Here is a 72,089-nt window from a genome sequence, read left to right on the forward strand (position 1 = left end):
GTCATGAAATATATAGTAAAATATAGAAATAGAGTCAATCAGAGACATGCTCCCATAACAACACTTATTTGGACAAGTGATTTTTCCAAGGGAACCAGTTAGAATAAATTAGCTCTAAAATGAACCTGTTACTAACTGTATGCTCTGAATCACTATGTAGGATTATTACCATAAGCCCATTTAACATGGGAGTATTTTTGCCTCCTCCCTCCAAAAAATTAGTTCCACAGTAATTAATCTAATCATTAATCTTTCTATATATTTAGATATCATAAAAGTACCTACTGGACTAATTTCTGTCTATAAAATTTTATCTACAGTTTAGAGGCCTACAATTATAATTTCATTCAGGGGAAGTGAGAGATATAAATCCAAATCACAGAAAAATAATTTTAAACCAAACAGAAAAGGTTAGAATGAAACAAACCAAACCAGAGCCTCTTTTACACTAATCAAAAATTTTTATCGGTATACTGTGTATTTTTTTAGATGATAAGCATAATAACAAAAAATGATAAGCTTCACATCAGTTATTTTTACCCTTTTAGAGACTATATTTATTTCCATGGAGTCCATAGCCCTTAATAATGATTGAATGGCCTAAGTATACGGTAGTATTGATATGTATTTTAAATTATTGTAAATTAATTATATCCTTTATATAACTGTAAACACCCTGGGCTCAAGAAAAAAAAAAGAAATGGATAATATCTTGCTAAGTGCATGGTGATAATTGTTCTTAGGAGTTTTACATAGTATTATGGGTCTTGACTTCAAATTTAATATTTTAAGGAAAATATTTTCAGTATTCCCACAATAGAAAATTCACCTTTCTTGTCTTATTTTGGACACCAGCACCCTTCACTCCGCCCCATTTTAGTGTCAAATTATAGAACAATACTCTGGAGTACCTGAAAAAATTATAGGGGCTAATTGTGTTAGGGGTGCCTGGATGGCTCAGTCACTTTTAAGCACTTGCTTTCAGCTCAGGTCATGATATTGGGGTCCTGGGATCGAGCCCCATGTCAGTTCCCACATTAAGTGGGGAGTCTGCTTCTCGCTTTCCCCCTTCTTCTCCCCCCCACTTGTGCCGTCTCTCGTTCTCTCTCTCTCTCAAATAAATAAAATCTTTGAAAAATATATATATCTTTATGTTATAAAACATGATACACAGTAAAATTTAGGTGAAGTTTTGAAACTACACACAACTTGTTAAATTTGGATGAATCTGTTACTTTGTGTTGGTTCATAACCTCAGGAGTCTCCTGAGTGACATCTGAAAATATTCCATATACAGAGGGCAGGAAGAGACCACTCCAGGTTTGTAGGTGGCAGATTTAATATGCAAGGGAACTTACATATGAGACTTGTCTTGCTTGAGTGGCTTCAAGATGAGTGGATCTCCATACCCACCCTCCAGATTCTTAAAAGCTTATATAGAAACCTTAATAGTACTTCTACATGCAGATTTTTGTTTTTTTAGATTTCACATAAAAGTGAGATTAATCGGTGTTTGTCTTTCCCTGACTTATTCCACTTAGCATATAATCTTACCCTCAAGATCCACCCATGTTGCTGCAAATGGAAAGATTTTGTACTTTTTTATGGCTGAAAAATATTTCATTATATACATATATAAATAGATATGGATATAGAGATAGATGATAGATAGATAGATAGATAGATAGATAGATGATAGATAGATAGATATTACATTTTCTTTGTCCACTTATCCATCCATGGACACTTACTTTTTTTTAATATCTCATCTATTGTAAATGGTGCTACAGTGAACATGGGGATGCATATATCTTTTTGAGTTAGTGCTTTCATTTCCTTTGGATAAATACTCAGAAGTAGAATGGCTGAATCACACTGTAGTTCCATTTTTGTTTTTTTTGAGGAATCTCTATACTGTTTTCTTTTTTATTTTAAGATTTATTTATTTATTATTTTAGAGGTGTGGGGAGGAGGGGCAGAGGGATAGGGAGAAAGAGAATCTCAAGCCGACTGCCTCTGAGCGTGGAGTTCAACATAGGGCTCCATCTCATGACCTTGAGATCATGACCTTAGGTGAAATGAAGAGTCTGATGCTTAACCGACTGAGTCACCCAACTACCCCTCCATACTGTTTTCTATAGAACCTGCAACCAATTTAGATTCCTTACAACAGTTCATAAGAGTTCCCTTTTCTCCACATTGTCACCAACACTTATTTCTTATCTTTTTGATAACATCCATTCTAACAGGTGCAAGATGACATCTCATTATGGTTTTGATTTGCATTTCTTTGATGACTAATCATGTTGACCATCTTTTCATGTACCTGTTGACCATCTGTATGTTTTCTTCGGAAAAATGTTTATTCAGATTTTCTGACCGTTTTTAATCAGATTGCTTGTATTTTTGCATAAGTACTTCATGTATTTTGGATATTAACCCCTTATCAGATATTTGATTTATAAATATTTTCTCTCATTCTGTAGGTTATCTTTTCATTTTGTTGATGGTTTCCTTTGCTGTGCAGAAGCTTTTTAGTTTGATGTAGTCTCACTTGTTTATTTTTGCCTTTGTTACTTTTATTTTTGGTTTCAGATTAAAAAAAAATCATCAAGACCTATGTCAAGGAGCTTACTGCCTATGTTTTCCTCTAGGATTTTATAGTTCCAGATTTTATGTTCAAGTATTTATCAATTTTGAGTTAAGTTCTGTGTATGATGTAAGATAGCAGTTCAGTTCATTCTTTTGCATATTGCTGTCCAGTTTTCCCAATACCACTTATTGAAAAGAATGTCTTGTCCCCTTTTGTATTCTTGATTCTTTGTCATAAATTAATTAATAAATTAATTGACCAAATATGTGTGGGTTTATTTCTGGGCTCTCTATTCTGTTGTGCTGATCTATGTTTCTATTTTTATGCTAATACCCTACTGTTTTAATTACTATAGCTTTCTAATACATTTTGAAATCACAGAGCATAATGGCTCCATCTTTGATCTCTCTCAAGATTGTTTTGGCTATTCAGGGTCATTTGTGGTTTTGTACAAATTTTAGAATTGTTTATTTTATTTCTGAGAAAAATGCCATTGGAATTTAATGGGAGTTACACTAAATCTATAGATTGCTTTTAGTAGTAAGGGCATTTTAAGAATATTAATTCTTCCAAATCATAAACATGGAATATTTTCCTATTTATTTTGTGTGTTCTTTAATTTCATTCCTTAATATCTTATAATTTTCAGTACCCAGGTCTTTTACCTTCTCGGTAAGGTTTATTCCTAGGTATGTTATTCTTCTCAGTTAAATTATAAATGGGATTGTTTTCCTAATTTCTCTTTTTGATAGTTCTTTATTAGTGTATGGATGTGGCACAAATTTTTACATATTGGTTTTGTATTCTGAAACATGATTGAATTCACTTATTAATTATAACAGGTTTTTGATGGAATCTTTAGGGTTATCTACATAGACATACCTCATTTTATTGTGCTTTACTTTATTGAGCTTCACAGATATTGTGTTGTTGTTGTTTTTTTTTACAAATTAAAGATATGTGACAACTCTGAAACAAGCAAGTCTATTGGCATCATTTTCCCAACAGCATTTGCTCACTTTGTGTCTTTGAGTAGCATTTTGGTAACTCTTGCATATTTCAAACTTTTTATGATTATTACATTTGTTAGAATGATCTGTGATCAGTGATCTTTAATGTTACAAGTATAATTGTTTTTGGAGTACCACAAACTGTGCCCGGCAATATAGAGAAGTTAATCAATAAATGCTGTGTCTGTTCTTGACTGCTTCACTGACAGGCCGCTCCCTTGTCTCTCTCCTTCTCCTTAAGCCTCCTTAATCCTGAGGACATAACAATATTAAAATTAGGCCAATCAATAACCCTACAATGGCCTCCCAATGTTCAGGTGAAAGGAAGAGTCACACATCTCTCACTTTATTTATTTATTTATTAAAGATTTATTTATTTATTTGAGAGAGAGAGAGTATGAGTGGGGAGAGGGGCCGAGGGAGGGGGGTGAGAGAGAATCTCTGGCAGACTGTTCACTGAGCTTGGAGCCTGATGAGGGGCTCAATCTCATGACTCTGAGATCATGATCCGAGCAGAAACCAAGAATTGGTTGCTCAACTGACTGAGCCACCCAGGTGCCCCACACATCTCTCAGTTTAAATCAAATTCTAAAAGTGATTAAGTTTAGTGAGGAAGGTATGTCAAAAATGGAGATCGGTCAAAACTAGGCCTCTAGTAACAAACACTTGGCCAAATTGTGAATGTAAAGGAAAAGTTCTTGGAGAAAATTAAAAGTGCTACTCCAGTGAACACACAAATTATAAGAAAGTGAAACAGCTGATATGAAGAAAGTTAGAGTGGTCTGGATAAAAGATCAAACCAGCCACACATTCACTTAAGCCAAAGCATAATTCACAGAAAGATCCTAGTTCTCTTTAATTCTATAAAGCCTGAGAGAGGTGAGGAAGCTGCAAATGATGGTTCATGGGGTTTAAGGAAAGAATCCATCTCCAGAAGATAAAAGTACAATGTGAAGCAGCAAATGCAGATGTAGAAGCTGCAGCAAGTTGCTCAAAAGATCTAAGATCATTAATTGAGGTCACACAAATAACAGATTTTCAGTGTAGACAAAGTAGCTTTCTATTGGAAGAAGATGCCATGTAGGACTTTCATAACTAGAGGGGAGAGGTCAATGCCTAGTTTTAAAGCATCAAAGGACAGGCTGACCCCCTTGTTAGGAGTTAATGCTGCTTACTTTAAATTTAAGTCAATGCTCATTTACCATTCCAAAAATCCTAAGTCTCCTAAGAATTATGCTAAATCCACTCTCTTTGTGCTCTAGGAATGGAGCAACAAAGCCTGCATGATAACATATATATTTAAACATGGTTTACTGGATATTTTAATCCACTGTTGAGAACTCCTGCTCAGGAAAAAATATACCTTTCAACTAATTTATACCACAAACCAACAATATAGCTACTAATAGTACTAAGAAAATTTTGTAGATGGAAAAAACTGAGGCACAAGGATTAAGTAACTTGTCCAAGGTCAAATAATTAGCAAATCATTTAGAAATAATTAAATTTAGCATGTGGTTATAAAGACTGTACATAGAGACCTATGCTAGAATTATTCTCATTATGATTAATTCAGAATGCAAATTTTAGACTCTGATGGAATATACCCTAGAAGGACAACTGTCATTGCAGAATGAAAGAAATTAATTATGCACAGAAAGAAATGAATAATCACTCTAATTCATTACAAAAGACAGGGTTAGAACTCACAAGATAATAGTTCTTTCTGGAAACCTCTGTGATCAGAGAAACTTGAACATTGTTGTGAGTAGAAAAGCATACTATGTAAATTATGATCACATTATGAAATACACACTTTCTACCCTGATGTGTATTATGACAATATACATCTTTGGATTGGTAGAATTAATGCACTTAACTCAGAAGAAACATGTATTAGTGTTTCATTGTGTATGACCTTAATATTTAAAAGTTTTAATTGTCTTCACTAAATATTTTCATTCATTGATTTAACAAATATACATTCAACATTTATAAAGTGTCAGATGCTATTCTAAGGACCATTGTTACACTGATGAAGCACACAGTTTCTCCTCTCATGGTGTTTACATTATTTGGATGTGTGGGGTGTCAAAATAGGCAAGCTAACATAAAATCACAAAATGAACTAGGGGATTCATATAGTGATAAGTTTTCTGAAAAAAAAATAAAGCAAGATAACTGGAAAAAAAGGGTTTAAGTTAAACTTTACTGAGAAGGTGATATTTAACCGGAAACAGGAAAGTTAAGAAGGATCCAACCATACAGAGTTTTGGAGGCCAGAGTGTCTAGCCAGAAAATGCACAAAAGCAAAGTTTATGAATCAGAAATGAGTTTGGAAAACTTTAGATTCTGGCAGAAAACCACAATGGACAGAATGAAGAGAGAAGGCAATGAGTCAGAGAGGTTGACTAAGACCAGATAATGTAGGGCCTTGTGAGTCAGAATGAGATTCTCAAATTTATTTATATTCTGATTGTGATATAAAGTCATTGTGATAAAGGAGTGAAAGGCAAGCTGAGGCCAAAGCACAAGCTTAATAACCTGCATCCACCCTCCCCACCCCCAGGTAGGGTATCTGTGACATTCCTCAGGCACTCCTGGCTGCCCAAGAACAAAGGAAGGGGAAAAACAAATGGTCAACTGATAGAGATCACAGTCACCCAGGACATTAGTCTCTATCAGTTTGCAACTGTCTTAAGGATTTACCAAAAAAAAAAAAAAAAAAAGCAATCTTATCAACAGTCAACCTTCAGAAACTTATAGCCTCAGTTTCCTGGGACTCTAATGGCACCTCCCCTCCATAAGATAGAAAATCTTATATAATCAGTCATTCTTCACACTTACAATGCAGCTCTTTCTGCCCATGGGTTCTGTCCCCATGCTATAATAAAAACACCTTTTTTTGCACCAAAAACATCTCAAGAATTCCTTCTTCGCCATTGGCTCCCGAACACGACTTCAAACCACATCAATTAGATGATTCATATAAGTGAATAATATATAGAATTTACATTTTAAAGTAATCACCCAATTTTGTTTGTAGAGAATGGACTCAGAGTGATGAGAACAGGATTAAGGAAACTACTTAGTATTCTATCACAGTAGTGAATATAATCATTTCAGTGGGATGATATGTTAGTGTCCTATTGCTGCTGTAAGAAATTTCCTCAAATTTAGAAGCTTAAAATAGTGGAAATATATCATCATATAATTCTTGACGTCAAAATCCTGAAATAGGCATCACTAGGCTAAAATCAAGGTGTCAACTGGTTTGTGTTCCTTCTGGGGCCTCCAAGGAAGAATCTCTTCCAAGTCTTTTCAGTTCCTGGAGACCACTGACGTTTCTTGGTTCATAGCCCTTTTTTCAGTCTTAAAACCAAAAATGTTGACTCAAGTTGTTCTCAGACTGCCAACTTTTTGATTCTCCCTCTCCTGCCTCCCTCTTTCAAGTACGAGGACCCTTGTGATTACACTGGGCGCCCCAGATAATCCAAGATAAACTTCCCCTAATGATTAGCAATTTTATTAGTTAACAATCTACTAATTAGAAATCTTAATTCTATGCACATCCCTAATTCCTCTTTGCCATGTAACCTAACATATTTGCAGTTTCCAGAAATTAGGACATGGACATCTTTAGTGGCCCATTGTTCTGCCCACCACTGATGATAATAATATAAGTTGTGAGAGATGGTCATACTCAGAATATGATTTGATAGTAGAACTAAGAGGATTTATGGATGCATTGGATGTGGAACAGGAAGCAAAAATCAGTAAGGGAAGATTGCTAACTTTGTGGTCTGAGTATATGGTGGTACCATTTAGTGACAGTTCATTATAAAACACTTGATTTCAAGGGAAGGATTAAAGCTGGAGATAAACATTTTGAAGCATTCAGGCTTAAGTTGTTTGATTGTTTTAAATATGTTCCATTCAGCCCTCTATTTTGCATGCCTCAACACTAGTAAATGAATTATTCTTTATTCTTTCTCATTTACTTGATTTTCTAATAGTTGTTTTATACGTGTCCTCTTATGTAAATTTTAATTATTTGTTGCTAAACAAAAGAGTAACTTAATTTGGAAAAGACACATAGCTATCCATCACTCCTGTGTTTTGACAATGTAATGAGAAATCTCTTACTTGATTTGCTGTGTCACTCTTCAGTAATGCAGGGTGTTCAGCACAATCCTGTTAAAAGGGCTGCATTAAACCAAAGAACTGATAATTACTGCCTTTTTTTAATTTAATTCTAGTAAATGAAGCCTGTGAATCTTCCCAAACTGAAGTTTTCTATACAAAAATGTCACTGCTCTGAGATTTTTCAAATAATTCACCCTATGATTACCATTAGCAGTAGATAAGCAACTTACATGTATATAAATTTTATCCTTAGCTTTCTTGAAGAAGCACATGTAATAAACTGGAAGGATTTTTTATGACTATAAAACATAAAAGGAACTTAAAGTAGATATGATTACAAATAATCAGTTTCATGGGACTAGTATTGCATTAACCAACTGATTTGACAGAACAGATTCAATAGGAGTAGGGAGAGATGTTGTAGTGGTTTGCATAATGGATAGTGCCACTAGTCATGGAATCCCACAGGGCTTGAGACCATGAATCTGGGTCCCACAAAGATGGTGGATGACAGTAGATTGGGGGAGGGGTACAAGCAGTAGAATACCTTTGTATTTAAGTAAATGCTTTTTAAATCGATTAGTTACACAAAGCCTTTGGCATAAAGGTATACTGTGTTTAGCAGTATGAAGATTTAACCACTGGTATCATGCATATTGACTATGTCCTTAGGGTTAAAGTCTCTTGATTACTTTGATCAGCTGAGGTATTTTTTTTTTCCCCCACAAAGGCAATAATATGTTTATATAGACTTGGCTATGGATGACTTATCTTCATAAATTTAACTGTTTTTAAACTCTTAATTTTATTCACATTCTTTCATTTTATAAGTGAAATCAATTTACAAAAATCAACGGTAACTCCATTTTGGACAGTTTTTGTGAGGAAAATATACTTTAAATTATCTCATTAATCGAATCTATTTACTTCAACTGAATTTCTACAGAAAGGGCAGTGTGTAAATTTTTAACAGACTGTGTTCTTATTACTTTGCATTTGACCAAATTAACAGAATTTTTACATTAAATACTGACATGTTTTAATTACACATACACACACACAAGCAGTTTTACTAACACTGATTTGCTTACCATTTCTGACTATCATTTATTAAGGGCATTAGTCAGATTCTCAGTGACTCAACATGTAACAGTGTATTTGTCTCACACAAGATTGTGCTGGTCTAGTGCCTCTTCAAGGCAGCTCCCTTCAAGCAGTGACTGGAGGATCCCAGCTGCTTCTTTGCTGTGACTCTGGTGTCTCAACAAAAAGCCTTTGTGGTCACCACAACAGAGGAAGAGAGGCTGACAATGGAGCAAGGGCATTAGCTCTTCCATTCCTTAACTTGGAAGGAACATGTCATTCCTTGGGATGGATCTAGTTCTTTTCACCTAAGCAGAAAGGGGCTTGAGAAATGTACTTTCCTGTGTGCTGGGGAAGAGAAAAGCCGAGTGGGATTTGATGATCACGTGACTTCTTCTCTGCCACAGTGATTGCTCTGTGCTGGGCAATATCCTTTGTTTTTATTATGATAGCCAGGGTTGCTATGTGTAATATAATGATTTCTAGCCTCAAAGGATTTTTCAAAGAATTTTTCAGCAAACCTGGCCCTCATTTTTTATAAAGTTGGCTTTTTAGGAAGTGAAGAGAAATCAAGCAAACCTCAAAAACACCTCAAAAGCATCTCTAAATACACTTTGCCTCAGGATAACATCATCCCTGTGATGCCAGGACACTTGAATAGAGCATTTTCTCTAACCTATTTGAACACAGTACAAATTTCCAAACCTCTCCGGAATAGCACCACTTAGAGTTCTTCTCCCTTATAAAAATATACTTTGTATGAATTAAAGACATAGGGCCAGATTCTCATCCCCTTGTAACTCCAGGGGGAATATCTGCTCATCAGACCTACTTACACTATATTTCCCTAGAGTTAGGAGAATGAGATTCTGGCCTGCAGTCGTTTATTCTCTTGTCTTAGAGTGCTCTAACTTCTTCTGGGACTCCATAATTTGCAAATACTATTGTCCCAATTTTCTCTTCTTCTGAGTGTTATCACTTCTCTTGCCTTCACTGCTATCCCTGACTTCTTTGGCACTAAATCTCCACAGTGTCATGGATGCCCTGAAATGAGGGTTTGTTTGTTTATTTGTTGTTTGTTTGTTTGTTTTCTATTTTGTCCATGTGTCAAAATGAACAGTGGTGGGGGCGCCTGGGTGGCTCAGATGGTTAAGCGTCTGCCTTCGGCTCAGGTCATGATCCCAGAGTCCTGGGATCGAGTCCCGCATCGGACTCCCTGCTCAGCGGGGAGCCTGCTTCTCCCTCTGCCTCTCTCTCGCTCTCTCTCTCTCTGTGTCTCTCATGAATAAATAAATAAAATCTTAAAAAAAAAAATGAACAGTGGTAAGGAGTAAAAGGAAATGTTTGACCGTTTTTTTGAATTTTCAATAAACATAGATTGCACATAGGATTTTTATTTTTTTTGAGAAAGGAAAGCAGTGCCAGAAATTTTCCTTTAATTCCTATTAAGCATCAGACAAAAAATAATCTTCTGTTTATTTCCTTAAAATAAATACATATGTATACGTGAAACAGTTAGCAGGAATTGAATTATTTGATGAATAATCGATCTGAAAAAATATGGCAACTCATCAGAAAATACTAGTGTGTTCAATATTTTTGAAGGAGTTTCTTCATATTGTTCTGTGATTGATCTATCTAATTGATCTGGATGTGGAAAATAATGTTACTACATATAAACATATTCTCAATTTTTGCTTGTTTTTATTTTATTTATTTATTTATTTATTTATTTATTTATTATTTTTCCCTTTATTTTACTTTATTTTAGTTTTTGTTTTTTATTTTAATTTTAATTCCAGTATAGTTAACATACAGTGTTATTAGATTCTGGTGCACAATATAGTGATTCAATAATTCTGTACGTTACTCAGTGTTCATCATAATAAGTGTATTCTTAGTTCTCGTCACCTATTTCACCCATCCCCCCAACCACCTCCACTCTGCTAACCATCAGTGGTTTTTATTGTTTGTTTTTTTTTGTTTCATTAACATATAATGTATTATTTGTTTCAGGGGTACAGGTCTGTGATTCATCAGTCACAGCGCTCACCATGATACATAACATCCCCAGTGTCCATCACCCAGCCACCCCATCCCTCCCACCCCCATCCACACCAGCAACCCTCAGTTTGTTTCCTGAGATAGTCTCTTTTGGTTTGTCTCCCTCTCTGGATTCATCTTATTTCATTTTTCCCTCCCTTCCCCTATGATCCTCTGTCCTGTTTCTCAAAATCCTCATATCAGTGAGATCATATGATACATATCTTTCTCTTATTCACTTATTTCACTTAGCATAATACCTTCTAGTTTCATCCATGTTGTTTCAAAATCAAGATGACATTTTTGATGCCTGCATAATATTCCATTATATATATATATATATATATATATATATATACCACATCTTTTTATCCATTCATTTGTTGATGGACATCTAGGCTTTTTTGATAGTTTGGCTATTGTGGACATTGATGCTATAAACATTGGGGTGTACGTACCCCTTTGGATCACTACATTTGTATCTTTGGGGTAAATACCCAGTAGTGCAATTGCTGGATCGTAGGGTAGCTCTATTTTCAACTGTTTGAGGAACCTCCATACTGTTTTCCAGAGTGGCTGCACCAGCTTGCATTCCCACCCACGGTGTAGGAGGGTTCCCCTTTCTCCGCATCCCCGCCAACATCTGTCGTTTCCTGACTTGTTAATTTTAGCCATTCTGACTGGTGTGAGGTGGTATCTCATTGAGGTTTTGATTTGGATTTCCCTGATGCCAAGTGACTTTGAGCACTTTTTCATGTGTCTGTTGGCCATTTGGATGTCTTCTTTGCAGAAATGTCTGTTCAAGTCTTCTGCCCATTTATTGATTGGACTATTTGTTCTTTGGGTGTTGAGTTTGATAAGTTCTTTATAGATTTTGGATACTAGCCCTTTATCTGATATGTCATTTGCATATATCTTTTCCCATTCTGTCGGTTGTCTTTTGGTTTTGTTGACTGTTTCTTTTGCTGTGCAAAAGCTTTTATCTTGATGAAGCCCCAATAGTTCATTTTTGCCCTTGCTTCCCTTGCCTTTGGTGATGTTTCTAAGAAGAAGTTGCTGTCGCTGAGGTCAAAGAGGGTGTTGCCTTTGTTCTCTTCAAGGATTTTGATGGATTCCTATCTCACATTTAGGTCTTTCATCCATTTTGAGTCTATTTTTGTGTGTGGTGTAAGGAAATGGTCCAGTTTCATTCTTCTGCATGTGGCTGTCCAATTTTCCCAACACCATTTGTTGAAGAGACTGTTTTTTTTCCATTGCACATTCTTTCCTGCTTTGTCGAAGATTAGTTGACCATAGAGTTGAGGGTCCATTTCTGGGCTCTCTATTCTGTTCCATTGATCTATGTGTCTGTTTTTGTGCCAGTACCATACATCTTGATGATTATAGCTTTGTAACAAAGCTTGAAGTCCGGAATTGTGATGCCACCAGGTTTGCTTTTCTTTTTCAATATCCTTCTGGGTATTTGGGGTCTTTTCTGGTTCCATTCAAATTTAAGGATTATTTACTCTATTTCTTTGAAAAAAGTTGATGGTATTTTGGTAGGGATTGCATTGAATGTGTAGCTTGCTCTAGGTAGCATTGACATTTTCACAAAATTTTTCTCCCAATCCATGAGAATAGAATGTTTTTCCATTTCTTTATGTCTTCTTCAATTTCTTTCATGAGTATTTTATAGTTTTCTGAGTACAGATCCTTTGTCTCTTTGGTTAGATTTATTCCTAGGTATCTTATGGTTTTGGGTGCAATTATAAATGGGACTGACTCCTTAATTTCTCTTTCTTCTGTCCCGTTGTTGGTGTATAGAAATGCAACTGATTTCTGTGATTGATTTTATATCCTGACACTTTACTGAATTCCTGTATTAGTTCTAGCAGTTTTGGGGTGGAGTCTTTTGGGTTTTCCACACAAAGTAGCATTTCATTTACAAACAGTGAGTTTGACTTTTTCTTTGCCAATTCAGATGCGTTTTTTTCTTTTTGTTGTGTGATTGCTGACGCTAGGACTTCTAGTACTATGTTGAATAGCATTGGTAATAGTGGACATTCCTGCGGTGTTCCTGACCTTAGGGGAAAAGCTCTTAGTTTTTCCCCATGGAGAATGATATTCACTGTGGGTTTTTCATAAATGGCTTTTATGATATTGAGGTATGTACCCTCTATCCCTACACTCTGAAGAGTTTTAATCAAGAAAGGATGCTGTATTTTGCCAAATGCTTTTTCTGCATCTATTGAGAGGATCATATGTTTCTTGTTCTTTCTTTTATTAATGTATTGTATCACATTGATTGATTTGCAGATGTTGAACCAACCTTGCAGCCCAAGAATAAATCCCACTTGGTCATGGTGAATAATCTTTTTAATGTACTGTTGGATCCTATTGGCTAGTATTTTGGTGAGAATTTTTGCATCCATGTTCATCAGGGATATTGGTCTGTAGTTCTCCTTTTTGATGGGGTCTTTGGTTTTGGGATCAAGGTAATGCTGGCCTCCTAAAATGAGTTTGGAAGTTTTCCTTCCATTTCTATTTTTTTGGAAGAGTTTCAGAAGAATAGGTATTAATTCTTTAAATGTTTGGTATAATTCGCCTGGGAAGCCATCTGGCCCTGGCTCTTTGTTGGGACATTTTTGATTACTGCTTCAATTTCCTTAGTGGTTATGGGTCTGTTCAGGTTTTCTATTTCTTCCTGGTTCAGTTTTCTTAGTTTATACATCTCTAGGAATGCATCCATTTCTTCCAGATTATCTAATTTACTGGCATATAGTTGCTCATAAGATGTTCTTATAATTGTTAGTATTTCTTTGGTGGTGTTGTGATTTCTCCTCTTTCATTCATGATTTTATTGATTTGGGTCCTTTCTCTTTTCTTTTTGATAAGTCTGGCCTGGGGTTAATCAATCTTATTAATTCTTTCAAAGAACCAGCTCCTAATTTCATTTATCTGTTCTACTGTTCTTTTGGTTTCTTTTTCATTGATTTCTACTCTGATCTTTACTATTTCTCTTCTCTTGCTGGATTTAGGCTTTATTTGCTGTTCTTTCTGCAGCTCCTTTAGGGGTAGTGTTAAGTTGTGTATTTGAGATCTTTCTTGTTTCTTGAGAAGGACTTATATTGCTATATACTCCATTCTTAGGACTGCCTATGCTGCATACAAAAGGTCTTGAATAGTTGCGTTTTCATTTTCATTGGTTTCCATGAATTTTTTAAATTCTTCTTTAATTTCCTGGTTGACCCATTCCTTCTTTAGTAGGTTGTTCTTTAGCCTCCATGTATTTGAGTTCTTTCTAACTTTCTTCTTGTGCTTGAGTTCTACTTTCAAGGCACTGTGGTCCAAAAATAGGCAGGGAATGATCCCAATCTTTTGATACCAGTTGAGACCTGATTTGTGACCTAGGATGTGATCTATTCTGGGGAATGTTGCATGGGCACTAGAGAAGAATGGGTGTTCTGTTGCTTTGGGATGGAATGTTCTGAATATATCTGTGAAGTCCATTTGGTCCAGTGTGTCATTTAAAGCCTTAATTCCTTGTTGATCTTTTGCTTAGATGATCCATCCATTTCAGTGAGGGGGTGTTAAAGTCCCCCACTATTATCGTATTGTTGTTGATGTGTTTCTTTGATTTTGTTATTAATTGGCTTATATAATTGGCTGCTCCCATGTTAGGGGCATAAATATTTACAGTTGTTATATCTTCTTGTTGGATAGACCCTTTAAGTACGATGTAGTGTCCTTCCTCATTTCTTATTATGGTCTTTGTTTTAAAATCTAATTTGTCTGATATAAGGATTACCACCCCAGCCTTCTTTTGATGTCCATTAGCATGGTAAATGATTTTCCACCCCCTCACTTTAAATCTGGAGGTGTCTTTGAGTCTAAAATGAGTCTTTTACAGACAGCATCTCAATGGGTCTTGTTTTTTTTTGTTTGTTTGTTTGTTTTATCCAATCTGATAGCCTGTGTCTTTTGATTGGGGCATTTAGCCCATTTACATTCAGGGTAACTACTGAAAGATATGAATTTAGTGCCATTGTATTGCCTGTAAGGTGACTATTACTGTATATTTTCTCTGTTCCTTTCTGGTCTATGTTACTTTTAGGTTCTTTCTTTGTTTAGAGGACCCCTTTCAATATTTCTTATCCCAATTATTCTAATGTTGTTTTGCTTTATGGTATCACTTATCTCTTGAATCCTCCCCTCGTGATCCCGTAGTTGTTTATCTCTCTTTTTCTCAGCTTCTCTATTCCCCACCATTTGGTCTTCTATATCACTAACTCTCTCTTCTGCTTCATTTATCCTAGCAGGTAGGATTTTTTGATTGCACCTCATTAACAATCTTTTTGATTTTGACTTGGTTAGATTTTAGTTCTTTTATTTCTCCAGAAAGGGATTCTCTAGTATCTTCTATGCTTTTTTCAAGCCCAGCTAGTATCTTCATAATTGTTATTCTGAACTCTAGTTCCGACATCTTACTAATGTCTGTATTTGATTAAGTCCCTGCAGCTGGTACTGCCTGGTGTTTTTTTTCTTTTTTTTTTTGAGGTGAGTTTTTCTGTCTTGTCATTTTGTCCAGAGGAGAATAGATGAATGAGAGAAGAAAATGCTAACAGAATGATGAATGAGAGAACAAAATGCTACAACACCCCCAGAAAAGTATATGCTAAACAAATCAGAAGAGACCTGAAACTGGGGTGGGGGGGAAGAAAGGGAGAAAAAAAAAAAGAATATGATCAGGCTGGTGAATAGAACAGAGCCCCACACTAGATTTGGCGTGTATTTTGGTCTGTTAGAAGAAATTGTCTCCCAAAATTTTAAAGAATGACAAACTTATATATATACAAAAATAATGGTGAATACAATGAAGGGATGGAATATGATTGTAAAGATGTAAAATTAAAAAGGATTTTTAAAAAAGGAATTGTTAAGAAGTTGGTTGAAAAGAGAATAAAAAAAATTTTAAAAAAAGAGAGAAAATGTGATCAGGCTGGAGACTAAAACAAAGTCATACACTAGATTTAGGGTATATTTTGGTCTGCTAGAAGAAACTGTATCCCAAAATTTTAAAGAAAGAAAAACTTATATATATATATATATATATACAAAAAATAAGGTTAAATACAATGAAGAGATAGAATATGACTGTAAAAATGAAAAATTGAAAAAGATTTTGAAAAAGGAATTGATAAGATGTTGGTTGAAAAAGGAAAGAAGACAAACTCAACTAAAAAATATAGAAAAAGAAAAAATAAAGACAATTTTAAAAATTAACTTTGAAAGACTAGAGCATCATGGGAAAAAAGCCATGAATTCTATGTGCTGTATTCCCCTAGCACTGGGGTTTGCCATTCTCATTGATCAGTAAACTCGGTCTTGGCTGGATGTTCTTGCTGATTTTCTGGGGGAGGGGCCTGTTGCAGGGATTCTCAAATGTCTTTGCCAGAGGCAGAATTGCCCCACCCTTGCCGGGGGCTGGGCTAAGCAATCTGCTTGGGTTTGCTCTCAGTAGCTTTTGTTCCCTGAAAGCTTTCCGGACAGCCTTGGAGGACGAGAATGAAAATGGCTGCCTCCCAACCTCTGGTCCTGGAGGAGTTGAGAACTCAGGGCCCCACAACTCAGTGAGACCTTCCAGAAAGTGGTTGCTTTTCTGTTCATAGAATTTTTGCTATTCTTTTCTTCAATCTCCTGTTCAGTTTGTAGGTGTTCTGAATGGTTTGATAACTATCCAGCTGAATTCCTGGGACCAGACAAAATTTATGTCTTCTACTCCTCTGCCATCTTGCTCCTCCCCACCTAAATTTTTATTTGTTTTTAAAATCTGAATTTTCTTGGCTTCAGAATGGGTCACTATATGCAGCCACCTCTTTGTATAAAACCATGAACACATTATGTGAACTCAGTGCATTAAGTAAGTCCCTTCTATGTGGCTGGTACTAGCACTGTTCAAATTAATTGGGATATATCAGCAAAACAGAAAAGGTGCTCTCCTTCAGAGAGCAGAAGGACTAACAAAACATACACATGAGAAAATAACATGATTATGGCACTAGTTAAGAAAGACAATGGACAAAGGAGAAAAAGTAGAGCAGACTAAGGAAGCAAAAGTGTATTTTAAATAAGAAGATCAGAATTAGACTTATTGAGTAAGTAATATTTCAGTAATGACTTCAATCAGTGAGGAAGCGATTTTTGCAGATATGTGGGGAGAAAGCATTACAGGCAGAGTAAAAAGTCAGTGCAAGTGTCCCAAGGGAGGAATATTCTCAGTATGTGTTAAGTATACTGAAGAGGATGATGTGGCTACAGAGAATGAGCAAGGAGAGAGAATTAGGAAACAAGGTCATGGAGAGAGGAAAGTGCAGATCACATTGGATCTTAAACGCATTTTCAGTATTTTGGCTTTTTTTTTTTTTTTTTTGAGTGAAATGAAAATCTCTCACGGGGTTTTGAACAGTGGAGACACATGGTCCGATTTATCTTTCAAAAGGTCTTGCTGTTGCAGCTGTGCTGGCAAGAGAGGATTAGATGCAAGGATTGTATCCATGTGGGCAGTTAGGGGATGATTACAGTAATCCCAGCAAGAGATGATGGTGACTTCCTGTAGGGGCACTAGCAGCAGGTTGGAAAGAGTGGTCAAATTCTGGTGATATTTCTAAGGCAGAGCCCACAGGAGATAGCATGAGATTGTCTTTGGAGTGTGAAAGAAAGGTGTGAAAGAAGATTTCACATGTTTTTAACTAAAAAGGAAGGACAGAGTTGTCATTAACTCAGATGAAAAAGCAATGAGATTAGCAAGGGCTCAGAGGAAGTCCAGAAATTACATTTTTGATATGTTGAATTTGACCTTTTATTAGCCATCCTAGCAAAGGTGGTAAGTAAGCACTTGCAGATACAAGTGGGTATATGGGACAGAAGACTGGATTGAAATGATAAATGTGGACGTTGTTTGTATGTTGATGGTTTTTAAGGCCAGAGGCTTAAATGATTTTGCCAAGGCAATGTATGCAGATAGAGAAGAAGAACAAGGATTGAGCCTTAGATTTTTCTACCATTAAAATATTGGGGAAAGGGGAGAGATGAGCAAAAGGTCTCAGGTGAGCAGTGATATTATAAGAAAAACAGAAGAGTATGTTAACATGGAAGCCAAGTGAAGAAAGTGTTTCAAGGACTAGTGTGCAGATCAACTTTATCAGATGCTAGTGGCAGGTCAATTAAGAAGAGAACTGAGAACTGACCACTAGATTTAGCTATGTGACGCCATCAGTGACCTTGTCCAGAACACTTTTAATGCAGAGATGCAAGTAATATCTTGATTAGAACAGGTTGAATTGGGTCCTCCAAAAGGATGTTAAAGTCCTAACCCCCAAGGCCGGCAAATGTGATTTTTTTTGGAAAAGGCATCTCTGCAGTTGGTCAAATTAAGATAAAGCCATTAGGGTGGGCTCTAATCCAATACAACTACATTCTTATAAAACAAGGAAATTTGAACACAGAGGCAGACGTGCATAGTGGGGAGATGCCGTGAGGACAGATGGAGAGCACATGTACAGGCCAAGGGACACCCGAGGGTACCAGAAGCTAGGAGAGAAGCATGGAATAGATTCTCTCTCTCACAGCCCTCAGAAAGAATCAATCCTGCCAACACCTCGAATTTGGTCTTCTACCCACTAGAACTCTGAGGTAATAAATTCCCGTTGGTGGGCCACCCAGTTTATGGTACTTGGTTGCAGCAGCCCCAGGCAGCTAGTAGAGTGTACTAAGAAAGTCTGTGAGAAGAGAAATTAGAAAAAGATCATAGTCCACATTGGAAAGTATAGCTACAGTTGCAAAAGACTGCTGCTCACACGGTTTCCATGCCCTTCCATACAAGCACATTCATTCAGTTCATGTTCAAGCAAGTGTTCATTGAGCGACAAATATATGCACTCAACTTCGATAAACACTGCTGTGGAGAGCTGAATTACATGGCATGTTAGCAGGCCCTCAGGCACTCCTGAACCTCTGCGGCATTTCCCTACTTATAACTCATTCTAAAAATGAGGCTGCTTAGGGGCACGTGGGTAACTCAGTTGGTTAAGCATCCGACTCTTGATTTTGGCTCAGGTCATAATCTCAGGGTCATGAGATCGAGCCCTGTGTCTGTCTCTGCACTGGGTGTGGAGCCTGCTTAAGATTCTCTCTCTCCCTAAAGTGAAAGGAAGGAAGGAAGGAAGGAAGGAAGGAAGGAAGGAAGGAAGGAAAGAAAGAAAGAAAGAAAGAAAGAAAGAAAGAAAGAAAGAAAGAAAGAAAGAAAGAAAGAAAGAAAGAAAGAAAGAAAGAAAGAAAGAAAGAAAGGGAATGAAGGCTCTTTGATGTGTACCCCCAGCCCTCCCAGTCCCCAACTCTCTGACTCCATCTCCTGCCTTTCTTCCTCTCCCTCACTCTGTTTCATATTTCTAAATCACCTCAAAAATTTTTCACTTGAAGCATTGTTTCCCTAGAATGTTCTTACCACAGGTTTTGTGTGACTTCCTCCCTCTCTTTCTTCAGGCCTTTATTCAAAAGACATCTTCACAGTGAGGCTTTTCCTGGCTGAAGCTTACCTAAAATCATAGCTGCCTTTCTACTTCCCACCCCACAAATACAAGAAGGTGGGAATAGAAACAGATCAGTAGCAGAAGATTCTCTGTGCAAGACAGAACAAGTGCACCAATAAAAGTAAAATATAAGATATAAATAGTCAAATAAGTAGCTATATATAAAAAATAATTATTATATAAACATATATATCTACATGCATATGTATAGGTAGCTAGATATATGTGTAATCAAATCCTTCACACTGTAGTCGGAAACTAAACTTTCCTTTCAAACCCTTAGAGTACCTTTATAAAGATCTTCTGTATATTAGACCACAAAAGAAACCTCAGTGAATTTCTCCCTCTCTGCCCAATTCCATGCACAAAATAGACTGCAGGGGAGTGGGTACTAGGTACAGGTAATGGAACCGGGCAGGCAGCACCTTGAGACCACAACCATATCATCTCCCTTATTACTGCAAATTGAGAAGCAAACAAGAGCTGAACAGGCTATGGTGTGTTCTTCCTGCAGCTCTAGCAGGGCAATGACCTCAACAGTGAAAAGCAAGTCTTCATTAAAGTGTTGGAAATTCCCTTAAAAAAAAAAAAGAAAAAGAAAGACTATATTAATTAGTGCCGAATGCCAGAGAGTAATTGCTTTTCATCTTCTGTTTTTGCTGCTCTAGACTTGACATTCTGGATTAGAAATGCTAGCAAAACAGAAATTCTTAGAAATTTAGTTAAAAACCAATGCCTTGTAACTTTAGGTGATTTCTGTTTAGTCAACTTTGACTGAACAAGATTGCTGAGAGTTCTAACCTACTCTTCCTGCTCCCATAGTAGCCTTCAAAAGCCTGATCTAGTGCCTCAGTGACTTTCAAAAAGATCATGAGTAGATTGGTAAAAAACACTTTTGGTAAGCCTAGGCATTTACAAATTTGTACCCCATATACCACCAAAGGAAGTCATTGTTAGCACCCCTACTCAGCAAACGTAAGGTAAGTTGTGGAAAAACTGATACCTAAAAGGAAAAAATAAACCCAACTCCATTACTCAATTTCCACATGAAATTTTTGCTGGAAACACAAAGCTTCCCTGAAAGCTACTATTTATAGATCTATTAGTGGATCAGGAAACGGTCAAATTGCTTTATTAGTATATAATTTGTATATAAAGATAATAATGCTTTTTAATGCCCTTGTTTTTGTTTTTTGTTTTTTTTTTTTACTGAAGATTTGATTCTTTCTATTACTAAAGACACCATCTGATAAGCAAACTGTACACATTTTAAGGCCACATTACTAGATCGGGGCCAGCTTGTTTTTTGTTCTCCCCCTTGAGGATTTCTGTATTATTTTGGTTCTTTATCCCCATCATGAATTCTAGCCAGCAATTTTTTGTCCTTCTCGCTAGGCATTAGGCTAACCACAGAATGAACGTTTTAACCAAGGATCAAATTTAAATGGAACTACAATCACATCTGTCATTATTACCTAATCCATAGTGCCCTAGGTTAACCACAGAGAGAGTTGCAATTCAGCTTCTGTAACTTGTAAGTTTTATTTTATTTTTTAAAATATTCTAGAAAATTAAATAGTGGTGTATTTATGGGACAATAACAGAGTTTTGCATGTCCCTTAATGATTTTGTATTTTTGCTAAGAACACTATTTTTTTTCTTTCCTCACAAAATGTACTGCTCCTGCAATTTTGTCTGAAGAAATATAGAGAGGATAAAGGACACTGGATAATAATCTCCCATTGAGTGACAATTTTCAGAAGGAATTGAGCTTATATCTGAGTTTTTAAATCAGGGAAACCAATGGGCTCTTCTCATTTAAGAAAAGACAACTGTTGTACTCAGTTCATACTTTATAAAAAATTCAAATTCTGACAATATTAAAAATAAGCAAACTTAAACTCCAGTTATGTAAGTGCCAGGCACTATTCTAGGTGCTAAGAATTAGTGAACAATAGAATTCTTGACCTCATGGAGCTTATATTCAAGGGTCAGAAACAGAAAATAAATAATTCAAACAACTAAATATGTAAGAAATGTATTAAAAAAGACGATGAAGGGGTGCCTGGGTGGCTCAGATGGTTAAGCATCTGCCTTCGGCTCAGGTCATGATCCCAGACTCCTGGGATCCGGTCCCGCATCAGGCTCCCTGCTCCTTGGGAGCCTGCTTCTCCCTCTGCCTCTCTCTCTGTCTCTGTCTCTGTCTCTCATGAATAAATAAATAAAATCTTAAAAAAAAAAAAAAAAAAAGACGATGAAGGGGGGTGGAGCAAGATGGCGGAGGAGTAGGAGACCTGGATTTCGTCTGGTCTCAGGATTCAGCTGAATAGGGATCAAACCATTCTGAACACCTACGAACTCAACAGGAGATCGAAGAGGAGAGTAGCAACAACTCTCTGAACAGAGAAGCGACCACTTACTGGAAGGTAGGACGTGGGGAGAAGTGAATCCGAGGCGATATTCGGGAGGATAGACGGTGGGGGAGGGGGCCTCCGTCAGCTGCTTCTGGCAAGTGATAGAGCCGCAGAGCACAAAATCGGACCTTTTAGAAGTTGACTCCGCTGAGGGACGTCACTCCAGTGGCTAAGTAGGGGGGTGGAACCCTCGTGGGACAGTGTGGTCTCAGGACCCTCAGGGTCACAGAAAGACCGGGGGTGCCTGAGTGCGGCAGAGCTCCCAGGTATCGGAGGGGGGAAGCTGGCTGCAGAGACGGAGCCGAGGTGTGGGCTCTCAGCTCAGGGTTGCCATAAACTGTGATCCGTGGCCCAGTCGGGCCACTGTTCCTCCAGCAGGGACCCAACAAGTGGCAGAGCTGGGGAGACTCCCCTTCCTCCCCCGGGAGGAGCGGCGCGGGAGCGCACCGCAGGGATCTGCTGGGTTTGGAGACTCCACACGGGGTCGGGTGCCAGAGATAGAAACGCTCGATCACAGGCCGGGTGAGCACGGAGTGCGGCCGGAGACCGGGGAGACGGGAGTGACTGTTTTTTTCTGGGGATGCAGTGAGGAGCGGGGTGCTGGGTTCTCAGCTCCTCTGGGGCGGAAATTGGGAGGTCACCATTTTCACTCTGGTCCTCCAAAGCTGCACCGAGAGCTTGCAGGGAACAAAATCTCCTGAGAGCAAACCGGAGCAGCATGCTTAGCCCGGACGGACAAGGGCGGGGCAATTCCGCCTCCGGCAAAGACATTTGGGAACCACGGCAACAGGCCCCTCCCCCAGAAGATCAGCCTGAACAGCCAGCAAGCCAAGACCAAGTTTACCAATCAAGGAGAACGGGAGAACTCCAGCGCTAGGGGAATACTCCACATAGAATTCATGCCTTTTTTCCCATGATTCATTAGTTTTTCAAAGATAATTTTTTAACTGTTTTTTTTTTTGAATTTTTCTTTTTCCCTTTTACAACCAACATCTTATTAATTCCCTTTTAAAAAAAACATTTTTTATTTTTCATTTTTAGGGTCATATTTTATCCCTTCATAGTAGTTACCCTTATTTTTGGCATATATATATATAAGTTGTTCTCTCTTTAAAATTTTGAGATACAGTTTCAATTACAGATCAAAATATACCATAAAACAATAGTGTATGGCTTTGTTCTAGTCTGCTGCCTGATCACATTCTTTCCCTTTATTTTTTCTTTTCTTCTTGTTTTTTAAATCTTCTTTCTTTTTTCAAAAATTTCTTAACAATTCCTTTTATAAAATCTTTTATAATTTTCATCTTTACAGTCATCTTCCATCCCTTCATTGTGTCAACCCTTATGTTGTACATATATAAGTCTTTCTTCCTTTAAAATTTTAGAAGGCACTTTCTTCTAACAGACCAAAATACACCCAAAATCTAGCAGGTGGCACTGATCTATGCACTAGCCTGATCATATTTGATCATATTCTGTTTTTATTGTTTTGTTCTGTTTTTGTTTGTTTTTATCTTTTTCTTTTTTTTCTCTCTTTCTTTTTTCCTTCTTTCCCTTTATTTTCCCCTGGTTTCAGGTCTTTTCTGATTTGTATAGAGTATATTTGCTGGGGATGTTCTTAACCAGTTAGCATTTCGTTCTATCATTCATCTATTCTCCTCTGGACAAAATGACAAGACGAAAAAAATCACCTCAGCAAAAAGAACAAGAGGTAGTACGGTCTGCCAGGGACCTACTCAATATGGACATTAGTACGATGTTGGACCTAGAGTTCAGAATCATGACTTTAAAGATACTAGCTGGGCGTGAAAAAAGCATGGAAGTAATTAGAGAAATGCTTTCTGGAGAAATAAAAGAACTAAAATCCAACCAAGTCGAAATCAAAAAGGCTATTAATGAGGTGCAATCAAAAATGGGAGCACTAACTGCTAGGATAAATGAGGCAGAAGAGAGAATCAGCGATATAGAAGACCAAATGATGGAAAATAACGAGGCTGAGAAAAAGAGAGATAAACAACTACAGGATCACGAGGGCAGAATTCGAGAGATAAGGGATACGATAAGACGAAACAACATTAGAATAATTGGGATCCCAGGAGAAGAAGAAAGAGAGGGGCAGAAGGTATATTGGAACAAATTATAGCAGAGAACCTCCCTAATGTGGGGAAGGAAACAGGCATCAAAATCCAGGAGGCACAGAGAACTCCTCTCAAAATCAATAAAAATGGGTCAACACCCCGACATCTAATAGTAAAACTTATGAGGCTCAGAGTCTAAGAGAAAATCCTGAAAGCAGCTCGGAAGAAGAGATATGTAACCTACAATGGTAGAAACATTAGATTGGCAACAGACCTATCCACAGAGAGCTGGCAGGCCAGAAAGGACTGGCATGATATCTTCAGAGCACTAAACGAGAAAAATATGCAGCCAAGAATACCATATCCAGCTAGGTTGTCATTGAAAATAGAAGGAGAGATAAAAAGCTTCCAGGACAAACAAAAACTAAAGGAATTTGCAAACATGAAACCAGCCCTATAAGAAATATTGAAAGGGGTCCTCTAAGCAAAGAGAGAGCCTAAAAGCAGCATGGATCAGAAAGGAACACAGACAATATACAGTAACATTCACCTTACAGGCAATACAATGGCACTAAATTCATTCTTTCAATAGTTACCATGAATGGAAATGGGCTAAATGCCCCAATCAAAAGACACAAGCTATCAGATTGGATTAAAAAACAAGACCCACCAATATGCTGTCTGCAAGAGAATCATTTTAGACCCAAAGACACCCCCACATTGAAAGTGAGGGGGTGGAAAACCATTCACCATGCCAGTGGACACCAAAAGAAAGCTGGGGTGGAAATCCTTATATCAGACAACTTAGATTCTAAAACAAAGACTGTAATAAGAGATGACGAACGACACTATATCCTACTTAAAGGGTCTATCCAACAAGAAGATCTAACAATTGTAAATATCTATGCCCCTAATATGGGAGCAGCCAATTATATAAGACAATTAATAACAAAAGCAAAGAAACACATTGACAACAATACAATAATAGTGGGGGAATTTAACACCCCCCTCAATGAAATGGACAGATCATCTAAGTAAAAGATCAACAAGGAAATAAAGACTTTAAATGACACACTGGACCAAACGGACTTCACAGACATATTCAGAACATTCCATCCCAAAGCAACGGAATAGACATTCTTTCTAGTGCCCATGGAACATTCTCCAGAGTAGATCACATCCTAGGTCACAAATCAGGTCTCAACCGGTACCAAAAGATTGGGATTATTCCCTGCATATTTTCAGACCACAGTGCTTTGAAACTAGAACTCAATCACAAGAGGAAAGTCAGGAAGAACTCAGATACATGGAGGCTAAAGAGCATCCTACTAAAGAATGAATGGGTCAACCAGGAAATTAAAGAAGAATTTAAAAAATTCATGGAAACCAATGAAAATGAAAACACAACTGTCCAAAATCTTTGGGATACAGCAAAGGCAGTCCTGAGAGGAAATTATATAGCAATACAAGCCTTTCTCAAGAAACAAGAAAGGTCTCAAATACACAACATAACCCTCCACCTAAAGGAGCTGGAGAAAGAACAGCAAATAAAGCCTAAACCCAGCAGGAGAAGAGAAATAATAAAGATCAGAGCAGAAATCAATGAACTAGAAACCAAAAGAACAGTAGAATAGATCACTGAAACAAGAGCTGGTTCTTTGAAAGAATTAACAAGATTGATAAACCCCTGGCCAGACTGATCAAAAAGAAAAGAGAAATGGCCCAAATCAACAAAATCATGAATGAAAGAGGAGAGATCACAACCAACACCAATGAAATACCAACAATTCTAAGAACATATTATGAGCAACTCTATGCCAGCAAATTAGATAACCTGGAAGAAATGGGTGCATTCCTAGAGATGTATCAAGTACCAAAACTGAACCAGGAAGAAATAGAAAACCTGAACAGACCTATAACCACTAAAGAAATTGAAGCAGTCATCCAAAATCTCCCAACAAACAAAAGCCCAGGGCCAGATGGCTTCCCAGTGGAATTCTGCCAAACATTTAAAGAAGAATTAATACCTATTCTCCTGAAACTGTTCCAAAAAATAGAAATGGAAGGAAAACTTCCAAACTCATTTTAGGAGGCCACCATTACCTTGATCCCCAAACCAGACAAAGACCCCATCAAAAAGGAGAATTACAGACCAATACCCTTGATGAACATGGATGCAAAAATTCTCAACAAAATACGAGCCAATAGGATCCAACAGTACATTAAAAGGATTATTCACCATGATAAAAGGATAAATCACCACCACAAGTGGGATTTATCCCTGGGCTGCAAGATTGGTTCAACATCCGCAAATCAATCAACGAGATACAATACATTAACAAAAGAAAGAACAAGAATCATATGGTCCTCTCAATAGATGCAGAAAAAGCATTTGACAAAGTACAGCATCCTTTCTTGATCAAAACTCTTCAGAGTATAGGGATAGAGGGTACACACCTCAATATCATAAAAGCCATGTATGAGAAACCTACAGCGAATATCATTCTCCATGGGGAAAAGCTGAGAGCTTTTCCCCTAAGGTCAGGAACGCGACAGGGATGTCCACTATCACCACTGCTATTCAACATAGTATTAGAAGTCCTAGCCACAGCAATCAGACAACAAAAAGAAATCAAAGGCATCCAAATCGGCAAAGAGGTAGTCAAACTCCTACTCTTTGCAAATGATATGATACTATATGTGGAAAACCCAAAAGACTCCACCCCAAAACTGCTAGAACTCATACAGGAATTCAGTAAAGTAGCAGGATATAAAATCAATGCACAGAAATCAGTGGCATTCCTATACACCAACAACAAGAGAGAAGAGAGACAAATCAAGGAGTCGATCCCATTTACAATTGCACCCAAAACCATAAGACACCTAGGAATAAATTTAACCAAAGAGGCAAAGGATCTGTACTCAGAAAACTAGAAAATAATCATGAAAGAAATTGAAGAAGACACAAAGAAATGGAAAAACGTTCCATGCTCATGGACTGGAAGAACAAACATTGTAAAGATGTCAATGCTACCTAGAGGAATCTACACATTCAATGCAATCCCCATCAAAATACCAGCCACTTTTTTCAAAGAAATGGAACAAATAATCCTAAAATTGGTATGGAACCAGAAGAGACCCCGAATAGCCAGAGGAATATTGAAAAAGAAAAGCAAAGCTGGCGGCATCACAATGCCGGACTTCCAGCTCTCTTACAAAGCTGTCATCATCAAGACAGTATGGTACTGGCACAAAAACAGACACATAGATCAATGGCACAGAATAGGGAGCCCAGAAATAGACCCTCAACTCTATGGTCAACTAATCTTTGACAAAGCAGGAAAGAATGTCCAATGGAAAAAAGACAGTCTCTTCAACAAATGGTGTTGGGAAAATTGGACAGCCACATGCAGAAGAATAACACTGGACCATTTTCTTACACCACACACAAAAATAGACTCCAAATGGTTGAAAGACCTAAACGTGAGACAGGAGTCTATCAAAATCCTAAAGGAGAACACAGGCAGCAACCTCTTCGACCTCAGCTGCAGGAACTTCTTCCTAGAAACATCGCCAAAGGCAAGGGAAGCAAGGGCAAAAATGAACTATTGGCATTTCAACAAGATAAAAAGTTTTTGCACAGCGAAAGAAACAGTCCACAAACCCAAGAGACAACCGACAGAGTGGGAGAAAATATTTGCAAATGACATATCAGATAAAGGGCTAGTATCCAAAATCTATAAAGAACTTATCAAACTCAACACCCAAAGAACAAATGATGCAATCAAGAAATGGGCAGAAGACATGAACAGACATTTTTCCAAAGAAGACATTCCAATGGCCAACAGGCACATGAAAAAGTGCTCAACATCGCTTGGCATCAGGGAAATCCAAATCAAAACCTCCATGAGATACCACCTCACACCAGTCAGAATGGCTAAAATCAACATGTCAGGAAATGACAGATGTTGGCAGGGATGCAGAGAAAGGGGAACCCTCCTACACTGTTGGTGGGAATGCAAGCTGGTGCAGCCACTCTGGAAAACAGTATGGAGGTTCCTCAAACAGTTGAAAATAGAGCTACCCTACGATCCAGCAATTGCACTACTGGGTATTTACCCCAAAGATACAAATGTAGGGATCCGAAGGGGTACGTGCACCCCGATGTTTATAGCAGCAATGTCCACCATAGCCAAACTATGGAAAGAGCCAAGATGTCCATCGACAGATGAATGGATAAAGAAGATGTGGTATATATACACAATGGACTATTATGCAGCCATCAAAAGGAATGAGATCTTGCCATTTGCAACGACGTGGATGGAACTGGAGGGTATTATGCTGAGTGAAATAAGTCAATCAGAGAAAGACATGTATCATATGACCTCACTGATATGAGGAATTCTTAATCTCAGGAAACATGCTGAGGGTTGCTGGAGCGGTGGGGGGTAGGAGGGATGGGGTGGCTGGGTGATAGACATTGGGGAGGGTATGTGCTATGGTGAGTGCTGTGAATTGTGCAAGTCTGTTGAATCACAAATCTGTACTTCTGAAACAAATAATGCAATATATGTTAAGGGAAAAAAAAAGAAGAAGATAGCAGGAGGGGAAGAATGAAGGGGAGTAAGTCGGAGGGGGAGACGAACGATGAGAGACGATGGACACTGAAAAACAATCTGAGGGTTCTGAGGGGGGTGGGGGGATGGGTTAGCCTGGTGATGGGTATGAAAGAGGGCACATTCTGCGTGGAGCACTAGGTGTTATGCACAATTAATCATGGAACACTACATCAAAAACTGATGGTGTAATGTATGGTGATTAACATAACAAAAAATTTAAAAAAATGCTAATATACTGTTGAAAAATCCAACAGGAAAAATATAAAACATGACTTTTCCCAAATGGAGTACTTCTTTATCATGTGACATTTATTAATCTTACAGAACTTTATTGTTTCATGGAATACAGTTTGAAGAACTTTGCTTTAAAATATCAATTGTCTTTCTGCTGGCTTTCTCTCTTATGTCAACAAGTTGCTATTAGTAATTCCCAGGGTCCAGAGAGGTTTTCCATTTAGCTGTTTGTCATTCAGTTGACTGAATAAACAAATTGAACTCTTCTTTGTATATACAAAGGCTTTCATGAATAACAGGGAGCAATCTAAAATATATCAAGAGATGAAATGAAAATGTTCTCTTTCCTGATTTTTGATTCAACATCCACTATTCACAGAAGTCTATGCTTTTCTTATCTTTGAAAGACAAAAGAGTGATCTATTTCTCCTGTGGGCTTTCTAGTTTGCTAGAGCTTATATCACATGATTCACTTGCTTCATGCATTAATAACAGATATCTAATTTTTGTCTTATTTTTAAACCATAATAAAAATCACTTTGGTGTATGTTATTTTGATGATTTTTAAGAGTCGCAGTTTTATCATCTTATCCCAAAACTTGATTTTAATAGTACCTCCCTTTTTTTCCTCTTTCCAATCCAAAAGCATTTTTGTTGCATAATAGGTGAGGCCCAATTCATAGCAATAACTGCACATCACTTTACAAATTTGTGTTCTTCTAGATTGCTTATTTCCCTTCTTAATATGGTATGTAGAAATATGATTAATTTGTTTTACTACATTTATTGAGTTAGCAGGGCTGTTTAAAATCTATCATTTAATTTAACTTATTTAAGTCATCCTGTATCCCTAAGTAACTGCTTTCTCCCATAATATATGATATTTTATAAAATTTGTGAATATTTGTATCTTCTCCATTTTGTGCTATTTTAATCTAATATATTCTGATGAACCAAATAATGATGAAAAATACCGATAAATAGATGTTCTTTGGATTCTTTCCCTTCTAACTACTTAAAGATTTAGCTAAATTAGTATTTTCTCTAGAATTCTAAACTGCACTTTTTCTTTTTTCACCCAGAATAAAAGGTACATGTCATTTCCCCCCTTTAATTGACTCTTCTTCTTGAGAAATAGTTGATTCATTAATACATATGCTTTTCAGGAAGCATGATTTTATTTCAACCAAGTTCTTTTGAGCACACAAGTCTTTCTGAAGCAGAACACATGTCCCGCTTTCTTAGGGTGAATCATATTGCTTTCTATACATTAATTTCATCTAAGCTGGTTAACATGTTTTCCAAATAGTTCCATAGGTATATGGAATGTTTAAATAGTTACACAATAAAAAGTATTACGGGGTGTGTGGGTGGCTCAGTCAGTTAAGCCTCAGACTCTTGACTTTGGCTCAAGTCATGATTTCATGGGTCGTGAGATGGAGCCATGTGAAATCCAGCCAGATATTGGGCTCAGTGCTCAGTGGAAAGTCTGCTTCAAGATTGTCTCCCTCTGCTCTTCCCCTCACTCACACTCACTCTATCTCAAATACAAAATGTGTGTAAAGGAATGATGTTTAAAAATCTTTAAAAAGTGGGGCGCCTGGGTGGCTCAGTTGGTTAAGCGACTGCCTTTGGCTCCTGGAGTCCCGGGATCGAGTCCCACGTTGGGCTCCCTGCTCAGCGGGGAGTCTGCTTCTCCCTCTGACCCTCTTCCCTCTTGTGCTCTCTATCTCTCATTCTCTCTCTCTCAAATAAATAAATAAAATCTTTAAAAAAATAAAAATCTTTAAAAAGTATAGTGTTCTCTGGAAGTAGAACAGAATCCCATTTTCAGAAATTAGTTGGTATCCAAACACATTTGAAACAAGTATTGTTCTCACTTGAAACCATAGCTTGAAAGAGTAAAATATTGAGAGTAAAAAGAACTGATTCTCAGGGGTAGTAGATGAGTATAAATACCCAATGAACAGGTCAAATGAATGAGCTTATGAATGATGAGTATCTTAAGTCAGAAATCAAATGTATTGATTTTTTTTTTTATTTTTTTAAAGATTTTATTTATTTGAGAGAGAGAATGAGAGAGAGAGAGAGTACATGAGAGGGAAGAAGGTCAGGGGGAGAAGCAGACTCCCCGCTGAGCAGGGAGCCCGATGTGGGACTCAATCCTGGGACTCCAGGATCATGACCTGAGCCGAAGGCAGTCGCTTAACCAACTGAGCCATCCAGCCATCCTGTATTGATTTTTTTAAAGATTTTATTTATTTATTTGACAGAGAGAGACTCAGCAAGGGGGAGTGGGAGAGGGAGAAGCAGGCTGCCCACAGAGCAGGGAGCCTGATATGGAGCTCAGGGAGCCTGATATGGAGCTCAGATCCCTGGGATCATGATCTGAGCTGAAGGCAGACGCTTAACAACTGAGCCACCCAGGTGCCCCTAAATGTATTGATTTTTGTATTACTCTCATAACCTAGTTCAGTATTAAATGTTTATTGAGTAAATGATTAAATAAATAGATAAATACATTAAAATATGACTTTTCTCTCTGTCTTTCTCCCTCTCTCCCCCTCTCTATATATGGCTATTACTATTACTGTATGACATTACCATATGGTTATTACATTATATGTAGAGAGAGACATATACATATGTTTATATTTATACACACATATGCACACATATATATGTACCTATGTATAAATATGTATGTATAACACATGGGTGATAACATATTTACAGATGTATGCACACATAGTAAGAGAAAGAAAAGAATCTCATTCATGAAGATGAGATCAACATGAAAAATTAACATGGAAAACAATTCAGATTTCTCCATTCACTTATTCAAAAATATTTATTTGAAAAAAACACTGAAAAATATTGAAAAAAACAGCACATGTATGGGATGTATATAGGCTTAGTGCATACCAAGTTCTATAAGGTTAATATCTTGCCTTTGCTGTATTCCCAATCACACACACACACACACACACGCACACACACTTCTACTTTCTTGTATGAAAATAGCTCTTCAAGAAAATATTATAAGCTTAAGAATCCATTCCACCATTAGGCTAAATGACAATAAGCCAACAATTTGAAATTTCAAAAAAAATGCAAAGTGGATAAAAGATTTCCATCTCAACCAGTGTTAAAATGAAAGCTAGCAGGGTCCTTGTGTTTAAGCGTACCTACAGTCAAGCACTATCCTGCCTTTCAGGATGTGAGCAAAATTTGTGACTCCTCACTCTGTGCAGAACATAAATCCAGGCTAGACTCCCATTGGCAGGGTAGATCTAAAGCAATACAGGAGATTCATTAAATTCCCAAAGTCTGTCACCTCTCACTCCCGACGTCCTCAAAAATTCTGTGGGGATCTTTTGAGGTTCACTTCTATTCAAGTTCACCCTAGTGATTTTGTTACCTTTTTCTGCATTACAGCTAGAGTTTGCATTGAAATTCCTTAAGATTGGTTTTTTTATCAGATAATAATGCTACTTTCATGAATTTACAGAATCTAAGTAATATTATTGCCTCTCAATAGTATTCACAATGGAAATGCTGCAGACACCATGACACCTTGATTAAAAGGATAATGGAATAAGGTCACATGATAACCGGTGTCTCTGACAGTTCTTGAAATTTTAACACAACTACCTGTCTGATAGCAAGGCTGATATCTGACAGCTGCTATGATGAGGAAGGCCAGACTCTTGGAAAGATGTATAATTTCTCTTCATTGGCCTTCAGGCATAATAGCTTTACAGAGTCTTATATGACAATTTCTAATGGACAGTTTATATGTAATTCATATGCTCAGGGTATTGGATTTTAAATGCTGATAGTTTCTATTTTACTATTTCAATGCAGCTTCCAATATATGATTATTTCAACTTTTAATAACAAAAGACATTATCTAAATTTCATGTACACATGTGTTTGTACCCTTGGGTTAGTATCTCTTAAGTATAAATAATAGAAGTGAAATGTCTGGGTTAAAGTAAAAGTACATTTAACATTTTGATAAATAGTAACATATCTCCCTCTTAGCTGATAAGAATTTACAAGTTCACAAGAGTGACCACAAAAAAAGTATTTTTCATATATCTTTGCCAAAAGAGCATTAGATTAAACTTTTTGAAATATTTTCGAAACTACTGGTGAAAAACTGCTAAATACTTTAAATGTTTATCTAAAGATGGAGTTTGATAATATTTTTTCATATTTTATTGGATATTTATAATTATTTTTCTGTTAAACCTTTTGATGCCATTGAGATATTTTTTCTTTTGGGTCACTGATTTGTGTGTGTGTGTGTGTGTGTGTGTGTGTGTGTGTGCGCGACCACCAGAACTCTAGAAAGTGCTCAGCCTACCTTTTCTATATGAATGCCACCTGCTGATGAGAGAAAAAATATGATCATCATCAATAACACACACATACAGACACACACGCATAGACAACTATACCAACTTTTTTTGAGGATTAAACTAAGGAGGATAATTATTTGAGATTCAAACCTCAGAAGTAAAGTACTTTAGAGGAAATTAATAAGCAGAACGCTTGTAGAAGTTTTATGATATGCTGTAGTTTTATTTATTTTTTCTTGTTCATGAACTCTTATAAAGAATTTCAGAGGGTTAGGCAGGAAAGGTGTAGATAATTCTTTTATTTCAGCAGAACTGCACAGAATATATGATTGCTAGATTCAAGGGATCTGAGTGGATACTGTATCCTATTCTCCATCTAGTAAGTCTAAAAAATTAGAATATTTGACAAATATTATGTAAAATAACAAGGGAAATTAATATAGCCTCTTTGTTGGCAAATAATAAGTCATGATAAACAACTTCAAATGGACATGTAATAAAACACTCATGCATGCACACAAAAACTATAGAACAGAGTTTCAAGCATTGGAGTAAAACAATAGAATTTATGTTCTCGATATAGTTTCTTAGTGGTGTGAAGAATAGTGAAACCAGTATATGTATGGGAAAAACTCTTCAAAGAGTTATTACAGTAGTCCAGGCATAAAGGATGGTAAAGATTCTGAGGTATTAGAGTAGACATGGAAAAATAAGGTCATATTAAATGTGTTTCAAGATAGGGTTAACAGTATTTGGAATACAAAGGATATTGAGTGGTGGTACTTAAGGAAAAGGGAAGCATCATTGAAAACATTGATGACATTCTGGTATGAATTAGTAGATGGTTTTTGTACTGGACTGAGATAGGGATCCCTCTTCTCTCCTTACTGGAAAGGGAGGAGGATGTTTGTATTGATGTTGTTCTGAAGTTGGCGGGAGATTATGATAGCTGTTTTGGACAAGACTTTGAATTTCCTGTGAGACATCTCACAGGGTGGGCATGTCAAGTCAGAGACTTGGAAGTTAGAAGAGTGTTCTGAACTGGTGATATACATTGCAATATAATAGTCATATTTTGTTGACGGTATATGATTAAATACGATCACTGAAGGAGACAGTGTAGTGTGAGAAGAAGGGCTAAGGATTGAGCTCTTTAGAGGAACAATAGAATTTTAGATGTAGACAAGAAAGGAGGAGCCAAGAAAGAGATCTAGAAGAAGGGAAGTTATCTGTGAAACAAGAGAAAAATCAGGAGATTATGGTGTCACACAATCCAAGAAAAGAAAATTTTCTAAGAAGGACAATATTGTCAACTTAAAAAATGAAAATGCTTCTGGAAGTTTAATTAGGATAGCTGAAAGGATTCTTTTGTACAGAGCATTATTTAATCTCTGTTAAGTGCAGTAATAACAGCTCTCAAAATTTGCATTACTACACCTCAAGCTAGTGGAATAATTTTTAAATAATTTTGACAATAACAGTTGAGTGGAAGACATGTTTATCACAGCTAACTTTTGTTTTATAATTTGAAAACAACTGAAAATATTTTAGGTATGCAAGAAAACAAAGTATATATACAATATTTTTTAAGATAATTGCAACACCAGTGCAAAAATCAATGAAAAGTTTAATGGAACAATATAAACAGACCTGAATTAGTTTCTAGCATATTTAAGATCTCAATAAATGATTAAAGAGAAGTCACTAGTGAATGGAAAGCCATACATTCTCTCAAAAGTATTGGTATAAAATTTGGCTATCTGAACAAAAGTTTATCTTAACATATTACAAAACAAATTCCAGGACAATTAAATATTTACATGTGAAATTACCATAATTAAATTCAATAAAGGCTTTAAGAAATTTTTAACCAAAAAAAAAATCATTACTAGATTGAGAAAAAGAAAATCCCAGCTCATTTCATAAAGTTACTATTGTATTTGAAATCTGGATAAGGAAAATTCAAGAAAATTGTAAATTTATATCACTTAGAGATAAATCAAATTAGCTTTAAAATCAAAACAGTGATATTTCATAATCAAATACCTTATCTCAGAATTACAAAGATCACTGAATATGTGGTACATGCATCAAAGTAACTTACTAAATTTACTACTAAATCAATAGACCAAAAAGAAAAATCATATTATTACATCAATAAGTATAGAAAAAAAAACTGTTGTTAAAGTTCTTTACCTTTTTAAGAAATATTCTCTTAGTGAACTAGGTAATGAAAAGTTTGTACTAAAATCCCAAGTCAAAGTCAAAAGCAGAAAACTTGTGAATAGGACAATAGCAAAATTAAGAATCCTGATCTTTAGTAAATATTACAAAATAGAAATAAAAAGAAGACAAATTAGAGAAGATGTTTGCAATATTTATAACTAACAAAGAAGCTAAAGGAACTCCTGAAAGTTTACACAACAAAATGGATCTGGAGGAGAACTGCCAGTGGACAAATGGGCAAAGGTATGAAGAGAAATTCACAGGGTGACAGCAAAAGGCAAATAATTGCAGAAAGAGATGGTCAAACTCACTAAAATTACAGAAATGCAAATGAAAGCAACAATGGAACATAACTTTGTTCCCAGAAATTCAGCAAAATTAAGACACCTAATAATGCAAGTATAGGCAGGTAGAAGTACATTCAGAAATTTTATACACTAAAAGAAGTGCTGACTGGTATCTCCATTCTGAAGGAAAATCTAGTAATATTCAGTCAAATTGGATAAAAATGTACCTATTGTTTCTGATTTCCTGTTGCTGGTTATATATACCAAGGAAATTTCCACACAAATTCATAGGGACATATATAATGATTGTTCACACACACTGTTTGAGGTAATAGAGTTTTGGAGGTAATCCAGGCAAACTTCTCTGAGAAAACGGATGAATAAAAGACGTTACATGCATATTAAGGAACTGTAGAGAAGTCAGAATCAACCTAATCATGGTACAAATAACATGTAGGGTGCAGTGTAACTAGAAATAAAAAATAAACTGAGGCTTACAGAATAATAATCCCATTTATGTAAAATAAAAATACATATAAACAAAACTATACCTATATATGTATACACACCATAAGAACACACAGAAAAAAAAAAAAGAATATATACCAAACACATTAGAATGGTCTCCTTATTGAAACTGAAAAATGGAAGTGAAAGACTAGGTATATTGGAATAAAGATATATTGCATGCTATCTCATCCAGAACTCAGCAGTATTATGAACTCAATTCTCTCTATCTTAAATTTTCTCTTTTTATCTAGGTGATTTTAGTTTAGAGTATTTTCTAAGTATAAATTAGTGAGAGAAGTTTTAAAGAATATCACTGATATATGTGCATAAAAATTTATAACTGTCAAAAAAAAGACAAATGACAAACTGAAAACAATTTCTGTAATAAATATGACAGGCATAGTTTTAGCTGCGTTGCTACGTAAGTTCTTACATATCAACAAATGCAAATTTTCCTTAAAATGTGTATAAGATATTAATAGTCTATTCAAATACAATAAGTATAAATGCCAATAAACAGATGAACAATATCCAATATCATTCAAAATCAGCAAATATTAAAAATGTGTTATTTTTTTAACTCAGCAGTAAGAAAATACAAAATATCTTGGTAATATTCAGTGCTTGCTGGAGGATGGTGAAATAAAAATTAACCAATAATTCTATATGCAATCTGTGGAATGGCTTCTATCAGTTAAATGTCTGCAAGATCCTATGATGGACAAAAATGAGGGAAATTAAGGGTTGTGATGGATGAAATTTTATAAAATTTAACCAGAAAAAAAAGAAAGTAAAAAGTCATTTTCATTTCTCTGTAAGCAAACAAAGGGGTTTGTTGAATAAACATTTTACAAATAAAACGTGAAGATGTCTAAAATGACCAATCTCAAGTTTCTCCTCATGTCTGTCCATATGTTAATTGAGGAAGTTTCCAGGAGCTAAGTCCTACAGAGAAATGCTAAGTATGGACAGCACAAAGTCTCTGCAAAAAGCTTACAGGTAAAGGAATGTCCAGCCCATAAAGGGTACATCAAATACTAAAATTTTGAGAAATGAATTGGAGAAATGCTGACTATCCATGGAGTTAAAATATCAACATTAAAACAAATATTTTCATTATTTTCCCAGTTATTTGCTTATGTATTTATACTAAATATTAATAGTCACTATTTCTGTGTTAATTTCTTTCTTTATTTTTTAAAGATTTTATTTATTTATTTGAGAGAGAGAGCGCACAAGCAGGAGGGAGGGGCAGAGAGAGAAGGAGGAGAATCAGGCTCCCCACTGAGCCAGTAGCCTGAGGGACAAGGGCTGGATCTCAGGACACTGAGATCATGACCTGTGTGGAGCCACATGCTTAAAAGACTGCACCTGAACCACCCAGGCACCCCCTCATTTCCTTTTTCATGCACATATGTTATACTCATAATCACAAATACATTTAGGAAAATGTTTGAAGAAAAGTCCACTCACAAAAGCCCATTAAATGAAGAATGCAGTTAAAAGCTGAACTCTGTTAGTTGACTCATCTTCCAAATTTGGAGCATTCAATTCCCAATGGGTGGGGGGAATTAGGTGGACTGGGGAGGGTCTCTGGAATCCAGAAACTTCTGAAATAAAGGGTGGGCTTGGGGAACAAAGACAGTGTTTACGTTCATTGAGAACTAACACCACTTTAAAGGAAAACTTTTTGGAAAAATGTTTTTTTTTAATAAAAATTGTCAATGTATTTCCTTTTAATTTGTGGTTTTAAAACATTAGAAAAGAAGACTATAATATCTTAGGACATTAAAAGTAAGAGAAGAATCAAAGTTTTGCTAATAAGGCATCAGGGTAGTGAGTGACAGGCAATTTCAAACCCAAAATTATTATATCTTTTCACATCGTTGTCATAGCTTCCGCACCAGCAAAACCGTCACATTTTCAGAGAAGCCCCTAATTTAAAAAGAGTTCCTGCCAACTTCTTTCGTTTTGTTTTATTTCACCTGACAAAAGTATTTACCTCATGTGATACGAATAGTCTCATAGTAGTAATTAAGAAAATGTAATGAACAGAGGTTGGTGGCAAAACACTTTGTTATTGATTTTTGGTCATGTCTTTTCATTGTATATACAGCTTATAAACTCAGGATATATAAACTCAGGCATTTATAAATTGAATAGGATCTCTCATAAAAATCAGAATACTTAGTATATAGTATCTCATAAGCAAAAGTCATTGTATTTTTCAGTGAAACACATTCCTTGTGCAAATCCCAAACCTGAATTTAGTGCATGAAGTGCCATCAAGTAGCACTTTCATTTGAGCCATTGCTCTGATTCCTTCAAGGTAACTACATGTTTTTCTTACCTATTATTTCACCTTCTAAATATATATCGCAGCCTATATTTCCATGACAACACTGCCAGTAAGCAGAAGTGGGGGAAATGGGAATTATTATTATTTTTTTTTTTATGGTAAATGGTTAGCTAAGCTGAAACCATCAACCATGGATGAGACGTATACTGGAAGATTCTTATACCATATAATAACAGAAAACCTGAATTTAGTGAAAACAACAGAAATCATAATACATTTAAATGAGAACTTCATCAAACCAATGGCAATTTGAAAGATCACTCAATCAAGAAATATACAATTTAACTGTTAGATGGACAATCTCAATGTTCATTGTACGGTGAGTTTGTGGAATAATACTAATTAACATTACAGGTACAGGTTAAAAATATTTCACAAGTGGGGCATGCCTGGGCGGCTCAGTCGTTTAAGCTACTGACTCCTGGCTTTGGCTCAGGTCATGATCTTGGGTCCTGGGATAGAGCCCTCTTGTTAAGGTCCCCCATTCAGCAGGGAGTCTGCTGGTTTCCCTCTCTCTCTGCCCCTCCCCCTGCTCGTGTGCTCTCTCTGTCTAAAATAAATAAATAAATCTTTTAAAAAGTACTTCATGGTTAAAGATATTTGGAAATGCTTATTTAAATACTGTAAATCATTATTGATGAAAAACTTGTCAGAGCATTTTCAAGGTTGTAAAGTTCTGGACTTTTATGTAAGGTTACAAGTTAACCTGCTAGTTTCATGGACACTAGCTGAAGTCATCAGACTCCTGGGTCAGAGACAAATGAGTCTGTTACTCATGGCTCAGCAGGCAGCATGAACATCAGCATATTTGCTTCAGTTCCCCTGGTGCTTGTGTCCCATGGAGGCAATGTGAACTGGCCCAGAGAAAGCCAGCACATGCGATAGGTTGCATTACAACAAAGGAAGCCTAAATTTAGAAGACGCGGATTTGTTATATTAGGCAGTAAGCATTCTTCTCCTCTGCACCTATCTTCCAAGGCTGCTCGTTATACAAATATACTTGAAAAGATATATTAAAAGACATACTGTGCCTCCCTCCACAAAACATTCAGAAATTCAATATCCCATGGAGAATTATCTCCTAAGAATCCTTTAAAATGCTTATTTGCGTTATGAATCTTAAAGATGTACTAGGATTTTTCAGGTCTAATTTGAATATGAAAACTGTATATCTGTGTGTGTGTAAAACCTCTCTTAGAAGAGGTAGAAATCAAGAAAAAATTGAGATAAATTTTTTGTTTCATTTTGAAATAAATCTTTTTCCATCTCATATATTGGTTAAGATTCCCAGCCAACTTGATATTCACTTACTATTTCATTCTTAAATATTTTAAGGTACAATAGGAAATGGAATCTTTTCATGAAATTTAAATAATTTACTTAGGTATAATGCCCTGTGCTTGAATTCCAGCTTCAACACCTTCTGTTCAGATGTGGGGGAAAGAAAATGAAAAAAACTCTCAGAACTTCCACTTTTGATTGCAAAGTTTTACCTTGTGAATTAATTTCTTGGGTTAAATGAAATCATGCTTGTAAATAACAATGTTTTCGGGGCACCTGGGTGGCTCAGTTGATTAAGCATCTGCCTTTGGCTCAGGTCATGATCTCTGGGTCCTGGGATCGAGCCCTGTGTAGGGCTCTGCACTCAGAGGGGAGCCTGCTTCTCTCCCTCTCCCTCTGCCCCTCCCCAGCCCCTCCTGCTCATGCTTGCTGTCTCTCTCTCAAATAAATAAAATCCTTAAAAAAAAATAAATAACAATGTTTTGGCTAGTAAACAGCTTTCTTAAATAAAAAATATTGTACTATATAATGCTATATGTTGCATTATTTTATGATATTAAAATTGTGTAACTATAAAATAAATCTGAAATTATATTAATACAGAAGTACTAAAATAAGGGTCAACTGAAAACTAAAACAGTGTATATACACAAAGGCAAATGCAAATATATACATAAAATCATGAGCAAATTTTAGTTTCAAACAAGGTCAAATACAAGATAGAAACATCAACAATAGAAAAAAAATCATTTAATATTTAAAATCACACGTTTCCTTTGCCTCCGGAGACGTATCTAGAAAGAAGTTGCTACAGCTGAAATCAAATAAGTTACTGCTTGTGTTCTCCTCTAGGATTTTTATGGTTTCAGGTCTCACATTTAGGTCTTTCAATCCACTTTGAATTTATTTTTGTGTATGGTGTAAGAAAGAGGTCTAGTTTCATTCTTTTGTATGTTGCTGTCAAGTTCTCTCAAAGCCATTTGCTGAAGAGACTGTGTTTTTCCCATTGGATATTCTTTCCTGCTTTGTTAAAGATTAATTGGCCATGTAATTATGGGTTCATGTCTGGGTTTTCTATTCTGTTCTATTTTTGTACCAGTGCTATACTGTTTGAAACACTACAGCTTGGTACTATAACTTGAAGTCCAGAACTGTTATTCCTCCAGCTTTGCTTTTCTGTTTCAAGGTTGCTTCAGCTATTCAGGGTCTTTTGTTCTTCCATACAAATTTTAGGATTTTTTGTTCTAGTTCTGTGAAAAATGCTGTTGGTATTTTGATAGGGATTGCATTAAATCTGTACATTGATTTTGGTAATACAGACATTTGAACAGCATTTGTTCTTCTAATCCATAAGCATGGGATGTCTTTCCTTTTCTTTGTGTCCTCTTCAATTTCTTTCATCAGTGTTTTATAGTTTTCAGATTACAGATGTGATGTATCATGTTGGTTGATTTGGGAATATTGAACCACACTTGAAACCCAGGAATAAATCCCACTTGATCCTAATGAATGGTCCTTTTAATGTATTGTTGGATTTGGTTTGCTGGTATTTTATTGAGAATTTTTGCATCCATGTTCACCGGGGATATTGGCCTATAGTTTTCTTTTCTAGTAGAGTCTGTATCTGGTTTTGGTATTAGGGTAGTGCTGCTTCATAGAATGAATTTGGAAGTTTTCCTTCCTCTTCTATTTTTTGGAATAGTTTGAGTAAAAAGTAAAAATAAACTATTGGGACTTCATCAAAATAAAAAACTTCTGCACAGCAAAGGAGGCAATCAACAAAACTAAAAGGCAACCTGCAGAATGAGAGAAGATATGCAAATGATATATCTGATAAAGGGTTATTATCCAAAATATATAAAAAACTTATACACTGAACACTCCAAAAACAAAATAATCCAATCAACAGTGGGCAGAAGACATGAAAAGATATCTTCCAAAGAAGACGTAGAGATGGCCAACAAACACATGAAAAGATGCTCAACATCACTCAGCATCAGGGAAATACAAATCAAAAGTACAATGAGATAGCACCTCACACCCATCAGAATCACTAAAATCAACTAAATCACACCTCACACCCATCAGAATCACTAAAATCAACAACACAAGAAACAACAAGTTTTGGCAAGGATGTGGAGAAAGGGGAATCCTCTTGCACTATTGGTAGGAATGCAAACTGGTGCAGCTACTCTGGAAAACAGTATGGAGGTTCTTCAAAAAGTTAAAAATAGAACTATTCTATAATCCAACAATTGAGCTACTAGATATTTACACAAAGAATAAAAAAATACTAATTCACAGGGATACATGCACCCCAATGTTTATAGCAGCATTATCTATAATAGCTAAGCTATGAAAATAGCCCAAATGTCCATCAACAGATGAATGGATAAAGAAGGTGTGGGAGATTTTATATATATATATATACATATACACACACACACACACACACACATATGTATATATGTGTGTTTATATTTATATAATGGAATATTATTCAGCCATAAAAATTGATATCTTGCCATATACAAAGACATGGATAGAGCCAGAGTATTACTCCAAGTGAAATAAGTCAGTCAGAGAAAGGAAAATACCATATGATTTCACTCATATGTGGAATTTAAGAAATAAAACAAATGAGCAAATGGGAAAAAAGAGAGAGAGGCAAACCAAGAAACAGATTCTTAACTATGGATAGCAAACTGATGGTTACTAGAGGTAACATTGGTGGGGGAAGGGTTAAACAGGTGATGGGGATTTAGGAGTGCATTTGTTGTGATGAGCACAGGGAGATATATGGAAATGTTAAATTAGTGTATACCTGATACTAATATAACACTGTATGTTAACTAACTGGAATTGAAATTAAAAACCTAAAAAATCTTTTGACAACACAAAAAATAAATATTTCACATATGTTTTTAAATTTTCTGTATAAGTATGATTAGAAAGCAAGTTGTTAACTGGTCTATCATATTTTGCTGGAAGCAAAACTAGGGATATTACATTCCGTATAAAAGATGTATGGACAACCTCTAGGGAATAAGATTGATGACATGTTTCTTATTGGTTTAAATAGTTGCATCATACACACATAGCATTGGTCCTTTTTCCTGTTAGCTCATATTCTCAAGAGTGCATGAAAATAATGTCAACCATCAAGTTTATATTCTTTTTATTATGAATGAATATTGTAATTCATGGGAGCCACAATCATGTTAAACATTAATTGTTTAGAAATGTGCTGAAATAATTTATAATTAGAAAAAAATATTTTCCTTTATTAAAATCTAAACAAGCAGAACATAATGTCTCAACCAAATTCCTTTTAAGATGCATGGGGCTTAGATTAAAATTGACTTTAATGAAATTAGAATAACAGCATCCAAGACTAAAATTTGGACTTAATGTGCTCATTACTTGTGTTGTACTCAATCATTTTACTGCAAGTTTTTATTTGTGTATAGTAGTTAATTAATACAAAAAAGATAAGCTTTTTTTCAGCTTTTACTGTTGAATTGTTTCTTCTTAATTATCTTAACAAATTAGAGAAAGTCAAATATATTTTTTCCAATGATACATTTTTTTTAATTTACATAGAGAAATTGGGCTGGAAATTATAAATTGTTTAAACTACCAAAGTTCCAAAATACCTTGGCAGTGTTGTCTTTGTTAATGAGCTTGGCATAAGGATTCTCCAGAAAAGGTATTAAGCTAAGGTGTTTTCTGTAAAGTCAAATATTCTTACTTGTACTCTTTCCAGATGGCCTTGTTCAGGCCATCATTTTTCAGCTGTTCATGAAACAAACGCAAGACCATCCGTTTGTTTGGGAATTACTTTGCCAGAATCACTAAATCCATTTTGAAGGTAGCACGTGGGAATTCCATAAAAAGTTTGAGCCATGTTTGGAGATTTAATGAAATATTTGAACAGGTAAAATGGCTTGAAATGGGGTGTATTTGTGAATTCAGGAAAAGCAGTTTCTCTAACAAAGCCTCTTTGCCTGGCTACAGGGCATTTGTTTAGTCACATCTATTATCTGAAATACAGAACTCTGGGCCAGCATGATGAGGAAGGAATGGGGGAAATTGATGAACTTAATCTTAGAAGTACTGAGTTGAAGCATCCTTCAAACATCCAAGAGAACTATCAGAGAATTAAACAAATATATAGGTATGGTTTCCAGAGGTGAGCTTTGATGGAGATTTAATTTGGAAAGTTATCTGTATATAGATGATACTTAAAGCTGTGAGTAATGATGAGATTCCCTGAGAGAAAATATAGGGGAAAACTGTAAAACCCACTTGAGGAACTCTGGCATTTGAGAAGAAGAGATAAACTGAGACCCATGTGATCTAAGAGGTAGGAAAAATCTAGGGAAAAGAGTATTGCAGAAAGGAATTGGTAAATGTAGTCAGTGTTGTTTGAAGTAAGAATATAAGCCATACAAAATATCTTTAGAATTTAGTGATATAGAGATCATAGTTAGCTTAGTGATTCTGAAATGGTAGAGAAGTAGGGATGAATACTACATGTACAAAGTGTTAGTTTGGCTGTATTAATAAAAACATTAGGCTCAGAAAATTAATGCATTTACTCTATAATATGAAATGTAATGTAAAATGAGAAAAGTTTTCATCTCATTGGCTAGCAAAAGGTTCTGTGAATATGTTTACTATTTAAAATTGGTAATTCGGGGCGCCTGGGTGGCTCAGTCGTTAAGCGTCTGCCTTCGGCTCAGGTTGTGATCCTAGGGTCCTAGGATCGAGCCCCATGTCGGGCTCCCTGCTCCGTGGGAAGCCTGCTTCTCCCTCTCCTGCTCCCCCTGCTTGTGTTCCCTCTCTCGCTGTGTCTCTCTCTGTCAAATAAATAAATAAAATCTTAAATAAATAAATAAATAAATAAATAAATAAATAAATAAATAAATAAATAAATAAAATTGGTAATTCTCCAGTACTCCAGGCACATGATTTTATGTGGGCAACAACATCGGATGGTGATAAGAACTTTGGTCCTGAAGTTATAATGCATTGAGTCAAAGCTACATTTCACATGACTAGAGGTATGCATCTTTTATGAACCTCAGTATCTTCCTGAAGAACAGGTTTAACAGTAGTAATTAACATATCTCAGAATTGTTTTAAAGATTCAGAGAGCAAAAGAGATAGGAAATGCATAGGATAATGTCTTTAATCTATAAAGTTGTAAGCAAATAAATTATATAAGACATAGATTGATCTGATTGTGTGTAATAATAATATCCTAAATAGTGTCTCTACCTCTGTTTTGCCACCCAGTATGCCATCCCATAAACTCTGTCTTTTACCCCCACTATTATCTTTTGTGAACTTTAAGTATTGAATGAATTGCCTATGTCTTATATATCTTTTTGTTTCACCAGAGTGCCCAAGATAATACTTCTGACATACTACATCATCAAAAAAGTGTTATTTAAATCTCAAAAAAGGTGTTAGATAAATTTATTGTTTATTACATGTTCAGACATACCTAGAGAGCTTCTGCTTCAGTACTGCCATGTCTTAGGTTTTCACACAGTAATTATTTCTTCTACTGGCTTTTAGAAATTGTAATTAATTGAAGTAGTTACAAAGCCAATCAGTCAGTATTGACAGCTGAATCCTTTAAACAATGTTGACACATTTATTTGAAGTCAAAATGCTGGCAAACTATTATTAAATACACTTATTTGTTCTTTGAAACACAATTGTATTTTCTCTTCTTTCCCAGCTGCTCTGTTTTCTCCTACTGCTTCTACCTTGAGTCAGTTAAGGATGGCCACGTTTTGCTCCGTGCTAAAGTATATACACAGACTTTGCTTAATAAATACCAAGTTGAAACCTGACAGGAATCAGCTGTGCCCCTCTCCAGATTGATGGGCCCTTTCTAGGAAGCTTTAATGTGCACATAAAATGTCAACTCTCTGAAATAATTTGCAGAAGATTAGTTCCATGGTGATTCAATTTGATAAGAATGGGTATTAAGAACTACCTCAGTGGACTTACTTGTACCAGGCTAGCTTATTGGTCATTTCCATAAAGATCACTGAAGTGTAGATGATAAACTAGCAGGAGGAACAGCTCTCAAACCACCAGCCCCCAACCATCCTGACCTGGCAGCCCTCTGATTGCTCAATGTTTTCAGTTTGCTTAATGTATTTCCCTGTTACATTTATGACCCAGAATTCAGATTTGCAGCTTTCACTGCCAGCCTTTTGGCTTTGAATCCTAGTACCTGAATTCCAATTGTCTTCATCATATTTTATTTGTTTTTAAATGAGAGACCTGCACTATTATTTCTCATCCTAAAACTAATAAGAAGGAGGAAAATGTCAAAATAGAAAATATTTTTGCCGGGATATGGTGGAATCATGGATGATGATTCTGTTTTGTTTCATTTTTTTCATCAAATGTTCTTTGCTTTTCAAATTCTTTGGTCATTAGGAAAAAATATCAGGTGAAATGTATTTTAAAATGATGAATGAATACTAATACATCACCCACACATTTCCTTAAAATACCCAGAAATAGTAAAACAAGGAATTCTCTCAAACCTAGGAAAGATCCACTATCATTTTAGTTGAGACTATGAGTGTCATCAAACTATCAAACTTAATATATGAGAAAAAGTGTTAAGCGAGCACACACATAAAGAACACTTACCCGTAAATAAGGACACATAAAGAATATTTATCACAGTGTAGTAGCTTTTACTCCAAAGATCCAAGGATCAAAGGATATACTTTTCAAATAACACTCAGTGATTATCTTCTGGAGCTGAGTTTTCATGAACCATTTGTTTTTACCTTCTAAAATCTTTGGAATAAGGCTCATATTCATCCATTTTCATCTCTCTGAGCTTAAAATTCCACCCCCCACTCTCTTCAAATGTTTTTCTGCTTAAAGTTTAGGGACTACATTAAAATAGATTGTACAAAATCAGAAAAAGTGAACTATGAAAGTAGGCCTTTAATATATTAGCATCCATTACTTAGGTGACAACACTCAAATTAAGTTCGAAAATTAGTTTTTAATACTAAACTTAAAAAGGGTATGATTGCCATTTTCGCACACCTCATGGGAAGGAGTGTGGTGACGATGATCTTAGTTGAAAATACTACATAACCCGATAACCACATACCCATGCGGCTGAAAGTTATGTAAAGGAGGAATCCTGCTTTTAATCTTTACTTACTATCTTCCTAAATATATATAATAGAGTGGAGTTTCTCCACTAGATCTCTTACAAGAGGCATGAGGAGTGGAGTTTCTCCACTAGATCTCTTACAAAAGGCATGAGGAGTGGAGTTTCTCCACTAGATTTCTTACAAGAGGCATGAGGATCTCAACCTCTTCCAAATGGTCCTTACACTACAGTCCTACTGCTTTGGGTCAGGGACTCAGGGTCAGGGAAGAGCCTTGTTTCACACATGCACTGCTGCCCAAGCAGCTCTGTTACTCACACAATCCCCGCTCTCGGGGCACCAACACTTCCCCCAGCTCCACCTATGCCCTTTCCCAGTGGTCTATGCCTCAGCATCCAAGAGGCATACTTGGTATGTTGAGGCCAGAAGCCAAGGATTATTTATCTTTCCTTTTATACTTTTATAAAGCTACCTTTACCCCTCACCCCAATTCTATCAATGTTTTAGTGAAACCACTGTGGCGGGTTTCAATGACACATTATGTTTTCTCCGGTAACTACATATGAGTTCATGAAGTGGGGTGGTGAAGGATTTGAGTGACAAACCACAGGGCACTACAATCATGTCTTCTTCCAAATGTGATACTCTCTTAAGGAGTCAAGTTTGATCCCACTAAATTCATCTTTACTTCAAAATGTTTATAAAGCACTTGATCTGTGCCAAGCATGGTTCTAAATACTTGATTAACATCAACCCATTTGATTGTTACTACAATTCTAAAAATCGAGTACTGTTACTAGCCTCTTTCCACAGATGAGGGTGCTGAGAAAGATTACATGACTTACTCAAGGTCACACAACTAACAAAAGAGTCAGGCTTCAAACCCAGGCATGCTGTCCCCAGTTCTGTGCTCTTGACTACTCTATTAAAGGCACGTGCTCCAGCAAAAGAAACAGTCAACAAAACCAAAAGACGCCTGACAGAATGGGAGAAGATATTTGCAAATGACATGTCAGATAAAGGGCTAGTATACAAAATCTATAAAGAAGTTATCAAACTCAACACCGAAAGAACAAATGATCCAATCAAGAAATGGGTAGAAGACATGAACAGTCATTTTTCCAAAGAAGACATCCAAATGGCCGAAAGAAAATGAAAAAGTGCTCAACATCGCTCAGCGTCAGGGAAATCCAAATTAAAGTCTCAATGAGATACTACTTCACAGCAGTCAGAAAGGCTAAAATTAACAAGTCAGGAAACAACAGATGTTGGTGGGGATGCGGAGAAAGGGGAACACTCCTACACTTTTGGTGGGAACGCAAGCTGGTGCAGCCACTCTGGAAAACAGTATGGAGGTTCCTCAAAAAGTTGAAAATAGAGCTACCCTACAACCCAGCAATTGCACTACTGGGTATTTACCCCAAAGATACAAATGTAGGGATCCAAAGGGGTACATGCACCCCGATGTTTATAGCAGCAATGTCCACAATAGCCAAACCATGGAAAAAGCCAAGATGTCCATCGACAGATGAATGGATAAAGAAGATGTGGTATATATATATATACATACATATATATATATATATATATATACACATACACACACACACACACACACACACACACACACAATGGAATATTATGCAGCCATCAAAAGGAATGAAATCTTGCCATTTGCAATGACGTGAATGGAACTGGAGGGTATTATGCTGAGCAAAATAAGTCAATCAGAGAAAGACATGAATCATATGACCTCACTGATATGAGGAATTCTTAATCTCAGGAAACAAGCTGAGGGTTGCTGGAGTGGTGGGGGGGTGGGAGGGATGGGGTGGCTGGGTGATAGACACTGGGGAGGGTATGTGCCATGGTGAGTGCTGTGAATTGTGTAAGACCGATGAATCACAGACCTGTACCTCTGAAACAAATAATACATTATATGTTAAAAAAAAAAAAGTAAAGATAGCAGGAAGGGAAAAATGAAGGGGGGAAATCGGAGAGGGAGATGAACCATGAGAGACTATGGACTCTGAGAAACCAACTGAAGCCTCTGGAGGGGAGGGGGGTGCGAGGATGGGTTAGCCTGGTGATGGGTATTAAAGAGGGCACGTACTGCATGGAGCACTGGGTGTTATACACAAACATGAATCATGGAACACTACATCAAAAACTAATGATGTAATGTATGGTGATTAACGTAACATAATTAAAAAAAAAGGCAGGTGTTTTCTCTCTTCGTGAAAACAACTCCGTATGTCACGTAACTAAAACACCTGGTAAACCTGGCCTAGCAGTTCACCATACATTCCAGGTTAGTCTGCAACTGCAGCCCACTACATAGGCATCACACCCTTGAACTGGCTTCAGGCGCAAGAAATTGACTACATATATGTTCAGGAATCCTTATCATTTGGTCTCTAAGCTGATGCAATTGCTCAAATGTGTATGTGTCATCTTTCCTTGTACTTCTAAATATACCTCTTCTAACTGTATTACCATGTTTTTGTACAAAGTCAGGCAGGTAGAATAGAATTTAAGACCACAAATTTTGCAGCCAGACTGCCTGGGTGTGAATCCAGACTACTGCTTATTGTGTGACTTTAGGCAAGTTACTTACTGCCTTTGTGGCTCAGTCTTCTCATATGCAAAATAGGGATAATAATTGAGTTTACTTTATAGGGCTGATAGGGGAATTAAAGTGTAAAGCATCTAAATAGTGCCTAGCATGTAGTAAGCATAATGCCAATGTAAAAGTATATAAAATTTGTGTACTCTGCTATCAGTTTTTATGCTATTAGTTTAATCTTTGCTAATTATTGGACAATTGTTATTCATACTTTTTTGCAGTTGTAGAGGTGCACAAAGAGTTTTCTCCCTGGGTATCATAACTAGTGTAAAAAAAAAAATACCATTTACCCATACATAGCTGGAAAGAAGCCAGTTAAAAGGCAAAGACTTAGAAATTAGAATACAGCACACATTTCTCTGTGTTGGTTATAGCCCCTGCTCTGTGTAATTCCACCGAGACTTTAGATCCCTTTCTAATTATGTGGGAAACACACCCACTAAATATTTCCAAGGGTAGTACTGGAAATTCTGGTGGGTTTTTTTTAACCTTCTGGTTAATACACATACAGAATGAGAATCAAACATATTTAAGTACTCCAAACAAAACATATCATAACCCATATTTCCATGCATGTTAGCCACTTAATGTATAATAGCTTGACTTCTGAAATAACAAGCCCCGAAATTTATATATTTACATAGCATAAGTAAGCATGGGTATAGAACATTTAATTTCTCATGGAAATGTTATTATTGAGTGGTATTTTAAAACTCTGATAAATAATAGGATTTGATCATGTGATTAGTAATATGCTCACAAACTGAGGTCAAATGTAAGATGATTAGTCAAGTTATATCTAATATTGTTATAATCCTGTGCTATTTACAAATGTCAACTGAGCAGTAACTTAAAAAAAAAAAATTGACACTCCATTTTCTTATCTTTCTTTTAAATGTCACACCAAAGAGCAAAATAGATGTGGGCTGGAGGGTATTTTGAGTTGTTTACAGACTAAAGTTTTTGTATATTTAAGTCAATATGTACTTGAGCCTCATTTATATGATAACATATCACCTGGTTTCAATGAACCATAAAATACAAACAAGTTGAAACAGCATAAGAGTGGAAAATTTAAAGAGGGGACAGTGAGAGAGAAGAGGGAACTTAGCACCTCCAGTTCTGCTTCATAGGCTAGTCAAGCTCCTGTCAATTCTCCATCGTACATTCAACTGGGACAGACTGGTAGAAGGAATTGTCCTTTTGTATGGCTCTATTTTTTAATGTTATTTGACACTTTGAGACTCAGATTCATATCCTGGCTCTGGAAGCTCTTGACATAAATTTATCAGATTTCCATGGGGTTGATGAAACACTATTCATGCAACATATATTTATCAAAAATTTAAAATGTGGCAGTCTCTGTGCTGGTTTTTTAAGGCAATAGAAATGTTTTCAGAAACTGAGGAGAATATACATGTTCATAGTCATAGCTTGATAACTTCATGTCAGAAATATCTAGAAGATGTGATGGAAGCTCATGGGAGAGATATGCAATTCAGAAGGGGTCACTTAAGGAATGAATCCGGAGGAAGGGAGACAAGCCATTTGAGGTTTAAAGTATTGGCAAGAGTTAGTTGAGTCTGAAGAATGGAGTACTGACAAACACAAGCTTTGGAGTAATTGAATTTCAGTTCTCCCAGTGACAAGTTGTTCTTGGCTGGGATACCTACCGTACAGAGTTGTTCAGGGTGTTCATTGTACCAATGTCTCCAGTCAAGGAATCAAGTCGCAGTAAGCCAAAGCTCTACTTACTAATCCACAGCCTATGGAAAGTGGCTGCTCAGAGGGAACACATTTTTCTAACTCACAGGCACGGTTGGGACTAAAGACACATCTGATGTTGGATTACTTAGTTAACATCATTAACCCTCAGATATCTAAAATGAAGTTTATGGAGCACCTGGGTGGCTCAGTTGGTTGAGAGGCCAACTCTTGGTATCGGCTCAGGTCATGGTCTCAAGGTACTGGGATGGAGCCCCGCGTCAGACTACCCACTTAGTGGGGAGTCTGCTTGAGGATTCTCTCTCTCCCTCTGTCCCTCCTCCTGCTCTCTCTCTCTCTGTCTCAAATAAATAAATAAATTTAAAAAAATAAAGTTTATGATAGTAATTATCTCATAATCTTGTGATGCTTGTGTGAAGTAATTCCTATAATTTGCTTTGCAATGCATTCAGTAACAACACAACAAATGTTACTGTCATCACAAGAAAAGATGAAAGGGGAAGATAAACATGAATAAGAGTGGTTATTAACATGAATATTCTTCCATGTTAAAGTCTCACAATATGAAAAAAAGATAAAATATTCTGAGATGTGGAATAATCTCAAACATGAACTCTTTCTGACATCCTGAGTTTAGAATAAGTAACTTTTCACTAGATTAAAGTTTTTTTTTACTTCTTATATTTTTTTCTTTTTACCTTCTGTCCACTTTTTATTTCTTCTTAGACTTTTTATTTCTTCTCCTTTCCTTTCACATTCAGTATATAACAGTAAACTGCCAGTCTTGCTCGTGAAAATAGCTAGCAGCAACTAAAAAGCTTCAAAGCCCACAAACACCCATATAATAGCCCCTGAACTTTTATGTGTATATATAGATGGCTTTGAATCTGCTAATGGATAAATAAATTAACTTTAATTTTAATTTTTCAACAATATAAAGAATGAAATTTCAAATATCATAAACTTTGCCCCTGCTGATTCTGTTTTTCCCTCCAGAACTACTCAGACCAGTACCAGTGCCAAGGAAATGACTCTTTCTGATTAGAAAATAAATGGAAATTGAAGATCTGTCACAATGTATCCAGCAGAATTGCACAAAGCAAAATAATTCTTCAACTCTGTGATGAAAGGATGAGCTCCCTCTGTGATCATCACTTTCTGGGATTGAAGAGTTCATGGTTGTGTGGTTTGAAATTAAACTGAGCTCAAAAGTGTGATTTTTTTTTTCTATTTATCTGTTGAGGGAAGAAAACTGAAAGGGCCATAACAGTAAGATAAATTTGTATTACTATGCGGCATAAGTCACTCTTAGTAGCTTAAGTAAACAAATGACTCCGGTTATTAGTAACTTCTCATATCATTATATTACTCAGAGGTCCATAAAATTAAAACAGGGAAATTATGATTTTAGTCTAGACATTTTGATCTTTAGTATTCTGTTATATCATTATTATATTCATGTTGCTGAATGCATATGAAAACTTCCTAAATGTATTATTGGAGACTATGACATATAGCAATTATTGCTAGTTTATATAGAATGTTAAATAAAAATAACAGGGAACAGGGAAACATCTTTATATTAAATTAAGTGGCAGGTGAAAAAAGAACATCTTTGTGGATACTTCTATAAGAACATGGTGCTATTCATCAAAAACATAGCATGTTATGGGTGGGAGGGAGATTACATGTATCTCCTCCAGCTTTCTGCAATGGAAAATACAGTGAGAAAAAATAGAATAATAACAGCAAGGAATTCAAATAGTAAATTATGTTTTTATTTTACAACAGTGAAAATTTTTCATCAAATTAAAAACTACATTAGAAACTATTCTCAAAAATAAGACACAAGTTCTTAATTTGGGACTACAACTTTCTTACCTTCAATCATTCATTCAATGTTTCAGTCACGATCTTTTATGGCTATATTTCAAATCAGTATTTATCTAAAAAATCATGTGCCAATTATTTCTCTTTTGTTTCTCAATGCTAATACTTCTTGTCTCCTTCCACCATTTCCCTTACTAGTTTGTGAAAAGATTGTTGGTTAATTTTACAATGCAGCCTTTAGGATTGCACGATATGTAGGTGTGATTGTAACTAAGTAAGAAGAGGGAGAACATGCGTACTGTGACAAAGGCGAAGATAGGGATACCATGACTACCAGGAATTTTCATCTACCTTCTTGTAGAGAGGGTGAGAGAGACTTAATTTATATGAAGGAGAATTGTTATTTTGTTAGGCAGAAGCCTATTGTTTATATTTGTCATGTCTATTCAACATAGTTGTAGAATGATGTATCCCAATGTTGAGTTGCCAAAATAATATATTGATTATTTATTTATGTTATCTGAGCTCCAAATAGAAGGGCCTAGAAGGAGATTGGAATGCAGGAGGAGAGAAGGATGTCCTTCTAACTTTGTTTGATGTCCCAGATATTATTGCTTGGCAATAACGGTTTCCTCCAACCCCTGCAGGCAGTTCTCCTCAAGCTTTTTTTTGACACTTAGAATGAGTCTCATCATTCTTCCTTAGTGGAAACAGCCACAGACAAATTATACTTCCTTCTCCAGGATCTAAGCTCCAGGCGAGTGGTTCCCTTTCTCAGGGATTCTAGGACCTGACAGTGTAAACTCTTTTTGTTGCTGTTGTTGTTCACCCAGACGTGTTTCTCAGTAGTTATTATCTCTGGGTTATTTCTGTGGTCTCTTTTTGCTCATACAGGCTTCCAACAGATTTATATTCTCTATATTCTCTATATCTCTATATCAAATATATTTGATTCTCTATATCAAATATCTTCTGTTGAAATACCTGTGTGGTTTTCATTGTCCTCATGGATGTGAATCAATAGAAATATTTAAAACAAAGTATCTTATTTTTTGTCAAAAATAGTTGAATTTTATTATAAACTTTTACTATGCTATAAATCTGCATATACTTTAAAAATCACATACAGAAAATGCCACATCACACCAACCTTAAGTTCACCTTAAAATATTAAAGTTCAATATACCTCATAATTTTGGTATTTGGATATGTGATGGATTTAACTTTTGTGACTCATGAAGAACTGCATACTTCCCAAAGAGATATTTTTGATAAAGAAGAATTAGCTGAAATACAAGGTTTCTATTTTAAAATCAGTCAAAAATTAACAGAAAATGTTGAATCAGTGACATTATTTTGAAAACATTGTGATTTGGAAGTAAATATTAATTTATTGTGAAATTCTCTGAAAATCATCTTCTATTCACTTGAAATATTTTGAAGAAAATAAAATGATGGGAGAGTCACTTGAGATATTTCACTTCTTGAAAATGTCCTTTGAAACAAAAATGCAACTTAACTTTATGAATAAGTAGTTTGGAAAGATATTAGAAAACAGAGCAAAAGTAAAAGAGGAAAATATTCCAAGTTATATGTTCATTAAGTGATTCTTTAAAAAGCAGACAAATCGGGGCACCTGGGTGGCTCAGTCAGTTAAGCGTCTGCCTTCCGTTCAGGTCATGATCTCAGGGTCCTGGGATCGAGTCCCACATTGGGCACTCTGCTCTGCAGAGAGCCTGTTTCTCCCTCTCCCCCTGCTCTTCTCTCTCTTTCTCTCTCTCTCTCTGTCAAATAAATAAATAAAATCTTAAAAAAGAAAATAATAAATAAATAAATAAATAAATAAATAAATAAATAAATAAAAAACGGACAAATCCAAATAGAAGTAGTGGAATAATAAAAACTGAAAAGTTGCCAATTTTCATGAAACGATTTCCTGAAATATTTCACTAATGTATCATAAGAAAACATAAGATGACACTATATGTCATAAATAACAAAAATGCATGAAATGCTGTCATAATTAAAGAGAGATTCTTGACAATTGGTATAAACTTATGCATGGTTGCAAAAATATATATTCAAAAAACAAAAGCAACAACAAAGAAACAAAAACTGTCATTGATTTAATAGAAAGCACAGCTCTGCTTGTGATGGTGACAATGGGAAAGATAACACTGAGGGTCTTCTATGGCACAGGAGTGACATGGTCACATTAAACTGCTTTTAGATATTAATTATACACATTGGAGGGGTGCCTGGGTGGCTCGGTTGGTTAAGTGTCTGCCTCTGGCTAAGGTCATGATCTCAGGGTCCTGGGATTGAGCCCTTCATCAGGCTCCCTGCTCCGTGGGGAGCCTGCTTCTCCCTCTCCCTCTGCCTGCAATTCCCCCTGCTTGTGCTCACTCTTTCTCTCTCTCTCTCTCTCTGTGCCAAATAAATAAAATATTTTTATATTAATTATACACATTGGATAAAGATTGTCAAAGTACTATTTAAAGTGTACAAAAGCAGACCAAAGCTTTAGAAGGAGTTAATCTCAAAAACTCTAACTGAAAGAATTTGTAAAAGAATTATAAAATTGTTTCTTCCTTTTGGGAATTTGCTAGAAAATATAATCACATTGGCTAACCAGCAGCATGTAATTAGGAGACAAGGATGTACAAATTTACAAATTAGCCCCTTTCCTGATATTATTTGATTTGCTAACATTTTTTAATTTGTATCTATTTTGTTTTATACATTGGCACATTTGATGATGCAATCCATATTAAATCTTTTGGGGGAATAATTTAGTAAGTAAATAAATATATAAAAATCATCTTGAGTATCTCAAAAGAATTAATGAAATGAGTCCATCCAAGTCAAAAGGAAGTAGAGGTCATGCACAGGGTTGTTTATTTTTGTCACTAGTGAATACTCATTATGCCTCATTAATATGACACCTTTTCTTGCCATTCAGTAATCAGGTAAATAATCCCTCATCATCATCTCAAACTGAAGTAGCTTTCTAACTGCATTCATCACCCTCTTCTTCCCGGAGTCACTCCATCTTACTCCGTCTATAATGGGTTTTCTCTACTAAATAATTTAACTCTACTATTTTCAAGCCATTCTGCTAATCATTCAGCTCGATAATATGTATAATAATATCCACACTTTCTTTCAAATACTATATCTAGTACATCACTCTTGGGTATTTTTATGTCTATTTTTTTATTTATTTTAAAAAATAACTATTCATATACTTAGCACCTTATGCCTCAAATATTTCTTTCTAAAATACCAGTTTTCTTCTGTTTTTAGACTGTTAATGTCTTAACCATGTCGTAAACATGTCCTATTGTTGCCCAATGCACAAATATGCCGCTACAGGATGAATTCTTAAAGCAAACAAAAAGGTTTCCTCTCTATTTTTAAACTTTTGATGTTTCAATTTTATCTATTCTATAATGCCTCACACTTTCTATCCCTTTATAAAGTTTTTCAAAATCTCCCCTGACTCTAGTAGACAAACCATATCTCCTGTTTTTCTCAAACCAACTTATTTCTTCATCTCATCGTCTTACCCCTCACCACTCCCAACAAAAAAAGAATATGTTCTCCGGGTTTGGGATACATTGAATTTGCTAACATTTCTTCCTATATCTATATCAAAACAATATATTTTCTCAAGGACAAACTCAATCCTCACCTTGTCGAGCATTCTTTATCAAAATTTATTGGCACGATGATGATACTATTGAATTTATTTCCTTTATTATAAATTTGATTGCTTAATTACATGTGTATTTATAGTCTTTCCACTTAACTTAATAATCAGTGTCTCATCTCTCTACCTTGGTGGAAGCTCCTAAACAAAATTATTGGAGGTAACCATTTCTTAAATTTACATATGATTAGTAAAATGCCCTACATATAGATGGTACTTAACAAATATTATTTGCATAAACACAGTTATTATGCATGTTAACTAACAACATCTGACAACAACTTAATTCATTTTGATCAAGCACTCTTTGATAAACTGATTTGGAATGGACAATCAAATGAATATTTGGAAAGAAAAAAATTTTAAATCAAAATTATCAAAAGAAAAGCCACAGCAAGAGGTCTACCAAATGTGCTTTTGAAAAAAAAAATACCATATGGTTTTAACAACAACAAAATCCAATTCCAGACATTTCTGTGTGCCTAACAGATTGGAGTTTTATCACAAATATGTTGGTTAGCTAATGCATTCGTTTGAGTGTGATTAACTTCTGGATTGTGGCAAACCTGTTTATATATGAAATTATGGTTTGGAATGATCACACATTGGCTTATGATTCAGATAATTTGGTTTGTACATAGAAAATCCAATGTGCATATGGTATGAATACTACTTGTAAAAATATAATTCATAGGAAATGGATAGTGTGAGTTTGTGGTGACTTGGTAAATTCGCTAACAACTTATTTTGTGACATATGCCCCCAAAAGAGAGTTTTAAATCCTAACTTTTGTTTTCTTCATAGATTATAATCAAAAGAATATGAAATTATCTCTTTTGAATTCTTCTTTTCTCAATCATTTACCTTAGTAATTTCAAAAAATTGTTTAAAAGACTTTTGAAATATTTTTGACTAGTTTATATTCTTATATGTAGAATATTTGTAACATTTACATTACATAACTTTTAGGAAGTCATAATAAAATTAAGACAAATCTTCAATGCATTGAAGTCTGTGCAACACTGGGTAAGCCAATGAAGGCTTTGAACAAAATGTTTACAAGACATTTTCTTAGCAACCATTTTCTTTAGTTTCTTAGATAAAATGCCATTTTAGTTGGTTAATTGGAATATTTGTAAAGACTTCAATTTCTGGAGGAAAGCAATTTTAAAAAATCCTTCTGACAGAAAACACCTAGACATGTTTGATTTGATGTTTAACTTTTAAGCTAACTATAAATCAATAATAAATATAGCGTATGAATTATTGAATTTTTTAACACAGAACTATATTTCACTATAAAGATACATGTGTTGCCCACCAACAACGGTATACCTTGAACATAATCTTTTTCCACCCACACTCTTATTTCCATGCTGTGAAATTTTTCTCTCACAGTATTCAGGCTGTAATACATTGTTACAAGAGAGATATAACTAAGACAAAGTACTTCAACCTATTTTTTTTACCTTTTTTTTATTATGTTATGTTAATCACCATGTATTACATCATTAGTTTTTGATGTAGTGTTCCATGGTTCACTGTTTGCATATAACACCCAGTGCTCCATTCAGTTCGTGCCCTCTTTAATACCCATCACCAGGCTAACCCATCCTCCCACCCCCCTCCCCTCTAGAACCCTCAGTTTGTTTCTCAGAGTCCAAAATCTCTCATGGTTCATCTCCCCCTATTTTAATATAACAGGATGAAAAAATTTCAAAGCTGTGTTCTTACCCTCCTCATAATAAACCCTGCCAACCAGAAAAGACTCAGAAGTGCTGCAGGAAATTAATTCTACAGTTATTGAGTATTTATCATGTGCCAAATAAGCTCCTAAATTTTATAATGGAAAAGTACAGTGATGGTTTATTTGCATAGTTTTCAAAGGTAATAAATAATGTTGCCCCTTCTGATTTGACCTCTTTCCTGTTATGTTCCCAATAGTGGCAACGATTAAAAAGAGCTCTACTCTATAACTATTGTAAAGTCAGAGAACCACACACTGACTTTGGAAAATATACAATGCTTATTATCATGGAGTGACCTATAGTACTTTTTAAATAATCTGATTTTAAATATTAAATCTCATCAGTACATAACTGCCATTTTTTTTATTCAATTTACTGAATGTCATTTGAACTGGTGGGTTCAGAATTTTGTTCTGACTTGAAAAATTTAGATAAAGGATATTTGAGTGTGCTCAAAAATAATACCAGATATATGACATGAAAAACAGAAAGTTACTTAGGAATCTGAAAGATTTTGAGAATGACTGGGGCCTTAAAAGAAGTACACTATTTCTTTTAAGACTTTAATATTTTAGAAAAACTTTAGATTCATAGCAAAACTAAGAGGTAGGTACAGAGATTACCCATATATTTAGCGCCCGCTCACATGCATATCTTCCATTATCAATTATCTTCCAATGTCATGCTACATTTGCTACAATTCATGAACCTATATTGACACATCATAATCACCCAAAGTGCATAGTTTATACTAGGGTTCACTCTTGGTGTTGTACATGCTATGGGTCTGGATAAATGTGTAATAATCCATATGCATCATTTTAGTATCATATAGAATATTGTCATGGCCCTAAAAGCCCTCCGTTTTGCCTATTGATCCGTCTCAGCCCCCTGCCCCAATCCGGGCCACCAATGATCCTTTAACTATCTCCACAGTTTTACCTTTTTAAGCCAACCATATAGTTGGAATCATACAGCATGTAGCCTTTCAGATTGGCTTCTTTCACTTGGTAATATGCATTTAAGCTTCCTTCATGTTTTAGTATTGTTATATATTTTTATTTGTAATATTCAAGAAAGGGCAACTTTTTCATTGAAACTTTTAAAAGAGTAAAATAGAATAATCTACATATGTATTCATAAATCCTGATGATAGAGACAAAGGTGATAAAGGTGATGGGAAATTTATGCTAAACTCAACATTGTACTTTGAGTCCTAGGATTTCTTTTGTTCTGAGTATCTAAAAGGCACGTTCCCTGAGCAAGAGAGAATTCTCCAGCAGTCTGCTTTTGGACTTCATCTACATGATCAGCTGTCCTGGGTCTCCAGCCTACCAATCCCGTGTCCCATAGTCACATGAGTGCCTCCTTTATAATAAATATCTTTTGCTATACACACAGTTCTTATTAGTTGTATTTTTCTGGAGAACACTAATACACCTACTGTCTCATTAATTTACATTCCAAACCTGGGATCTCAATCTATCTATCTATCGTCTATCTATCTGTGTGTGTGTGTGTATGTGTGTGTGTGTGCATATATGAATGTGTATATATATGTGTTTATGTGGATGTGCATATGATAGAGATAGTGATAGATACATATAAATATAGATGATATAGATACAGATACAGACCTAGCCAGGGATCCCTTTGGACAAACCTGCCTCTGGTGATCTGGGGGATTTCAGGTTATTTTCCATGTGACAATGCTTTGTCATCTATGAATACTTGGAATTGGTAAATTGTCACAAAGAAAGTCTGATAGAACCAGGCTCAAGCCATTCCATTCCCATGAGGCAATTTAAGTCAGTTATAACAGGGAAATGGAATGAAAGCACACAATGTTCCTTTGTCTTGGTTTCCCACATTATGTCATGAGAAATTCTTTCATGCTTGCCACGTTGTGATATCTCTGATGGTGAATAGAGAAGCCAGCCCCTTAGTGATGCAAATGAGAACGAAAAAGTTGTAATTAGATGTCATCACAGTCAATCATCTAGGCATAAAGGAGAGAGGGAGGTTATCTCAAAGGAGAGAAGTAGTGTGTCCAGATTGTGTCCATAGAAACACAATCTCTTTGTCTACCCTCCTCAAACACAGAGTCTGGAATCGAGGATCAGTAACCAAAACTGTTATGGAAACAGACTTCATCATCAGAAGAAAAGGAAACAAGTCTCCATGGTTGTATTTATCATCCCATGTTAGCTCTGGTTGGGGGGAGAAAAGCTACCTTGGTTTAAAAAAAATTATTTCCCCCTGATCTGCCTCTTAGCTTTCTGGTGTCTCAGAGTCCCAGTTGGTAAAAGAAACTGATTTATTAACAGAAAAGTTGGCAAATTAAAAGGTATCTTTCCTAGTACCTTTCCATAATTCCTTAAAACAGCACACTTATCCTAATTCTAAAGATAAACCTTGTGATTTTAAGGGATTAAATAAGATCACCCAGCTTCTCAGTGGCCATGAATTGATTTCTAAAGTCTGATTTTAAATCCCAGACATTTTGGCTACACACAGTACACTCATCACTAAGCCACCGTCTTTCTGTTTTTCCCTGCTGGAATATAAATGCCACAAGGCACAGTGTTATGTGTGTGTATATGTATGTGTTACATATACATGTACCTATAACGGAAACACTATTCAAGTTAATAAATAAAACATTATCTGTGTCTTTTTGTTTTTTAATCTGTCTCATTTGTGTTTTCCATTGGTAAATCAACTAAGCAAGGAAGCAAAAGCAATTGTTATTTTGAGTAAAATAATGTACTTTTGTAAAAATTCATGGTTGATTCGGGACTTGAATCTTTCCTCTGCTATGAGTCTTGGCCACAGGCCACTGAGCAGACCAAACCTGAAAAGAACATCATTTACTTTTGTCAACATTTAGTACTTAAGTATTTAAATATTTCATATGAGATTTTATTGGTATTAGATAACTTGAGATGAGTTCTTAGTGTTCTGAATGAAGTCAGTGACCTGTGACATTTACAGCTAGAAAGATAAAAATAATATAAATTAATCAAAATAATGATAACATGAATCTCTACAGTACCTTTCCTTCTAATCCTCTATTAGAGACTTTTTTACAATAAGTTCATCAACTCATTGAAGGCTTCTTTATCCCAGGACTATAGCATTTGTCTCTGTGAAAAAACTACATTTTGGTTTAAGAACATTATTAAACCTTGGGTCTATGTTTAAATGTCAACCTTGAAATGTATTGCATTTCAACAAGTCAATAGGGTTTCAATTTACTTTTGGTAAATATATCTTTTATTGGAAGAAAAATAAGAAACTGTCAGAGGATTGATTCTCATGTGGTCACTAATATACTATTTCTTCTAATTTGTGTAGAGCCTTATAAAAAGAACACTTTTTGTTTGTCAGTGTCATTGTCTTAGTTTTGCATATGTGTGTTTCCAAATTCTTGAAAACCAAGCAATTCCAATCTGTTCTTTCTTAATGGTTAGATTTTTGGCCCATTGTCTGTCTGTTTCTTTATTTTACCCATTTAGGCCATACAAAATCTTATATTCTGAACCAAAATGATGTATCCCATATATTTATAAAAGATTTTCTTTTTTTTTTCTGATTCTTTTATCACTTGGAAACATATGACTTAAAATTTTCCTTTGTGTGTATAGTTTGGGTGTGTGTTTGTGTGGGGGAGAGTTTAGGAGTAACCTCTTATTATGCATCTAGAAAGATGTTTTTCTTGTCAGTTAAACCAATACCGTTGTCTGACTCCAATCTTTTCCAACAGCAAAGAAATGCTAGTCCATGACTCAAGAGGGATAGAGATCAGGGAATCATTTCTTCGGATAAACCTGCAGTTGATTCTGTTGGTCTATTTTGAAGAAACGCATCAGATTGGTGAAATGTCATTTTTGTTGTTTGTGTTTTGCAGTTTGTAAACTTGGAATGCTGCAGAAGTTTAAGAGCCAAGAGCAATGCTGGCATGGCTATAAGGTCACCGGTACCTTAACACATGCCAAAAGCGGGATGGTGGGTCTCAAAACACTGTAAGTTCAGAGGAAAAGATATCACAAAGTTGCGTGTGTGCCGAGTCTTTAACTGCAATAATTATGTGAAATTATTCTACTAACCTGAACCGTGCTCATTTGCTGCTGTACTTCTGTAGCTGCTCATATGCTCTCAAAATATGGAGCACCTGTTTCAATAGCAGATGTGTACTAGGCGTGAACTATATTTTAAGGATATCAACACTTGGTTTTCACTGGAAAGACTTAGATGCTACTGAGGATTTGGAGATAAAGCAGACTCTGTCAGCCACCCTGCCACAAGCACAAATATGTACCAGCTTAACTATTTTATATTCTGAAATTTGGCCTTTACCTTATGTTAGGAACGCTATTCAACTGCCTAAAATTACTTTTTAGAGCTTGTGATTCTCCAATCAGTCTGTATAACCACCACGACCGCCATCTTCATCATGACTCATGATTTTATTCCGAGGACTGCTCCAAGGTCTTTAGCTACAACATGTAATTTAATCTTCACCACAACTTTAAAGGGTAGGAACTATAATTATGCCCATTTCACAGATGAGAAAATGGAGACACAGAAATGCTAAGTCACTTGTTCAAGATCAAACAGCTAATAAAGATAAAGGCAAGACTTGAACTCAGGAATTCTGGCTCCAGTGAAAAGTCTGCTTCTAAATACCAACATAATTACACATTAATTGAAAAAAAGTATTAGTTTTTTTGGGCTGCCATAACAAAATACCACAAACTGGGTGGTTTAAACCACAGAAATTTATTTTCTCACAGTCCTAGATGTGAGGAGTCTGAGAATGGGGTACCAGCATAGTTGGTTTCTGGTGATCTCTCTCTCCTCAGTTTGTAGACAGCAACTTCTCTTTGGGTTCTCATGTGGCCTTTCTTTTATGTGCACAGAAAGACAGAGAAAGGTCTCCTGTATACATCTTCCTCTTCTTATAAGGACATCAGTCCCATCGGATTAAGGTCCCTCCCTTATAACTTTTTTAACCTTCATTACCTTCTTCAAAGCCCTATCTCTGAATACAGTAACATTTGGGGTTAGTGATTCAACACATGAATTTGGGGGGGGACACAATTTAGTCCATGACAAAAGGCATACAAACTTAATATTCAATAGTATCAAAAAATAATTTTTCTAGAAATCTAAACATTAATTTACATTTGTCCAACTTACTTTATTTTTAACCAGATTAAAAAGATCTTATGGCTACATTAATACGGAATCTAAAAAAAAAAAAAAAAAAAAAAGAACCTACTGTGGTGACCTCTCTAAGCTGAAAAGAGGTCCATAGCTTCATGGACAGTCAATGCCTAGATTGTATTTTAAAGTGTAAATAATACATAATCAAGATTTTAAAGTGTAAACATGATATTGGTATGCAAGAAGGCAGAGTAAGTATTGAGAAGATAAAACATTTTCTAGTTTCATCCTTTTCAATATATGTCATATTATCAGTAATTATACCCGATTATAAAAATTTCGGAGGTAAGATTCACTGCCAACTGAAAATATGGTTCTGATTACAGAAGATCTGTATTAGGAACACTGCCTCATTTCTGACCTTGTAAGATGTGAAAAACGTACATTATTGAGGAAAAGGTAAAACAAACTGAGATACCTGGTTTCCCTAGATGATTCCATAAAGGTGATTAATATAAACAAAGTGTGACTTCAGCTGAAAACCATGTATAAGAAGTAGACTTTGATATGGAAACTCATCTCTCAAAGTGTGGTCCAGGGATGAGCAGCATCAGTATCACCAAGGAGCTAGAGAGATCACATTAGAACTACATAATGCCTTTTCTATTTATTTTTGTTAGGATGATCAAAAGGGATCATAAAATGGCTTTGAAAAGTTGGAGCAATCTATTCATATAAAAGTTAAATTATTATCTTAAGGCAAAATCTATTGCTTTAATTTAAACTTAGAGTTCTTGGGGGTGCCTGGGTGGCTCAGTTGGTTAAGTATCTGCCTTCCACTCAGGTCATGATCCCAGGGACCTGGGATCAAGCCCCACATCAGGCTCTCTGCTCAGCAGAAAGTCTGCTTCTCCCTCTCCCTCTCCCTCTGTGCTCTCTCTCTCTCTGTCAAATAAAGTATTAAAAAAATAAAAAATAAACTTAGAATTCTTCTATAACTAATACATAATAACATTTTGATTCAGAGACAATCTGAATTAATCTGCAATAGGAAGTAAACATAATTCTAAAACTGCTATATAGATAAAAGTGGACTAGTATAGAAGTCTGAAAGACCAGATTGATATAAAAATAGGATATGTTACCAAAATTAGTATAAAAGTATATTTTGGCAAACTCTAACTTACTTGAGGACAGAATTTTTTTTAATATTCCCATTTCTCACCACAGTTCCCGACTCATAGATGTTGAAAAATAATATTTGACAGAAGAATTAATGGGTTATTGAGAGAACATTTCCTAAAATGAAGACAGGGGCTCAAATTTTTTTGGAGAGAGAACTTCAAATCAACACACTTTCCGGTCCCATGTGGGAGAGAGGGCTCTTGACTTAAACTGCTAGGATTTAGGCAGTAGATTAGTTTCCTGTTGCTGTTACAGCAAATTACCACAAATCCAATGCCTTAAAAACACAAAGTTATCCTATAGTACTGGAAGTCAGAACTCTGATATGGTCTGAGTGAAAATCAGGGTGTTGGCAAAGCAAGGCAAAATCCCTTTCCAGAGGTTCTATGCAAGAATTCACTCTCTTGCCTTTCTCAGATTTTAGATATTGCCTGCATTCCTTAGCTTTCAGTCCTCTTCAATTTTCAAAGCCAGCAGCAACTATTTGAGTCTCATACCACATCACTCCGACACTAATTCTTCTCCTCCTTCTTCCCTATTTAGTAATGGGGATTACATTACTAAATTTGGGGATTACATTTACATCACAGCCAGATAATTCATGATATGCTCCCTATTTTAAGATCTGTTGATTTATTAGCAACCCTAATTCCATCTGCTACCTTAATTTCCCTCTGCCATGTAACATAACATATTCACAGATTTCAGGGTTTAGGACACAGGCCTCTTTGGGAAGCCATCATTCTGCCTACCAGGAAGGGAAGTCACAACAGGGAATGGAAAGCTAATTCACCTTGTGGATGAAGCTGTTAGGCCAATTTAGTGTACTATTATTGCTACCTTTATACATGAATGCATAGTAGGAATTGTTAAGCTTTATGTGTGGATTTCCCTATCTGGTACATTCCAGAGTGTGTGCTCCCAATTGGGAAGAACTACAATGTAAGACAGGTTGATCCCTTTGGTGGCTCCACAACCCAAAAGGATACCTTGAACTGCAAATCTTGTGACTAACTATGGCATGATATGAAATCTATATTTTTTTTCTCTGCTCCTGGGTCCTGACAAAAAGCTTCTAAAGCCCTTGTAATTTCCTGAGCAGGGGGATGTTAGAAGTGCCTTTTATTTCTGAAACAGAGCTCCTAAACCCCTTGGAATGTCCTGCATAGTAGGAGGATACCTTACTGTAATGAGGTGACTCCTGATAGAACCCTAGAGAGCTTCAGGATGAGGGCTAGACTGCCAAAAAGACTATTGATTAGAACTTTTAGGCTTACTATCCCCAACCTCTGAGGAGGAGAGGGGGGCTAGAGATTAAGTTAATAATCAATCACGCCTATGTAATAGAACATCCATAATATTGCCTAAATGAAGAGGTTGGGAGAACTTCTGTGTTGGGAAATGCATCCACATGCCAGGAGAATGGCACACCCTAACTCCATGGACACAGCTCCTGTACTCAGGACACTTCCAGACCTCACCCTATATACCTCTTCATCTGACTGTTCATCTGTGACCTTTATAATAAGCCAGTAAATGTAAAGAAAGTGCTTTCCTAAGTTCTATGAACCATTTTAACCAAGTATTAAACCTGAGGAGGGAGCTATGTGAACTCCCTGTAGTTAGCTGGCTGGTCAGCAGTCCTGGTAGTCTGGGAACTGTGTCTAGCATATGAAGTGGGGGTAGTCTTAAGGGACTAAACCCTTAACTTGTGGGATCTGATGCTAAACCCAGGTAGTTAGCATCAAAAATGCCTAACTGTAGGATATCCAAGTGATGTTCAGAAACTAGGATAATGGATTGTTGGTATAAGGAAAAAAAACCATGAATTTGGGAACATAAGTATTTGTGAGTAAAAATAGTTAGCACTGGTTTTTACCAAATGGAATCTCAGGAAATGGAGACATCCTCTACCTGCAAGTACTTCTTTGGGTTTTGGACTAGTTGCTTCCTTGACACAGGCACCAGGAATATCTATTTTAAAAAAGCAGCTATTATTTTCCTACTGGATCCTGATAGAAACTGAACAATTGATCCACATAAGTCTTGTGACACTGTAGTCTAATGGGGCCCATTGGAGGTGGGTCAGTTTGGACTCAATTACTAACAAGGTAGGAAAAATCTCATTTGTCAAATGAAAACCACATAATCAATAATGGAAGAACTTAGAGTTTTATCTTAGCCCTACATGAAACGGTTAATCCCTGGCTGCCTGGGTGAATCTACTTCTTAATAGGGTCTTGATTCACAGAGCTTCCCCTAAGTGCCTGGGCCTTTTTTACTGACTATTTACCTAAATGAAACCCAATGATATCCTCTGGGCTGCTGTAGAAATTCAGCTTCACTGATAGCTATGCATCATCAGAATAAACATGATCACTCTGTTTCATGGATGGAACTCAAGGGTGTTCTCACAGCTTTGGTCAATACACTAAATGATTAACCTTGTTATATTTTTTACTGACACTTAGGCTGTTTCTAATGATGTAGCTGTTTTGTCTGCCACTTGATGCCACATGATGACTATAGATTGACAGATTGAAAACATTCTCCTCAAAACCATAAATTGGGGAAACCAATCATAGTTGCCAGTTGAACCGCCTGGGTGACTCATGTAGATGCCATGGAAGGGTCTATTCTTTGACCAGCCTGACTGAAATCAAGCCACAGATTAAGTCTCCACTACCCAGATTGCTGTCCTTGCTTCCTGAATCCATCATTGGACCAGACATTGCAACACATCCACCATCACAAACTGGGCAGAGGGAATTTGTTTTTTTTTTTTTTTTTTTTGATGCTACTGCATGCCAGACATGTGATTCCTGTCCGAAATGGTCTCGTTGTTTCATTGTAAAAGAGAACGCATTTCATGGGGTGTGGCCTGTAAACTTCTGGGAAATTGATTATATTTATTTGTTGATCACTACTATCACCTTTTGTAGCTATTAATTGTATTTCTCTGCTGCTGGCATATTTTCAGGTTAAGGTGTTAATCCCAGGCTGATCAACTCACTCAAGCCCCACTGCTTTAGTTTTCTATTGCTGCTATAACGAATTACCACTAACTTAGTGGCTTGAAATCACACAAGTTTATTCTCTTTGAGTTCTGGAGGGAAAAAACAAAGTCTGATAAAAAGTCTTAAAAGTTGTCAGTATGGTTGGTTACTTGTGCAAGCATCAAGAAAGAATCTATCCTTGTGTCTTACAACTTCTAGAACCTGTTAGCAATCTTTGACTCTGGCTCCTGGCTTCATCACTACAGTCTCTGCTTCCGTTGTCACATTGTCTTTTCTTCACCTGCTATAGTATCTCTCTCTGCCTCACCCTTATAAGAATACTCATGATATTAGGCCTGCTCAGATAATCCAAGTAATGGCCCATCTCAAGAGATTCAACTTAATATTATCTGCAGAGTCCCTTTTGCCATATAAGGTAACATACTCATAGGTTATTGGGATTAGGGCTTGGGCATTGGGGGTCAGGTGTGTGGGCATTATTCTGAACCTTAAAAGTAAACTTTGTTATGTTTTTGACCTTCAGGACCTTTTGCAGTATGACAATAGCACGCCTATTATCACAAAAGACACTCACCAATGGGCTAAAAATTGAGAATTTAATGAAACCAAAGCTTCCTACCAAGCACAGTGATCTGGTATTGATGATTGTTAGAAGAACAGCTTCAAACATCAACTCAAAATATCACTGACCCTGGGGGTCCTGGGGGGCTCAGTCGGTTAAGTGTCTGCTTTCAGCTCAGGTCATGATCTCAGGCTCCTGGGATTCTGCCCTGCATTGGGCTTCCTGCTCAGCAGGGAGTCTGCTTTTCCCTCTCCCTCTGCCCTCCCTTCCACTCGTGTTCTCTCTTGCTCTCCCTCTCTCAAATAAACAAATATATAAAGTACTTAAAAAATATATTTTTGACCTTACTGCCCTCACCTCTTCCTGGACCACATACCTTAGTAAAGCAGTTTGGTCATTGACTATGTGTATGCCAGGAAAAGGATCTTCTCTTCTGTCTTGTATTCTGAGTGATAATCCATATGAAAGGTGTGGGAGTTATACTGACTTATTTGAAAATTCAGGACTCTTTTTTTTTTTTCTTTCCCCTAATGGCAAAAAAAGGGCTGGCCTGGTTCATATGCCATGCAGTTTAAGGGGCTTAAGTTAATTTTGATTAAGCTATTTGTACTTTTGTTGGACTAATGTAGTTCTAGATCATAAAGATAATGGATATTTGGCTAAGTACACTGTTCACTGAATTTCTCTAGAGTGATCCACATGGGCCAAAGTGGGGAATATAAGTAATTAATTCCTATAAGTTTTACAAAAATGTCCTTATACCCTCTTGCCCAGATCCTTATGGACAAAAGATGTGCATCTAAGTAGGAGATGGTTAGAAGTTATAGCTACTGGAATAGCACGTATCAATTTTGTGGGGAGCAAAATATCATGGCACCTGGAGAAAAAAAGTACATTAGACTCAGAGAGATATAGGGGAAAGAGAAACATTAATAATCATTTTCTCTCAGGAACATCCCTGGAGGTTTTCTCAGCAAAGAAGACACCCTTGTTTGGCTCTCCCAAACTATTGCAGATGCTTGGAATTTGACTGCAGATTCTGCCATTCCCTACCAGATGCTTCTGACCACGATTTGATAGATAGTCCACCTAATTTTGCTTAAAAAACTATTGGAAACAGCAAGAGATAGTCCAATTTCCTTCAACTCTCAGGCAAAATATCTGCCAGAATCTCTGGATATCAGCTTCACCCCGCTCTTCAGCTGTTCTCATCTGTCATTCCACAGATGGACAAATGTCATCCAGTCAGTGAACAGACAAAGAAGACAGGTTGTATTGGCTGCCTGTAGGCAGTTTTTCTAAAAGCATGTACTAAATGTAATTATTCTAACCGACTTCGGAACTCTAAGGCTTCCCAGTCAGCCAGAGGCCACGTTGGAAGTGCCATCAACTTGCACTTCCAGAGCGATGTAGGTCAGATCTGCAGATAGCAGACAACTGTCAGCACTTTCCCACCAGGGGCATCACATATATCCCCAGAACTGGACTTTTTTAGGAAACCAGGAATTAACTTGCCTTCATCCCAGAAAGATAGTGATTGCCCCTTGGTGGTGGTTAGAAGAGACCTTCGATTGTTTAAGGAAACACCACAGTAGATCACATAGTGCTCTGATGATTGTAGAAATACCTCAGAGATGAAGCTACACTTAGTTACTTGTTGTACTTTGCTGAATGGTGGCCTCTGAAATATATATTCACATCTTAATCCTCAGAATCTACGAATATTATCTTATTTGGACAGAGGATCTTTGCAGATGCAATTTAGTTCAGAATCTTGAGATGAGGAGAAGATTCCCCTGGATTATCGAGGTAGGCGCTAAATCCAATGACAAGTGTTTGTGTAAGAGAAAAGCAGAAGGAGATTTGACAGAGGAAGATAAGGCAGTATGATCACAGAGGCAGAGATTGGAGTGATTCAGCCAAGAGAAGGAAAGCCTGGAGCCATCAAAGGTGGCAGAGGCAAGAACAGATCTTTCCCTAGAGGCTGCAGAGGGAGTGCTACCCTGCTAACACATTGATTTTGGACGACAGAACAGTAAAATAATAAATATCTGTTGTTTTAAGTGACTACATTTGTGGTAATTTGTTACAAGAGCCAGAGGAAACAAATATGTTCAAGAAAACTTCCCAGAGGGCTAAATGGCTCATTAATTTTGTGTTTTTTTACAGACAGTTATCTCAAAGAAAGGAGTTGTTTAATTAGAAAAGATCATATGAAATTTGTACTTTACTTTAGTCATAGGGATCAGTGACACGACCTTGCCCTTGGAGGTATTGAGGTCATCCTCAGCTCGCTGGTCAGGGTTGTTATGAATGATATATTTGCTCTAACTTCCTCCCTATGAATGAAGGCAGTGGCTGTGCAATTACTAATACATTCTGCTGCACTTAGAGCAATATCTTCTGCCAAGAGGAAAGTTCAGTTCATAAACCTAAGGAGAAAGCCACTTGGTTTTCTAAGGTAGACACGGATAATTTGGTTTATGGGTTTGTTTACCACATTGGATTCAGGACTCTAGAGTACATATTTAAGGTCAATATGGCAAGCTAGCCTCATCCCACTGCTCAGAATCTTGTTGATTATAGTCTTAATTAAATACTGACTGGATAGATTGAACAGATTTGGTCCCAGTCTCTGTTGTTCAGATTCATCAGAGTAGCCAACAAAATGGTAATACCCACGGGAAAATTCACTGGAAGCCAAGACAATGTAGTGACAAGGAGTAGATAGTGTTGAGAGACAATTCCGATGGGTCTCTCATGTCTCTGAACATCTTTTCAAGCAGAAATATTTTCTGTCTATTTCTGACAATTTTTCAAGAGTATTTATAGAACAAATTGTCTTAGAAGATAGAGATAGTATCTTCCTCCAGAATAGAGGTCAGGTTTATTTATAGTTCAGTGTAATAAAAATAAAGTTGCTCTCTGGGAAAAGGCTTACTGACGTTATAAAATATGCAGGTTCCCTAAGCTGATTTCTTCCCTGTAATTCACCTCCTTACATGGGCATGTCATCTGACCCTCCTTCCATTGGCTGTGGGGATTGTGGCTCAAACAAAATTTGTGGAGCAAATATTACTGCTGCAAGTAATAGTTCTTTGTTTCTGATCCAAGGTCTCTTGGGCCAGCACCCATGAAATTGTGGCTGGCTAACTTGTCAGCTTGTAGGTAGGATAAAATTTCAGACCTCAAATCCTTCACTGTTCTTGCTACTATACAACAAAAAAGGATGAATTGCATTTTATACGTATTATACCTCATTTTAAAATAATTAATAGGACAAAGTGATTGAAAAGCAAGTGAATAGTCATTTTATTTTTTAAACAAACATTTTTTTTAAATACAAATCATTTGATTTAGTTCATATCAATCTTACTAAGTTTAGTCCTAAATTAAATATGTATATCATTCTATCTTCATTAAGTTTACTGTATTGCATAGGGTACAGTACATGTTGTTAAGTTCCATATAGGATGATAACTGTTATGGCAGAAGTAGAGAATGGGGTGCTTGCTCTAGAATTACATATAAG

This window comes from Callorhinus ursinus, unplaced genomic scaffold (genome assembly GCF_003265705.2).
Source record: "Callorhinus ursinus isolate GAN/ISIS: 27379988/994484 unplaced genomic scaffold, GSC_fseal_2.0 scaffold4, whole genome shotgun sequence".
NCBI lineage: Eukaryota > Metazoa > Chordata > Mammalia > Carnivora > Otariidae > Callorhinus > Callorhinus ursinus.